Source organism: Meles meles, chromosome 6 (assembly GCF_922984935.1).
Source record: "Meles meles chromosome 6, mMelMel3.1 paternal haplotype, whole genome shotgun sequence".
Taxonomy (NCBI): Eukaryota; Metazoa; Chordata; class Mammalia; order Carnivora; family Mustelidae; genus Meles; species Meles meles.
In genome coordinates, this window is record NC_060071.1 from 21,804,006 (window position 1) to 21,874,075 (window position 70,070).

The following is a 70,070-nucleotide window of genomic DNA, read 5'->3' on the forward strand; positions in this document are numbered from 1 at the left end:
CCAGGCCTTCCCAGGCAGCAGGATTGGGATGATTCCAGGAATATCCTTGCTCTTGGATGGGGGGAAAATACCCGCCAGGCAGGATTTTAGGTTTGCTATGGATGCGTTTTACGGGGACCCTCCTGCTCCTCTGCTTTCTGAATCAGGGTGTTTGTTGTGTTATTCTGTCCCTTTCTCTCACGTTGCACTGGGATTGTGCACTGGGGCTAGGAGTGGGGTGGGGGTAGGGGGCACAGACAACTTATCTTTAGGTCATAGATTTCTAGACTAAAAAGAACTATATGAGCCAGCCACGTATAGAGACCACTGAGCCTGCTCCAGAGGTCCTGGAACTCGAACTGGACACTGCAGTCTCCCTCGCCTCAAATCCCTGTCATCCTTCAGTCTCGGAACTCCCTGTCCCTGGCTTCTAGATCCAGATTTAAAAGGCTCGTGGAAATGGGGCAGGCCCACTTGGGGCAGGGGAAAGTAGATTTTACACGTGGGAAAGAAGGCTCGAGTGACACCTCTGGGTCAGTACTCTCACTGTCCCTCTGCCAGGATGACCAGCATGTTCTAGAGAGGCTGCTCCATCAACCTGTCTGTCCCCGGGTGCCTCGTTGGGGACTCGTTGGTTGGCCAGAAATAAACCTTTGAGATCTGCAGGTTGTTTGTCCTGCGGAATGGCCCAGCCTCTCTTGACTGATACAGTCTATCTTACCCTTGGAAGGGGTGTCCTCAGAGGTTCTGCCCTGCTCCAGCTTCGTCTGGTTGCCCTCTGGGCCTCTCCCCTCCCTCCCATGTGGGGTGCTTCCCAGATCATGTGCCTCCCTCTTCATTGTTGGAGCTCTTCATCTTGGAAGTGTTATCTCTGGTAGCTTCTGGTACCATGAGAAACAATGCACGCAAGGTAAATTTTGTGGGACCTCGTGCATATAAAAATATTTGGTTTGTACTTTGGGTGAAGATGGGAAAATAATTTTACTTTACGTTGCCTGAGGCTTTGTTCCTTGTCTTCTAACTTCTACTTGGTTGCTGTGGAGGAGCTCACAGACATTCTGACTCCTGACAATCTCGATGTGACCTGCTTCTATTGTCAGGACACTCCTTGTCCCCATTATTCTGAACTTTAACAGCAATCTGCTTTTGGGTAGGGCTATTTTCTTCCCAGTGTGCTGGGCTCCCTGTGGGCCCTTTCAACACACATTCTTCACTAGTGGAGACTTTTCTTGGATTAATTCATTGATGGCTCCGCCCACTCCTTGTGTTTTCTCTAATCATTCATTCAGGGTCCCTGTGTTTTGATCAATGGGCTTTCTGGATAGTCCTCTAATTTTTTTCTCTATTTCCCATCTTTGGCATTCTTTTTTGTTCTACTTTTTTTTTTTTTAAAGATTTTATTTATTTTAGGGAGAGAGAGAGAGAAAGAACACAAGCGAGGGAGGAGCAGAGGGAGAGGGACAAGCGGACTCCATGCTGAGCACAGAGCCTGATGCAGGGCCCAATCCCAGGATCCTTAGATCATGACCTGAGAGGATATCAAGAGTCAGATGCTCAACTGACTGGGCCACCCAGGCACCCCTTATTCTACTTTCCTAGGGATTCCTCAACTTTATCCTCCATTTCCCCTCTTGAAGGTTTTTCCTTTCTGCTATCTTATTTTAAGTTTCCAAGAGCTTTGTTAGTTCTCTGAATGTTTCTTTACATGTGTCCCACTTTCATTGGTTGCAATATCTTAATTTCTTCAATGACATTAGTAGTTATGTTGACGTGGACTTCTCTCTGTATAGTCTCTGTATATTCCAACTTGCTCTTAAAAAAAATCCATTGGGGCTCTAGATTTCATGACACAAGGCTTTCCTGAGATGCCAGGTCAACTTTGGCTGTGTGTCAAAGACTGATTAGAAGCCCTATCCACATATGTGGGGCTCATGAACAGTGGCCTTTCCTTTGGGTGATCTGGCATAGTTGGGCAACCACAGATGCCAAAAAGTTTAGGTGTTTCCCTTGGCCTGGTCTGATGCCACAGGAAAGACCCTTTGTCTCCTGGCTCCTGCCATCTTAAATGCCAAAAAGGGAGCAGGGTTGGTCTCTCCATCCGGTGTCTATCTGCTCATTTAACCCGCCCCCCCTCCCTTCCTATTATGGCTCCTCTGTTGTCAACTGTGCCTGGAGTCTCCCAACCCAAGATGCTCCCTTATACCTTCTTTAGATAATAACCATCAGTTTTCTGTCAGGATGGAGAAGGCTGCACAGAGTTAGGGAGAGGATCTGGGCAACTCTGTACATCTTAGCCAAGCTTTCCAGTTTATTCTTAGGTTAGCCTCTCATTCACATTCATATCCAGAGGTACCTAGTGCCACCCATCCGTGACCTTTCTGGATATTCCAAGGTATGTTCCTGGCTCTCATTTCAGGATTTCATTTTCTCCGGTCTGCTAAGTATCGTAGCTTCAAAAATTGTGGTGTTGTTACTTCTTCCCTTGCTCTCCCCATCCTTGGCAATCTCTGTCTTACAACAAATAAACTTACTGTTGTTTCAGGAGGCTCTGGAAATGAAGAGTCAGTCCACCACCTTTACCAGAAACCCCAATCTTGAACCTCTTTACTCCCCAGACACATCTCCATCTACTTGTTCTCATCTGATCTTCCTGCTTTTTTATATTCTGTGCCTTCCACCTGACACTTGACCCCCAGCCACCCTTGTATATACAATGAGCTACCTCTGCCAGAATTCTGGTTAGCAAGAAAAACATGGACTCAGAGCTCTGGGGAAGAGAAATGAATCTCTGGATACTGGAACATACTTCTACATGGTAAAGGCTGCAGGGTCTGAGGCCTTCAGTGATCACCAGATGGGTGAGAAACCAGACAAGGGGCTGAGTTTTGCATCTGGAATGCCACAGGGCACCCCTGAAACTCCTAGGGAGACAGCATTTAGCACTCATGGAGAGGCCTAGGGACTGCTTTGGGCTATGGATGGAGGTGGGGTGTGTGGCAACGCAGAGGACCCTTGACCCAGGCTGACCTCCCCTCACCCAGGGTGGGTGTCTTGTCCATGGCTGTGTGGCCCAATGCCTAGAATAGTGCATACCTGTAGGAGGATGGCCAGTGTGTGTGTGTGTGTGTGCGCACGGGCTGTGGGGGTGGGGTGGGACGGGCTGTGGGGGTGGGGGGGTGGTATCCCAGCAGGGGTCATGGAGAAAGCCAAGAGATGTGGAATCTCAAAGCCTGGGGCAGAACCCCCCACCCCAGCTGGAGGGGAATAGAGAGGGGATGGGTGCTGGTAAGTGACTGACTGTGGCATGTGGTGGGACTACAAGAACATTCTGAATCATTATTTGGTCAGAACACAAATCTCTTAAATGTCATCAACACAATCTGCCTGACAGAATGATTCCTTCCTGCCAGGAGACCCTCTTAGAGGGCCCTGACCCAGATGGCCCTTACAGAGCCCACCGCAGGGAAGCAGGCCAGCAGTCTTCCCACAGGGCACCAACTTGATCAGTGAGAGGGGAGTTTATTTAGGGTTTCGGTTACAGACACCCAGGGTACTCAATCATCCATGCCAGTTTACGGTTCCTCCTAGCATGTAACAGAGAACGTCTTGTCTCAGTTCCTTCTTCGTTACCTGGAAAGACGTTTTTTTCCTACCCAGGCCTCAAATTATTTTGGTGAGAAATGGCCGCTCTTAATGTTGTGCACAGGATGACCTCGCCCCACCCAGCCCTCTTCTCAGGTCCACAGAGTTTGAGTGCCTGGGCTGCCGTCACCGAGTCACCCAGCAGGGTCCCCTTGCGGCCGGCAGACACGTGCAAACCGTCCATGAAGGCAAACCACCCAGGGGGCTGCCCCAGGCCTCCGCCTTCCGGTTCACCGGCTGCCGGATAGGGTCCGGAAAGGGTCTTGCGGCGCTTGATTCGGAAGCAGTAGGAAGTAACATACGGGCCTCTCCAGAGATGGCCTAGGCCTGCAGAAGGATGGTGGGGCTGAGGGGATGAGGGTGGGGGCGCCGGTGAGAGTCAGGGGCAAGTTGGCAGGGCCGGGACAAGGAGTACGCGGGCTGGGCGCCGCGGAGTATTTCCTTCGGGGGCCCAGACAGTGGGTGGGTGGGTGGGGCGCGGTGGGCGGGGTCCTCGCAGCTGGTGGCGTTTGAAGCCTTCCCCACCGCGGTGGGAGAGGGGCAGCCTGGAAAAGTTATTGGCAGCAGGCCTGGGCGGGGAGGAGGAAGGGGCCCCGCGTTCCCTGAACAGCGGCGCCGGTTGCACCAGCACGTAGTTCACTCCTGCAAGCACAGGACACGGTGGGCACGTCACCCACGCTGGCAGGTTAACCACCAGCCGGGGGCCAGTCCGACTCCGGCCGACATAGGCTCACCCGCAGCGCGATCCCCTCGGGGTCCCCGGCTGCTCGGTCGGGGAAGGAGCCGGTCCTTCCTGCGGGAGCGGCCTCGCCCCACCCGTGACCTCGCTCCCAGCTGGGCCGCACCGAGGTCCGGAGCTGAGCAGAGGGAGAGAGCGTGGAGGGGGCGAGCGGCCTGCGCCTCGAGGCGCGGCCACCTAGGAACCCTGTGGCGGCGGGGTGCCCGGGGAGTTGTTCCGCCCCCAGGCCAAGCCGGCAGCCTCACGCCCAGCCAGAGCGGACACGCCTCCCCGCCGTGCAAACGCCGCTCTGGAAGGAAAGAGAGAAGCGGAGGCGAGCCCCACGGAGGCGCGCCCATCCCCGGCGCCCCTCACAGGCGGGGTTGGAGGGACAAAGGGGCGCCCTCCCAAGCGCTCGCTTCCACTCCAGGGTTCGAGGCTGTCACCGTACAGAAGCCCTGACAAGAATATGCCCCGCGGGCTCCCCGCTGCTAGGGGGGTGGGGTCGGGTGGGGTGGGGTGGGGTGGGGTGTGGAGCGGTCCCCGCGCAGCCACGCCCCGGCCCGCCGCCCTCGGACGTCCTGCGTCAGCGTGCCCGGCTCTCGGCTCAAATTTCAGCTCCTCCTCCCGCGGGCCAAGAGGGTACGCCCATTGGCGAGCGCAGGCCCCCAGGCCGGGTCGGCCCCTCTGGCCGCCTGGATTGGTCCGACCGCCTACAGACGAACCAACGGCGTCAGCCCCTGTCCTAGGCCACGCCCCTTCCCCAGGCGCGGGCGCGCGACCGCTCTATCCTGATGATGCGCGCTCTGGGATCCCCGCCCCCTCCGCGCGCGCAGTTCCCCGCGGCCGCCGCCGCCTGTAACCTGCGCCGCCAGGATGTGGCTGGGGGCTGACGTCGGGTCCAGATGTGGCCCCGGCCCCGCCCACCCCCGGGGCCGGGCCGCCCACACCGAGCCGCGGCGCGCACGGCGGCTGTCCCGCCTGCCACAATGCGCGGCGAGGCTGCGGCCGCGACTTGGCGAGGTAGTCCCTAACGTCGCTGCTCGGCATCCTTAGGACAGGCCGCCCCTGACGCCGCGCGGGGACCCCACTGGTCCGCACCCCCCATGCGTTCACTCTTTGGTGCCCGGCCGGGCGGGCGCCTCGCGGACGCGGAGCCGCGCGGGTGACGGCAGAGGCGGCTGCGCGCCCAGCCCAGCCCGCGGAGAGGGCGCGCCGCGCCCCCGCCCCCCGCCCGCTCTCGGGAGGCCGTGGGTGCGGATGCGCCGCTGACGACTCGCAGCGACCAGCAGTGCCGCCGGCCCGCCGGCCGGAGCCCGCAGCATGGCAGCCGCCGCCTATGTGGACCACTTCGCCGCCGAGTGCCTCGTGTCCATGTCGAGCCGCGCGGTCGTGCACGGGCCGCGGGAGGGTCCGGAGTCCGGACCCGAGGGCGCGGCCGCCGCTGTCGCCGCCACGCTGCCCCGCGTCGAGGAGCGCCGCGACGGCAAGGACAGTGCCTCGCTCTTCGTGGTGGCGCGGATCTTGGCGGACCTCAACCAGCAAGCGCCGGCGCCCGCCCCGGCGGAGCGCAGAGAGGGCGCCGCGGCCCGGAAGGCGAGGACCCCCTGCCGCCTGCCGCCTGCGCCGCCACCCGCCCCCGAGCCGGTCTCCCCCGGCGGCGAAGGTGCTGCGGCCGCGCCCCTCAGCCCCGCGTGGAGCGAGCCCGAGGCCGAGCTCGAGGCGGGGCTGGAGCCGGAGCGGGAGCCAGGGCCCGCGGGGAGCGGCGAACCCGGCCTCAGACAAAGGGGCCGGCGGGGCCGAAGTCGCGCCGACCTCGAGTCCCCGCAGAGAAAGCACAAGTGCCACTACGCGGGCTGCGAGAAAGTTTACGGGAAATCCTCGCACCTCAAGGCGCACCTGAGAACTCACACAGGTCAGTAGGGCCGCCCGGGCGCCCCGAGCGCGCGGACGGGGACAGCGCCAGCCACCGGGCCACGCCCCCGGGGCTGCCGGCGGGGCGGGAGGGGCGGTCGGGCCGGGAACGGTGAGGGCCTCGCCCCTTCCCCGCCACACCGTCCAGTGGTCGGCCCCGCGCGCCGAGCGAGGCGGGTCCGGGAGCTGGGAGCCGGCGCCCGCTCGGCGACCGCGCCCCCGCCGGGCACGCCCCCTCCCCGGGCACTCTCGGGCGGGGCCGCGGGGGCGGATGTCGTCATCGGGGCTGCGGGCGTAGACCCCGCAGGGGGGCGGGGGGGTGGCGCGGGCAGGTGTGGGCGAGCTGGGTGGGGACCTCGCGTGCTGCTCCGGGAGCTGGGCGGCGGGGCCGCCCCGGGGCCGCGGGGGAGGGGTGCCCTCGCCCCGGCCCCTCCCCTGCCGGCCCCTCCCCCACCAGCCTAGCGCGCTTTCGGGAGGGGAGGGGCCGCCCGGCCCGGCCCGGCCCGGGCGAGCGGCGGGCGAAGTTCACGCGGGGACAGGGCTCCCTCCAGCCACTCGGCACATTCTTCGCTCTCCTCTTCCTGTAATTTTTCCAGCGTTCTAAGGTTTAATTTGTCGAAACCAGAGCAGCAGCGGCCGAGGCGGGGGGCGGTCCGGGTTCTCCGCCGGAGGCTCTTTGTGGGAGCCCCGCCCATCCGGCCAGCGGGGGCGCGCCCGACCCGAGAGGGCTCTTAGGCCTGGGGGCGCTTTCTCCAGAAAGGAGCGCCCAGTCCACAGCCGGTTCCTCCGCGCCGCGCTCTCCTCTGCGCTGCTCTCACCTGCCAGACGGCACCTGCACGGGGGGCGGTCGGTCTCATAGGACCATCGCCTGACCCCCGACCCCCGGGCAGCCCTCGCTTTCGCATGGGCCCGGAACCTCGTCGTTGGTGGTTTTTCGTTTTTTTAAACACAAATGTGGGATGCAACCTTTCTCTCCCAGTTTGGTTTAAATAATTGTGTATTTTTCCTGGGCTCATGCCAACTCTTCTGTTACACTTAATTCTTCCACATTTGGACCAGGTTAAAAACCCGTATAAATAAAGTTGCCTTGTTACCAACGATTTAGACTTCACATTTATAAAACAGTACAGAAACTGGTTAAAAGACTGGCGTAAAAACGGCAGTCCGCAAGACCCTGGAGCTGAAAGACCGTTTTCTCCTGGTAAATTTGGAACTGAGCTGTCCCAAAGTCTTCAGGTGTCAAGACCCGCGGATTTCAGACAAACCTTTACCTCGGCGGCTGCCCCCGCGGTTTTGGTCCCTTGCTGTGAGCGCCCGAAGTCACGTGGCTGGTGGTGGGGTCGAGGGTGAAGGCGGGGCCATTTCTACGCATTCTGAGTCAGAATTAAGTGTATGTGGACCAAGATGGGGGTGGGATTAGTGTAGGGATGGATGTTGGTTCAATTTAGGAACGTTATTGCAAGGGTGGGTGTGGCCGTAGGGGAGGGACCAAGCTTGGTTGGGGTCCTGGAGCACCCAGATTACCGGGGCAGGGGCAATGCGTGGGCCTTGGCTCGAGGACCAATTTGGGGTGCGAGGTGCGTAGTGGGCTGGTAATTTAAAGATTGGATATTTTCGCAGACTGCTTCACTGTGGCCTTTCAGCCGACTAGCGGGGTTCGAGAATTGCGGAGGGGCTGGCTGAGGGGCGGAACTCGCTGTCGTGGGCGGAGCTGGCTTGGATCGGGGCGAGCTGGAGGATAGCTTGTGGGCTGGTTCCCTCCCTGATTCAGGCTCCAGTGTCCCTGAGCGGGTCCCTTGGCGAGAGGATTAGACAGAGGCGATGGAAACCCGGGTCTCCCCCAGTGGGTGGAACCTAGTCTCTCTGGGGTGATTTGAAACCCCAAACAGGCAAGAGAGGATGGAGCCCACACTGGCTGCAGTGTGCTGAGTCTAAGAGCAGGGAGCCAGTCTTGCCTTCCAAGTGTGCCCTATCTCCACAGCAGATGTAGACCTCTGAGTCAGGAGTGTACAGGGTTCCTTTGGGGGCCTTGAAATGTAGATTTCCAGGTCCCAGATGCTGACCTCCCACCGAACACACAGTTTAAGTGGTGCCCCAGGTGCCCCAGAGCCTGCCTCTAGAGGGTGTCTGGTTCAGCCTCTGGGGGAGGGCACCTCTAGGGAGCCCATTTCCAGCCTGTGCCCAGGTGTGCAGAACATAATTAGCTGGTGTTCATAGAGGGGAAGAGGGTAGCTCACAGGCCACAGTGGTGACTGAGAGGCCAGGCTACCCTGGGAAGACCTGAGCAGCAGACATTGGTTCTGAGGTTGCTGTGGTTTGGTTTGTGGGTTCCCAGCAGCTTTCTGGGGGATCCCTGCTGGCAGTGGTTCAGGTCATGCCAGGCCTTCTACTCCACTAGGAACCACCACCACCACCATCCCACCCACCCATAGTGATTTTATGGCAGGGGTGAATATCAAAACCACTTTGACCAAGAAGGCAGTTCCCAGCTTGCTCTGTCTAGCCCTGTGGGCAAGGACAGGTCCCCAGACCTCCCTGCAGCTTGGTGATGTCTCCCCTGACCACTTGGAAGGTGTGGGAAATGAGGCTGTGAGTTTGAGAACCCTTCGGGGAGTACAAGGCTGAGCCTTGACTCTAGGGAGACCCAGCCTTCCCTGACTCTGCTGTGGTCTCCCCCCACACTGCCTGTCCCACTGAATGCAAAAGAGCTCCCTGTCCTGGTTAGTTGTATGCCAGTCTCCTGGAGACTGATTACCCTGTTACATTAAGGTAATTGTTGATATTATAGCAAAATGTGATGAAACAAAGACACTAACCTTTTTGCAACTCAACCCACTTTTTTTTTTTTTTTTTTTTTTTTTAAAGCCACTTACTTGGCTAGTCAGAACTTCCCAGTCCAGATCTGGGAATTTGCTAAGTCTTGCCTTGGGGAATAGCAAGACCAGGAACATATTTTTTTTGGAGGCTGAAGGGCTTTGATGTGAACATTCAGGACTTGCAAAAGGGAAGGCCTGGGGCCCTCAGAGGGCAGATCTTCCCTCTGAGCCAGCCAGGCCCTTCACCTGGAGATTCCTGCTTGTTGTCTGGAGTGGTGGGGCTTGGCAGGCCCCAGCAGAATGGTCACTCAGCCTTTCTTGGCAGAGATGCCTTGAATACATTCCTACCTATTTGTTCCCACAAAGAATTGTTTTCAGAATGCCTCTGTGCCCTGTTTTCCCTGCAGCACAAGGAGCTAAAACATCCGATTGTGAGCTGCCTGGGCTGGGTCCATTTTAGCAGCTCTGGGGGCCTGGCTGGAAAGGGGGGCACTGTGTTGTACGCAGCTCCTCCCTCCTGCCGACCTCGGGAGAGACACATCCCTGGTTACCTGGCCCTCTTTGGTGTAGGGGTGGAAGTAGAGTAAGATTGCCTTCTCTCAGCCATTTCCTGTAATAATTTGGGTGGGGTTAGTTTGAAGTTTATCTTGAGCCTCCAAACAAGGGATTTGATCATGAATGAGATTATTGGGGCAGGGTATTTAGGCTCCCTCCCCCAACACAAAGTCTGGCCGTAGATCCTGGTTTCCAGCCACATTGTTTTCCTGGGCCCCTCGCAGGTGCCCTCCTGCGCAGCTGTCTTGGACCAGCAGCCTGCCGGGTAGAGTGTGAGCCACTGGGATCTCCTTCACCCCGGGCAAAGCCAGGCTGGCACAGAGCCAGCACTTTGTTCAGGATACAGGCAGGCTGGCGGTTCTCATCCCTGCTCCCACATGGTCCTAGCTTGCCAGGGGGCCTAGTTGTGAAATTCTTCAAACAACACAGAAGCGTGTAGACAGAACGTGCCAGCCTTCCCCTCTTCTGGTTAACCGCCCTCTCCACGTGTTGGTGTGTCCCTTTCCAGACCCTTGTAACGGATTTATGTTATGCATGCACACACAGACATTTGAAAAGTACACATGCAGGATCCTAGCAAATACATTCTACCACAGGATTCTGTTGTGTGCTTGTTTAACAAGGCACCTTCGTTCTTTTTCCTGCCTGCGCGGTACTCCACATGGCTACACGGTCCACAACCTGTGAACCCCTCACCTGCTGGAAGGATACTGCGTTGCCTTTCCTGTGTTTTGCTGTTTTGTCCCTGTAGCAGTGGACTCTGGTGTGGGTGTTGATGCAGGGGAGCTGGCATTTCTGTAAGATCAAGCCTTGGCAGTGTTACTGACCGTAGTGTAGACGGCATTTCAAAGCACTAGGGAGTTTCTCTGTTGACTTAAAAGACACATTATGTTTTTAAAGGAAATAGCACATTATGTTTTTAAAGGAAATAGATGGAGGTCTCGGTCTCCCCAGTACTGAGGTTCCTGCTGTGTTGCTACCCTTTTTTTTTTTTTTAAACTTCTTCCAGTTCTCCTTTTGCACGTGTGAGATCATCATATCGAGAACATTTTAGAACAACACGAACAAAACCACCATTACTCTCTCACGCCTCATGCCCTCCCACCATCTTTACTTGGCTTACCCTGAGGCCCCGCCTGGGTCAGGTGTGTGTGCCCCATCCCCCACCCCTGTGCCTCCTGGCCTGTTGGCACTGGGCGCGAGGCTGGTGTGATGCCATTTGAAACTCTTCCTTCTCTGGCTAAAAGAGGGCTGGAGCCCCTCCCGTGTGAACCAGCCGATAGCACCACACTTGAGTGAGCAGAGGTCCTGCGTGTGGGGTGTCAGATCTGGAACCCAACAGAGGTGGGGCCCTGCCCCTTCAGAGGAGGTGCTCTGAAGCCCGCTTACTGAACCCAGCTCGCAGCAGCCCAGACACGGTGAGGGCCCGTTGGCTCTGACCTCGCTCTGAATCCAGTTGGTCGTTGGGTTCCTAGACGTAGCAAATCGAAAGGGGAAGAGGGAGATGTGTTGATAGCTGCTACAAGTGAGGAAGGAAAGAAACCAACAAGTTGTTAGTATGTGTTCATCTGTATATGCTTGCGTCCTTAAGTATATAACTTGGGAAGCCCATCAAAACCAAACAGGGCTGTAACACAGGTGGGCTGTGAGTGCAGGGGCGTCACCCTCCCCAGCAGTCCCCGAGGCCTGCATTCTGTCCTGTTATTTAGTAATAGTGATCTTGAGGTATCAGGGCACTGTTAAAGTGTGTCTGGTCTGTGCGTTAGGGAAGCAGTTAAGCTACTTTTTGAAATGAAGACTTCTAGAAGGTGGCACTCAGCTCTCAGAGTTGTATCTAATGCTTGTGGACTGCATGCTTGGGGCAGGCATGGTTCTGTTTGCATTTGTCTCCAGTAAGCGGTTTCACCTTCCCAAGGACCCTTTGAAAAAGGCACCGCTGTTGTGACTAGTCTTCCAATACAGATGCCAGGGCTCTGATGGGTTAAGAGATCTGCTCAGGGTCGCACAGCAAATGAGGGGGGAGCTGAGGTTTGTGCATGGGCACTGCTGAGTTCAGATACCCCCCCGCCACACCCAACTGCAACTCCTGTCTGGACCTGCGTTCTGGGGCATGACAGGTGGGCAGTGCCTAAGGGGATTAGAAGCCTGCGTGTCGCCAGCATGCTGCTCCCACCACCCCCCAAATTCTTACTCTGAAATACAGTGAACACTCAGACATTCTCCTAGACTCATTGGTTAGATATTTTGTCACCTTTTCTTTATCATTTTTCCCCTTTCCTCCTTTTTTTCCCTCTAAGTACTATATTTTGTCCCTTCCCTGTCTCTTCTCTATCTTTAAATAGTATGTGTTATGTAACATACAGTCCATATTCAGTTTCCCTAATGATTCCCAAAATGTCCCTTATAGGATGCAGGATCCAGGATCCAGTTAATCACACATGGCGTTTGGTCAGCCTCTTCAGTTTCCTGCTGTCTGAAGGAGTCCCCTATCTTGCAGCCTTTTGTTGCTTTGGCATTTTAGGGCTGCAGGCCAGTCGTCTTGTAGAATATCCCGCAGTCTGGGTTTGTTTGGTTGCTCCCCCCGATTACATGCAGCTTAAACAGACTTTCGTCAAAAAGGAGACAAGGTAGTGTTGGGCACTTCCACGTACCAGCATGGGAGCGCGTGATGTCAGGTCGCCTGGTTGCTGGATCACGACCGTGGTTAAGGCAGTGTCTGCTGGGTTTCTTCTCTATAAAGGGACATTCTTCTCTTGATAATAGGTAACTCTTAGGGTGACACTTTGACACTGGGTTTTGGGAGGATTAGGATGCTGCTGGGCTTGTGTGTATAGCTGGGTGCCTGGTCACCTTTATTCAACCCCCTTCAATCTGGTGCACCTGGTAGGTTTGTGCTGCTTCTTCCAACTTCCTTGACTGGACAAGCACTGGGGTTTCTGGGTCCCACTGTTGGGAGCCCTTTTAAAGTCAAAGGATAGCTCAGCCAAGTCTTAGGTACTCTCCCTTCCCAGACAAACAACACGTCCTAATTTTACTTTGAATGAAAATGTTTCCAGGGGCACCTGGGTGGCTCAGTGGGTTAAAGCCTCTGCCTTTGGCTCAGGTCACGATAGCAAAGAGCCTGCTTCCCCCTCTCTCTGCCTACTTGTGATCTGTCAAATAAATAAATAAAATCTTAAAAAAAAAAAAAAAGAAAATGTTTCCAGATGGTATTATAGCCTTTGTTTTGTTTTGTTTTGTTTGTTTGTTTTTCATTTAGCCCACCAGCACTCTGGCTTTGTGGCCACAGGTGACCCATCCTCCAGGCCTGGGTGGGGCCTGCAGCCAGTGATACCCTCAAGATCCTGGTGGGTCTCTGCTCGCTTTCCAGAAAAAACAAATACTGATCTAAGTCCACACACCTTAGTCTGTCTTACTTCCCTTTCATAGTCCCAAGTGGGATTATTTCTTGAGAAGTCAGCTTCCCATCAAAATGGAATTAGACTTTGGAGTATTCTCTCCAGTTTGGCAGTTTTGAAGGAGCTGCCATGGCGGGACTGGGATGGGAGGGTGTTGGGCATTTGGCTACCATGGCCCGGTAAGACCGTGAGCTCAGAAGGCCTTGGCCCCTGCTCTAGGTCAGTGTAATGGAGACCCAAATGCTAACTTTTTACTTTGTTGGCAGTGACTTGACACTAGGCACTTGATGTAAGAAAAGCTCTGCCATTTGGCTATACACACAAGCACACACACGTGCGCACACACACACACTATCCTGTTTGTTGTTGCGTTCAAACCTAGAACATGTTTATATGGGACGTGTGATCCTGTAATTCTGGTTTGTTTATTCACTTTGATCTTAGGGTCACTCTAAACCCCATCTTCCAGCATCTGTGGGTCAACCAAGGCTTCTTGGAGGCATGGAGTTCTCTCAGCTGAAAGTAGGCGGTGGTAAAGAGACGGATTGTCTGCCTTACCGACCCTCTTGCCACTTTCAGTGCCCCAGCACTGATGTGCCGTACCCCCAGCTCTCGTTCCCTCCCAGCCCAGGGCCTGGGCGTCGTACCTGTTTGCTGTTGCTTGTTGTGTGCATGGTGGGAGCAAGTAGCCTTGACCAGTCCATAGTTTTAACTAACATCCTTCTGGACAAACAGAACAGAGGGTACAGATGATTTTTTTGTTGTTGTTGTTTGGTTGGCTGGGTTTTTTTTGGGGGGGGGGGATCTGTTTATTGTTCTCTTTTTTTGAAGTTCATCACACAAACACACTTGCTAACCAGGAACTTGGCCACACTCTGTGGTGATTGGCCAGTCTGTCCCAAGGTGACCTGCTTGGAAGAGCACTGAGGCTTGATGCCTCAGATTAAATGCCCTTGTGCTGCTGCAGTAGGGGCGTGGCCTTCCCTGCATGGGTGGGTGACCCATGGTCCCTGAGTACAGGGCACAAGCTGGTCTCCTTGGAGCTAGAGCCCAGGGTACATCATGGAAGAGCTTTGCAAGGAATGGGGGCCCAAATAAAATCACTTACCAGAGAGCACGTGGCTCGGCGCCCACATTGGACTCCTGTCCCAGGAGCTTCTGAAGGTGGAGTTCTGGCACATACCTGTGTCCTGCAAACACCAGCCAACTGGAAGGAAGCTTGGGAATGGAGAATAGATGAAGTGGGCTCAGAGGAGCTCAGGAGGCTTCTTGCCCCTCACCCAGGCCCACCACAGAGACATGGAGGGACATAAGCAAGGTGATGGCCAGGCAGCTTGGCCCATGGTCAAGGGCCCAAGTTGGGGCCTCCTGACACTCTTGCATTAAGTAGACCTGAGCTCATTCTCCTGGAGTATATATAGGTTCTATCATATAGACAGGAATTTCCACCCCAGTGAACTCCTCTGAGCTTTTTCACTTGCCTTTAACTCTCTTGAATGGCAAACATGTTCACACACAGAGGGTGAAGGGAACTTGGTTTGAGGCTAGGGGTTGAAGTTAGTTAATGGCAGACGAAGAGTAGAGGTTTTTGCAAGGACGTGTTGGGAAAGAGAGGAAACAGAAGAGACTTAGAGCTCTCCCCTTTGTGGGGAGAGGAGCGGGGGCCCAGGAACCTACGTGTGTCCTTGGCACCCAGCGATGCTTTGCCGGGGCCATTCGCTGGGTGGGTTGTTCAAATCCATGTCTGGGATCAGGGGAAGGGTCTGGACACTGGTTGTTGGCACCATGGGTGTACCTCAGACATCTTCCCAGTTACAAACTTCAACATGTTTTCATTGAAAGAGAAATAATAAATGTGAGCGAATCGCCTAGTTGCCATTGTCACAAGTGTTGGGCAGTCTAGCTCCTTAGCAGTCTCTCCGTTGTTGTCTTAGTTAACACTCTGCAGTCGGCTTCCCTGACTCGCTGCCTGTTGTCCTCATTCCCCCGACCGGCCGCGTCTGGTTTGTCCGCTGGTCATTGGTGTCCCCCGCCCTGGGCCCCAGCCCCAGTGGTCTCCTAGCAGGTGTGCCGAATGGCCTTGGCAGGGTGGGTGGGGACTCAGGCCCTGGAGATGCCATGCACAGGTCCCCTCCGATTCCTCCCAGAGATCTTGTTTGCCTCCTCTGGCAGCCTCACACCCTGGATTTCCATCTGGATCTTTGGACCCTGTGGTGGGAGAGGCAGCCCCTCCCAGCAGTGTGTGAGGGTCCACAAGGGACACTGGCTCCTTGCAGCCCTGTGGGTTAAGGGCGGTTTCCCAAGGCTTCCTCATCTTTTCCAGAATATCCCTTTATGGCTGCTTGCATGGCACTTCTGCTTTCTAAAATTACTTTGCTGCTTGGCTTTATGCATCAGGGGCTATCAGGAGGGTCTGAGGGGCTTTGCAGGACACTTGTCTTTTATTGTGATGAAATGTAGTCTCGGCATTTTGTGCCATGCCCTCTTTGTGGTGGGGGGGGGTTCATGGTCCCGTGACAAGCACCTGCCATCATGGGCATCCTTGGTGAGCACAAAGGTGGTTGTCCTGAGTTACTGTCCGCCCTCTGGGTCTTGCAGGAAATTCAGCCTCGGCTTCTTTGAGGTTCTGATTTGAACCTGTCCTTCCCTAATGATTGGTGGGTGTTTCATATTAGCATTTTGCTCATTTGCCTCATTCTAAAGTGTACTAACTTTGGTCTTCTAAAACTTCCACTTTCCTTTCCCTTTCCCTGATCTCACTCAGCTCCTTGAATCTGAGCTGAGCATTTAAACTCCTTCCCATACCCAGGCCCTCCTGTCCCACATTCAGCATCACACATGGCCCCGGAAGACATATTCATGTATGCGCGTGTGCATGTGTGTGCACTGTCAGCCGCCTGCCAAAGCTCAGGGGATTGTTCCTTTGCAAGTAAGCCAATCACAGGGCATCTGGCCAGGTGGCACAGGCTGCAGCGGGGATGGCTTTTTCTCCATGACCCCCAGTGGGGCTGTTTCACATCCAGGCTGGTGCCTTGCAAGAGCACAGAAGGAAGGAGCAGTGTGTGCTGGGCAGGTCTGGCCTTCAGGGTAGAGTGGGAATCCTTGAGCCCAGCTGGAGGGTGTGCATTCCTGGTCCCTGATGAAGTCCTCCTTCTCAAGCCGTTCTGCCCTTGACCTTTTCCCCTGGGGCAGGTAGCCTGGTATGGGGGCCTGGCTGAGGCCAGGGGAATGGAAGCTCTTTAGCTACCCAGCTAAGTGTGCAGCCCCATGTGCCCTCATTTCTTATGCTCTCTTCCTCCCCCTTCCTCCTCCTCCTTCCCTTTCCCTAGTCTTCCTCTCCCTTCTCCCCCTTCTCCTGTCCCTTCCCTTCTCTCCCTTCCCTTCCCTTCCTCCTGCCTGCTTCACCTGAGTCCAACCCCCTCCCTTTCCCAGTCTTCCTCTCCCTCCTCCCCCCTTCTGTCCCCTTCCTCTCCTCTTGTCTCCTCTCCTTCCCTTTCCCTCATCTTCCTCTCCCTCTTTCCGCTTCTCTTGCTTCTCTTACCCCTTTCTCCTCCTCTCCCTCCTCCCTCTTTCCTGACACCTTCCTTCTCTCCCTTCCCTTCCCTTCCTCCTCTCCCCCTCCTCCATCTCTCCCTTCTTTCCCCTTCCACCTCTTCTCTTTTCCCCTCCCCCTTCTCCTCCTCCCTCTTTTCTCCTCACCTTCCTTGCACCCTAGGATATAAGCACATTTTTAATCTGCCTTCAGGGGTTTCCAGCCCACAGGACTAAGACTGGAGGTGTGCTGGGGAGTAGGGTCCTGGGGCCTTGAGAGCTGTTGAAGACACCTCTCCTTGGTGCTGTAGCTCTGGCCCTTCCCAGTGTGTTAGCCTGGTGGGCTGTTCCTGGGCAGACAGCCTCCTCCTGCAAACTGGGAGGTAAACACTGGGTCACCTCGGCAACTGGCAGAGCTGGGGCTCAAAGTGCTTGTGGCGAGAGTTCTCATTGTCTCAAGTTTCTGGGATGTGGTTCTGTTTTGATTTTTTTTTTTTCTTTAATTAGCTGGAGTGACTAAGATACCAAAATGCCTGACCCGGTTCCTATAATTTCTTAATAAACATTTATATTCCGTTTATAGGGGGAATGTTTCTTCCAGTGATTCATTGACTTTTTCTTTTAAACTGTGGCGAGGCAGGGCGGGGGTGGCACAGAGGGCCCCCACTGCAGACAGCTGGCTGGGCCGCAGGCGGGGAGCACTGGCAGGGGTCCAGGCACCAGGAGCACTTACGTAAACACCACACCAGGATTGTATTGGCTTTGAGGTTGAGTAAGTTCCATGGAAAATTTGGGGGAGATGCCTCTTACCTCGGGGTGTTTGGATGCCCATAACTGGAGCTTCTGGAAGCCGTCCGACAGACCCTGAAGTCTTTCTGAGCCCCAGCAGTGCTCTCGCCACCTGGGACGGAATTCTCCTGGGAGGCTGCCATGTGAACTAGTTTTACACCCCAGGACGAGGTGATGCCCTGGTGCTTGCTGTTAAACAGTAACTGCCATGTAGGAAGCTTGGGCTGGATGGGCCAGGTCATGCCTCCAGCCACCCTGCTGGCTGTCCCAGGGAGGACCTGCCAGAGGGCTTCTGGGCCAGGCAGCGCCCTGGGGAGCGAAGCATCCTTTAAGCAGCCTTAGAGTTAACACCCAGCCAGGGATCCAGGGTCCCCTCTTCATTGTGGGAACCTAGGGCCCCTTGGTGCCCTTCTGTCTACACAGACAAGCTGAATTCTTGCTGGGTTAGGCACGGCTGCCCTGGGGCCGCTCCCTTCTCTTCACTGCCAGCGCCCTGTGTGTACCTGTGTCCAGAGCCTTTCCCTGCAGCAGGGGCTGTTGCAATCACCATGGGGGGACAGTTCCCCCAGCCCCAAAACTGAAGGAAATGTCTCTGTTGGTTGCATTTATTTTGTGGTGAGTCTCTGGTGTTACCAGTTCTTGCCCTGTGCCTTTCAGCTTCTCCAGATTTTTCTGTCAAGTGCTGGGCAGCCTCCTTACCTGGCTGGGCACTGAGAAGACTTCTTGTCATCCTTTCTCCCTTTTTCTAAGGGACCCTTTTCCATGCTATGTGCAGAATTTGATTTTTTTTTTTTTTTTTGGTGAAGAATGTACCTTTTTAAAATAATGTTGGTGAAAAGACACAAATTAAAGGTATTAAACTGTGTGAAAAGTGTTGGAAGTCCAAAGTCCTAATCCATTTGGGAGTTTTTTTCAAAAACCCAGTGTCTCTGTGCACTTTGTAAGCCCTGCCTAACAGCCTGGGCTTTGGACCTGGAGCCCCAGCCCAGTGCCACGTTCTCCTCCCCACTGTGCTGAAGTTGCTGTGTTCCAGGCAGCTCTCCTGGAGGCTCTCTGTTTTTATGGGAGAAAGTCCTTTATGCCTGATACACTTTGTCATTTGAACAGAGAGACAAAATGGCGTGTTGTTGAGGACTGGGGTGGAGGGGCTTTGGAGTGAGGACAGACTGAGCCGCGGGCTGTGTTCTTCTATGGAAAGCAGGTCGGGGTGCGCTGACCTGGAGCGGGAGGCGAGGGTGCTTTGCTCCAGGGGCCTGGTGGGAGGTGTGTGAGTGGCGTGGCCAGTGCCCTGTGAAGGTGTTGTGTGCGGGTGGCATTTGCACTTGTCTGGGTGGGTGTGGGTGTGTCTGTGTTTAACCTGCTGGAACAGAACTTCACCCACTGCCCCCGAGTGACCATTGTTGCTGCCTTCTCTTTTGGACAAAAACAACAACAGACGATTTAGCACTCCTTTTCTGAAGCTGGTGCCAGCTCATACCCCCACCCCCTGGCCCCCTGTGGAGGGCCCCAGCTATGTCCCAGCCTCCGTGCCCCCGGCCAGAAAATGCCCATTTCGGCATTTCGGGCCGTGGGAGGATGAAGCGGGAGCCCCGCCAGGGAAAGCCAGTGTAGCTGGGAGGTTCCGGAGCATCTTGTTGCTATGGAGACCTGCTGCTGGGGGAGCTGTGCTCAGCCTGGGGAGTAGCAGCCAGGATCTCAGGTGAGCCTCATCTGTTACCAGGTGACAGAGCCCTCCCAGGCTCCAGCCAGCTGCACCAGGCCTGACGGTTTTTAAGGCTCAGAAGCAGCTGGCCTGGGACCTGGAGGTGACCCCATCGCTGGTCACTAGAGCAGCTCCGGTGGGCTCCAGCAGAGATGGGCACCTGGCTGGCAGCTCCTCCCCTTTGAAGGGTCAGTCTCGTGGTGACAGGTGCGGTGCCAGCCCTGCCAGGCGACTCCACCCCCCTGGAGGGACTTTCCGAGTCCGTGCCATCTTTGGAGGAGGTTGCCCACCCCTCGGGAAGGCCCCGGTGCTGGGATGGAAGAGTTTGGTGACCGGCCGCTCAGCCCTGTGGCCCGGGAGCAGCAGAGACTGTGTTTGCCGTGGGCCTGCTTCACCCCACATTCAGAGCGACTCCTCAAGGGGCGGGCACAGGGCTCGCTGTCAGGCGGCTGGGAATCCCACTTGGGACTTATATTTGCTATTTTTGTAACTTTCCTGGGCTTCTCTGCTTTTAGCGTGCATTCTACTTGTTTGCAGGAGTGATTGCTTTCGTGAGCTTTGGGCCATCTGTGGATTTTTCCCCCCTTTCTTTTCTTTCTTTTTTGGGGGGGGAGGGGGGACAGTTTGCAGATATGAGAATTGTTTCCTAAAGGGAAGCATAAAAGTGTTATTGAGGCTGGGTTTTCAGCTTTCGGACCACAGTTTCATACTCCTTTCCTGCTTGCTTTTCATCTCCGTCTGAGTGTGTTTGGCATCGAGATGCTTCCTGTGTGGTCTGAGGTAAATACTTTGAATGAATATAAGGACTGAGGGCATCACTTCTGAGATGACACCTGGGCACCAGTGTGGCCTTCCTTCCCCTCTCCTGGCACCTTGCTGTTCTGGAAGGTATTTCCAGGTATTTGGGTAGAGGCAGGAGCTCCCCGGTCTCCCACAGGCGGCCACCGGGGGCCTGGGCTGTTGCTCTGCCCTGCTTGTGGGGTGGGCTGTGTCCCTTGCGTGCTGAGCGCTGGGGCTGTGGTGAGCCCCCTGAGCTGGGCACGCCCCCAGCCCTGCACAGGATGCCGGTTAAGGTGTCTCGGGTGTAGTTGCTACAGGTGTCCACTTGACATCTCCCCGGGGTGGAACAGTCCCAGGTCTGTGATGGCCACATTTGGGTGTTCTTCGAAGTGCAGAGACAAGTGTGCCCGCTGTCCTTCTCATGGGGCGCAGGGGCAAAAGCCAGGGCTGTCTGTGCAGAAAGGTGGGCAGGCGCAGCCTCCAGTAGGGATTCCTGCAGGCTGCTCCCAGCGTGGAGAAGACCAGAAGGCTGGAGAGGCGTCCAGCCTTCTCTGGGCCCACAGTGGGGAGACATGTCAGCTGGTGGGTGGCCTGAGCATTCATGGGCCCTCGCAGGGCCATGTGCCCACCTGTTCCAGCCACATCCTGGGCCACAGGAGTGCAGACGGGGTTTCATATGTTAGGGGACCATTTCCAGCCACAAGAAAATGACCTGGGAAACTTTTCTGCTTACACTGTCCATTATCAAGAGGGCCAGCCCTGGGTGCTCAGCATGCCCACTGGGTTTTGGATGTTCTGATGCTGGACTGCCTTGACTCCTTGGAAGACAGCCTTGCAAAGGCCAGGTAGAAATCCCAATGGCACCTTGAGCTCCCAGGCACAGAGTTGGTGTCTCCTGTTCCTGAACCAGCTTGGGAAGGGCCTTAGGAGTCTGCCTTCTCAGTTTTTCTGGAGGGCAGAGTCGCCTTTCTGGGGTTCCTACCCAGCTGTGGGGCGCTCCATGTGATTGTCCTGCTTTAATGTCTCTTCGTTGGGGAGATATCTTACCGCTGCCCCTCCCCCCACTGCACCTCCTTTTCCTCTGGGTGCGTTTTTTGTTATAGTGTGTCTCCCTCCTCCCAGTGCAACAGGTCACACCAAGCAGAGCAACAGGCCCATGCCTACTCAGTAACTACTTGTGGCACAAATGGCTGGGTCTTGGGGATGACACTGACCTTGGGGGATGCTCACTGCTATTGCTCTAATGTTTGTGTCCCCTGCGATTCTCAGGTTAAATTCTAATGTCCTGTGTGTTGATACTTGGCAGTTGGGCTTTGGGGAGGTGATTAGGTCCTTAGCCCTCATGAATGTGATCATTGCCCTTGTCCATTGCCCCTTCTTCCTTGTGAGAACACAGTGAGAAGGCATCAGCTAGGAACCAAGGGAGAGGGCCCGCCCCAGAGCCTAGCCATGCTGGAGCCTTGATCTTAGACTTCCTATCCTAGAACTGTGAGAAATACATTTCTGTTCTTTTTCTAAGATATCCTGTTGGTGATATTTGGTGACAGATTGAGCAAACTGAGACACTCCCCCAGCCCTTTGGACAAATACCCCAATACTTCCCCAACTATCTCAGGTTAGCGCCTGGTGCCTGTGCAGTCCGGAGCCCTTTCCTCCAGCTCCAGAGGTGGGACTTACTCTCCCAACCCTGTTCATGCAGATGGGGGCACCCTCAGATCTGTCCTGACAGCAGCCTATACCTCGAGGCCGGATGGTACTTGGTCTCACCCCTCACTTGGCGGCAGGGCTGGGGGTGTCAGCAGAGTGGTCTCCTAAGTGTCATCATCACTCCCTTCGCCTGAATTTTCAGGCTGTTCCACTCGAAATGGGTGGTGGCTCATTTTCCATGCCTCCGGTTGGCTGGGGTTCCAGGGTGGGGGTTGAGGGTGTTGGGACCAAGGCCAGGACCCAGCAGCAGCCCAGATACTCACCAGACATGGTTCCTCAGTATCCGAGCTGATGACCTTTGCCTTGTGGGGTGGTCTGCTCTTGTCCCACTGTCATGGGCTGGGTCCATGGTGGGGTGAGGGGTCATCCCCTTCTCAGGAGGCTGGCCTGAGGGGTCTGTTGGCCCCAGTGATAAGGGAGAACACTTCGAGGTCTGGGATGTCATTCCACACCCTTCCCCAGGGCCAAACATGGTGGTCACAAGGATTTGTCCTAAGAATGTGGGGAATGAGCCCTGGTCCTTGAGCTTAGAGGGTTTTGTTTGTTTGTTTGTTTGTTTCCCCTAAAAGCTGTAGAATATTTCCTTCAACCAAATCCCATGGTTTCCAGCGTGGAATGGAGCTGGGGATGATTGCTTGTAGGGGCTGGAGGAGTGTTGGCTATGGCGCCTTTTATCACTGAGCGCTCTGGGTCACTCTCCACATACCCCTTAACGAGGTTGGCTGTGTTGTCCCTTGGCTAGCGTCGGTCCTGCTTCTGTACTTCAGTGATTTGGAGGGGAAGAAAGTGGATGAATGGGGTTCAACCCCCAAGGCTGCAGGCTAGGTACAGGCTAACCCTTGGGGCTGGGTGAGGGAGGTGGGCCCTCAGAGTCTGGGGTGGGTAACTTTTGGGGTCTGTGGTTACTGTTCTCTCACCTTTCAGAAGGTTGCTACCCTGGCTGCCCAGGCTTTAGTCGAGGGTGGTTGGGTTAGGGCTCTTTGGGGTCCAGCAAGGAGAAGGAGTGATGACATCCTGGCCAGAGCAAGGAGCAGAGTGGAGGGCAGACAGGCGGTACACTAGGTCCCAACAGGGTCTTAACCCACCCTGCAGGCTGGCTGAGTGGCACTGGGCTCTCAGGAATGGGGAGAGAAGGTGGCCAGGGGTCAAGGTGATGGGCTGGCAGGTATGGGAGTGGGCTCGTTCCAGCCAGTGGCACACCCTGGACTGGTGTGTAAAGCTGCCTTTGTGGGGTGTCAGCAAATAGTGTTGGGGTGAGGGATGCGGGGCACGGGATTTTGTCCATTATTCCCTGAGTGCCTCAAGGGTCCTGGCTCCGGCTGGTACTTCTGCCCCTTGAGGGAAGACTTGGTGTCTGTGAGGCCAGTGCCCTGTGCTGCTCTGGGCCTGGGTTGGGGGGTCTGTGTCCCTCACTCCAACCCTCCTTTACCCTGGGTGCTCCACCTGTCCCACTCAGCCAGGTCTGTCCCTCCTTCACATGCCTTCTCAGAAGGCATTGGGGGGGCGGGGGCAGATCCAGGCCTGAGTGAGCACTGTGTGCCCAGCAGTGTGTGACGGGGGAGGACACACAGGAAGTGAGTGTGAGGAGAGCCAGAGCAGTGAGCCGCCCCTGTGGCCGCCTTTCACTGGGGACTGGCAGCACCCCACCCAGCTGGCATGCTGTGCCCAGGGGTGTCATCACAGTGATGCCAAGCTAGGTCTCCTGCGGCCCGAGGTTGCCGTGCCCAGTTGTGCCAGCGCACTGTCTCCGGGACCGGGGGTGGAACCTCCCTGTCACAGGACTGACCACAGCAGTGCTGGGCCAGCGCCCACTTCTCTGCCCCAGGGTGTCTGCTCAGCCAACCTGGTGGAAGGTCTTCGGATGTTTCTAGCCGTGTGAAATCCTGTTCACACCACCCATGTATAATGGGCCAACCTTGCTGGGGTCTCTAGCTGCTCCCTGCACCCCGCTCCCACTGGCTCATTGTTCCTGCTGCCCCTGTAAGGCTTCCCAGCACTGACAGTGATGACACCCATCAGCTCTGGTCCCGGTTCTGGAGGAGAAGTACCAGCGGGCAGACGTGTCCCAGGACGTCCCCAGAGCGCAGATGGAGCTTGTGTGCAGAAGGGCTAGGATACCTGAGTGCCTGTGTGTGTGCCGTGTGAGCCCTGGTCCTGGCACATGCCCTCACTTGCCCAGTGTCCCTCATGAGTCTCCGGTCTGTCCCCATGGGAATCCAGGCCTGCTCTGCACGGGACACCAGGTCGATGGTTTTGACTCTGTTGTCTCTGGGAAGATCACCCATCTGTAGTTCCCAGAAAGCTCCCTCATCTTTTCTCTGAAACTTGGAGCTTTCACTCCCTACCCCCCGAGTCAGGAACAGAGCTGTCCTCAGTGGGCCCCTCATTTTGCCAGCCTGGGCCTGGGCCATCCCTCCTGGCTGTGGGAAGCCTGCACACGAGGCCCTGCTCTGACCTTCCCCAGTCGTGGCGTGGCTCCTTGTCGTCTCTCACAGGCCTGCGCCCTGTGCTCCTACATCTCCATCCTGCCAGTGACGCCATGCCACCTTTCCTTTCTCTTCCTTCTCCTCAGGTCGTTCCTGGTCTCCTGGCCTCTCAGGGTCTCCGGGGCTCCCAGGCTAGGGGCTCCTCCCCCACAACCACAGCCTCTGCTCTGGGGTGGGCCTCTTATGAGGCAGTGACCTGCTTTGTCACAGCGGTTCACTTCCGTACCTTCTTTTCTCTTTCAAAGGCATCATCTTCAACTGGAAGAAGAAATGAGAACACCACCTGTGCCCCAGAACCATGCAGTTTCTAGACAGGGATGTGCCAGGCACTCCGTAGCTGGGCCTGGCTCATCATTGCCCTCCTCTCGGCACTGCGTTCTCACCCTGTGCAGTCAGGGTTCGGAGTCAGCAGCCAGGCGGCTGAGGTCAGGGAAGTGCAGACCGGGGTGGTGGTTTGGGTGGGCGGCAGGGGAGGGGGAACAGCCTAAGGGGTCAAGCCCAGGAGGGGCTCTGGGTAGGAATCTCAGGTAGGTCCCTGGTCATTGGCCTTCAGCTGGGAGTGTGGTGGGGTCAGGTCTGTGTCAGGGCTCCAGACTCAGTAGGTAGGAGGAGGAGTACTCGCAGGCTTGAGAAACTAGGTTAGTTAGGCAGGGAGTAGGGGTTTGGACGCCTTCCCGGCATCAGCAGGTGTTCCCCCAGAACTGTGCCGGCAGTACCAAGGCTTCCAAGGAGAAGGCTTTGAAGGTTAGTCTGGGAACCACCTAGTGCAGGGCCACTAGGCGACTGATTTCTGTGAGACCAGCTGGATGGATGGGTGGTCTGGGAAGTGTGATCTCTGGTGCTTATGTGGGGGGTGGTTGGGGAGAGGGGGTCTTTTCTGAGCAATGCTCATGTTGTTGAGGGGTTGGTGTGCAGGGGGACGGTGCTTGATGTGGGAGCAGGGAGGAGCTGCCCCATCGTTGGGGTGGGGTTGGGAAACCTGACAGAGGCTGGGTAGCAGAGGGCAAGTTAGAGGGAGGGCTCTGCCACCTGCAGAGAGGAGGCATGGCCTTGGTAATGAGAGACAAGCCCCTTTGGGTCATGGAGATAGAGGGGATTGTGTTGCTCCTAAGAGATGGTGGGGTGGGGAGAAAGGTCCTGTGGCAGCCTTTTGCCTCCGGAGTCTGGATTGGGGTGGGGAGCACCAGAAAAGGGGAGAAGAGAGAGGGAGGCCACGCGATTGGGAAACCAGGGGGAGAAGAATGAAGTGGGTGTCATAGTGGCTGGCATGTCCTGCCCTTCTGTGTCCCCTGGCCTCCCAGGTGCTGTGGCTGTGTGCATGGCCCCTCCATGGACAGCTTTGGGGGAACATTCAGGCATCTAGTTGGCTTCTCCCAGACTGCACGTTCCTGGGGCCAGCACCCTCCAGGCTGGGATGGCGCTGGTCCACACTGAGGAGGAGATGTGTGTTTCCATGCCTGCTGTCTCCTGCTTGGTTATTCCCACCCCTGGAGCATCTGCCTTAACTCTGGCAGCTTCCTGCTGTTCATCTGGGCACCTGGCATCTGTGGCTGAAGGCACAACCCACCCCAGGTTTTCCTGCAGGTGGAGAAAAGTGGAAGATGCTCAGGACTGGCGGGTGGGCGGTACAACTCCGGACCACCGCAGGAGCAGTCCCATGTCGGAGGAAGAGCAGGCCGCAGAAGCCGACAAGCACGGGTAGCCCCTACTACTCCCATGAACTTGGTTTTGTGCTGAAGGTCTGGGGGTCAGCCCATTCTGTGTGCTTTCTGGGAATAACAATGTCGTGCATGGCACACGCACCCAGATTGTTACTGCAAGTGTTCGTTAGCTGTGAACAGTTCCGCAAATAGAGCGTCAAAGCCAAGGTGAAGCGGCACATGTGGTTTTACCTCCCGGAGAGCACTGCTGCTCAGCCCGTTCTCACCTCTGGCAAGCCTGTAGCTCACTGCCACTCAGCCCAGGAAGCCCATCCTGGAGCCCACGGCATGGCCGACCACAAAGGCGGCCCACGGCTGGCCTGCTCAGGGCCCTCCCGGTTTCGTCTTTCAGGCTACAGGCCAGGCCTCCGTGCTCAGGCTCTGGGGTACAGCCTAAGCTCCTGATGTTGTCTCAGGAGCCGAGACCTGTAGATGTGGGTGGGGTGAGATGCTGTATTCCCCCGGGGCCCACCACCCCCACTTGCAGGGGCTTTTTGATGCTTGAGTTGGGAGGGTCATAGTTTGTTACTGTAATTCCTTCTGGGGGAATCCCGGGACCATGGAAATGCTGCCCAGTGCTTTCCTGACTTGGACAGGTCCTGGTTTAGGCATTGTTTTCCCAGAGCTGGGGATGAGCCTACAGCAGCTGCCCCCGCCCACCTCCCCCACATCACCACGTGCCTGGCCCACGTGGTAAGCATGTGTCCTGCTGGGCTGTGGTGGGAGGAGCAACTCTCTCATGAATTGAATGGTGCACAGTCAGGGAGGCCAGGGATCAAAATGCACTTGACTCATGCTTTGCCTGACCCTGGACCTGAGTCTCCAGGCCCCAAACTGGGCACTGGCGGTGTCCAGCCTCCACTCAGCTGCCTCACCTCGGATACTCGCATAGGCTGTGTGATCAGGCAGGTGATGCCTTCTTCGTAGAGTCTAGCAGGTGGTGAGGAGGAACTGGGCACCCGCCAGGCCCCTGGGGGCGGGTGTGGGCCAGACTTGTGTTACTGTCTTTAGACCAGGAGGATGGGGGTCCTAAGCCAGGAGCCGGAGTCCTCAGGTGCTTGAGGTAGCTTTAGGCTTCTCTCTCCTGAGGCTGGAGGGCTTTAGGGGCAGGGGGCCGTCATAGCTTCCAGCAACCCTCCTGCCAGTGCAAAGTTGGGTGTGAATTAACAAAAAGCAGACGAGTTCAGATGTCCCTGTAATTCCACATGAAGCTAGATGGTAGAACAAGTGATCAGCCACGTGTCCTTGGCTGAACCAGAGGTACTCGGAGAGTTGCTGAAACTGCCAAGTCCTCTGAGAAGCTCTTGCAGAATTTGTGAACATTTCTATGGATGATGTGGCTCTTCTCCATCAAGTAAAGCCCTACAGAGAATTCCCTGACCTCCCAGAACTGGGAGGGTGGTGTGGCATGTGGTCTTCATCTTTAAACTAGTGTGTAGATTGCAAGCTAGGAAGGGGAAGAGTCAGCTCAAGTGCCAGGCAGGGAGTAGGCGTGCTGGATCCGGGATCCTAGCTTGTGGAGGGGACAGGAGGGCTAGAACCAGGTTTCACAGGTCCCGCAGGCCCATGCTTCAGAACCTGCCCTGGGCTCCTCTGTCTGGGTCGCAGGTAGACGTCTGGGAACTGCATCTCATTACCTATCACAGGGGGAGGTGTGTGAGGTTCTGGGCGGGGACGCTCCCCTTAGGTTCTGTTTTCATCAGATGCTTAAACTTGAGGTAGAGGGAGCTGTGTCCCCCAGGATGTGGGGTAAAAGAAATGAGGCCTAGGGCTTGGTGCTTTGCACCTGCTTCACCCACTCAGTGTTTAGAGAACGCGGTTTGGTGTGTAGGGTGACCTCTGGTCTGACATCAAAGGATCCACAAGTTGACTTTGGTCTGGGTACAGCCCTCTAGGCAGGCTTCAGAGGAGGCCCCATAGCCAGGCTAGAACCCAGGCTGACACCCAGGGCCCAGCATGCTTTTGTGGCTACAGTAATTTGGAATAGGTGAGGAGCCGAGCTTTTCATGGCCTTTGTGTGAGAACATGGTAGTGCGGTGCGAATCAGGATACCGAACGGGGCCGTTGGTGGACATCCAAGTGGAGAATCCCACAGCGTCTGCAGGGATGACTTGCCCTTCCAGATGACCCACATCCGCCATGCCTGGACCTGTGGCAGCTTCTGAGTTGGGTGTAGTCAGCAGTCAGAAACTGTGTGCTCCACCCGTCCCGGGGACTGGCTTCTGGTGCTGTGGGAGGGGTGAGATGCGCGTTCTTGTTTCTCACAAGAACTCGGCTTGCCTGAGGCCTGGCTTGGGTGCACTGCATTCATTTTCATCTCTGATTGTAAAAGTCGGGCGTGTTCATGAAAAAGGATTTGGGAAACAGTGAAGTATCAAGGGAAAGACCAACGGGAAGGGATATCAATAACTTTAATCCCACCCGCCCACGAGTCACCAAGGTTAACATTTTTGCCTCTTGTGTGTTTTCATACAAAACTCGGGATTGCTTCACAGAAGTCATTTCATGTTCCGTACTTTTCCCACTGGAACATTCTGTCATGATCACATCCCTGAGATGCCGACTGGTTTTTTGACCTGGCCTTTCACGGTCATCTTCGGTAACCTAAACAAGCCCTGGGGGTCGGTGGCTGTGATGCCTCCAGCGACTTGCTTTTCTGGGATACCCCATGACTGAGGGCACCCCGCAGTGGACTTGCCTTTGTTGTTTTCACAGCATGAACTCCTGGGAGCAAGTAGGGGAATGAGCAGTTAGGGGCAAGGGAGCAGGACCCCAACAGCCACAGCCATACATGAGAGCCTTGGTCTGGCCCCCTGGCGGGGCGGCCTTCTGAGAGACCTGGAAGGGTTCCAGCGTGAACTGAGGTAGCTGGTTTACAGAGTTGACAGAAGCCCCAGGCCCACTCTCGACACTGGGACCCTCACACCATCCTGTTGGGTCCCCCACCTCTGAACGCTCAAGGCTGTACTGTGTGTGGTGTGGCCTCACACACCAGGCGTCTTGAGATCTCCAGATCTGGAAAAGGGGAGTTTTTCTACAGCAGCGCCCGGCCTGGGAAGGCGGCTGTGGGAACTGTTTTCATCTTTAGGGCTCCAGCCACACCCGGGGGTTCCCATCCCTCTTCTCAGCTCCGCAGTCCACCCAGGGCCCTCCACATGCCCTGGACTTTTCACCTTGCCGCCCCTCTGGCTCTCCTGGTTCCCAGCATCCTCAGCCCCGTTCAGCACATAGACTTGGTGGCCAGCTGGGCTCTGGTCGGAGCTGGCTAGAATGGCATGCTGAGCCTGCTGGTGAGGAGGGCCTGGTCAGGGGCAAGCTACACGAGGCCTGCCTGGCCTGGGTGTGGCCTGGGAGGAGGTCTTGGAGCAACTTGGGTGACTCTTGAGATGAGCACACATGGGCAGTGGAGTCACTCGGTGTGGCTCTAGCCCCTCGTCTGGGGCTGGCCCCGTGGCAAAGCCTCTGGGCACCTGCTGTGTCCTGAAGGCAGGAGCCTTGTCCCCAGGGCTCAGGTTCAGGCTGTCCAGGCTCCCATGCACTGCAGGAAAAGACTGTATAAAGTCTTGTACATCACAGGGCCAAGATGAGTGCCCTTAGGAGTGAAAAGAGGACTTTGTTTCCAGGGCCCAAGAAGCTGTGAGCATCCAGATAGAAGCCCAGGACCCCTGGGCATGGGGACTCCAGGGTAGTTGCTTGGAGCTCTTGGCAGGAGGCAGCCCCCTGACCATTGAGCAGTGCTGACGCTTGGCTGTCCTCCCCCCATCTGTCTGCAGCTGGCCCACCTCGGGGCAGTCAGGACTCAAAACTGCTGCCTGCCTCTGATCTGGGGCCCCGGGCCCTAGGCTCACAGCCCGCCCTGCTGTGGTCAGGAGCTCTGTTGGGGTCTCCCAGAGGCGTGCAGGTGGAAGGTGGGGCAGGTGTACTAGGCAGGGAACCAGGCTCAGGCTTGGCTCTGTGGCCCTGCGTGTTACAGACCCTCGCTGGGCCGGATTGGCTGCCCGTCACTTAGGCAGTTTACTGGGTTCTGGAAAGGCAGGTGCCAGCAGAAGCAGAGCTGAGGCTCGTAGCCCTGGTTACATGGCACCGTGACTGGGGCTTTTACCGTTGCTGCTGCTGGCCCTCCTGGGAGTGGAATTCAAAACCAGACTAGTGCCTGGGGAACCCTTTGAGCCTTCTGTAACTCACCGCTGTAGGTGTCCTCCTGGCTGTGGAAGGCGGGCTCAGAGGAAAACAGCAGGAAGTCCCGTGGGAGGAGGGGAGCCCTGCAGGGGGCTTGGGCTGAGCGAAGTCCCTGCTCTCTGCCTTGGCCTACCCCTGCCTGACCCAGTGTCTGCCTTGGTCCCTGCAGGGGTTGGGCTACTTCCAGATTTGTTTTCATTTTCAATTCCCTTTATTGCTCAAACCACCTCAGGGCCGCAAAAAACAAACCGTTATCCTCAGCTGACCTCAGATTCCTGGCCTCAATTGTTTGCCGTTTGCTAATTTTAGCTTCTGATCATTTCCACCCTTATCCTCCCCCCCAAAGGGAGACACAGACCGAGAATAGCTGCCGGGAAGGGGGGCTGTGGCCTTTGCGGCCAGAGTTCCCACAGTGATCTGGCAGGGTGCTCTGGGGCAGTTCCCTGCAGCAGGCCTCCCCTTACCCCAGGCGGATGGGGGAGGGGCGGGGGGAAGTGTCTGGGGGCCTTCAGCAGGCAGGACGCCCCCTCCCCCAGCCCCTTTCTTGCCAAGGGACCAGCACCCACAAGGTGCGAACATGCAAAAGAGGACTCTGCTCTGAATCCCTTTCTCCTTTCAAGCAGAAACCAGGCTGCTTCTTGGAAAACAACACCCCTGCCCCCCTGCCTAGCGCACAGACCCCTGGGAGTCAGGAACTCCCCAGAGCTCCCAGACTCCAGCACCAAGTGGGCATGCACAGTCTGGGCTCAGACATGGCGCTTGGCCACAGTGAGGCCCCAGAGACAGCATCCGGCTAGAGGGTCCTGGCCAGACCCAGTCCTGCCTGGTGCCCTCTGCTCTCCCAGCTGTGGGAGCCAGCACTGGGCCTGCGTGGACAAATGGCAAAGGCGAGTCCAGGGCACTGCCAGGCCTGCAGGGTGTCCGCCTGCCCACGGGAGGGCGGGCAGAGAGCAGCCTGGGGTGCAGTGAGCCAGCCTTGGGAGAGCCAAAGGAGGGTTGAAATCCTGTGAGCAGAGGGGCTCCCAGGCTGGGCCTGTGGTTACACCACATGTCCCTGCCGTAGGGAGAGCATCAGAGAGACTGTGAGACGACCATGTAACAAATGCCCACATCCCCAGTATCCCCTCCAACCCCCCCCATTGTTTTCAAGGAAATCCCAGATACCGTATCATTTTATTCATTAATATTTCAGTGCCACACATTTTTAAATGAAAGTTCAGTGTGTCTGATGCTAGAATAACACATTAAATATGGAGTAAAGAAAGCCACAGCCTGAAGTCACCCCAGAGTACTGGTTAGACTGGGAAGTGGTGCGGGCCACACCCTCTCAGGGCAGTGCTTCCTTGGAGGCAGAACGGAGCTGGTGCTGAACTGTTCTGGAACAGGTTTTTATCAAAATTCGGAAGCAGTGGCAACAAAGACAACCAGAAGTGCTACTGGGGTAGGACAAGTAGGCAAGGGAGGAGGCCCGGCTCCCCAGGAAGGGCTTTCCTTCGGGGCGAGGGTCCAGGGAGGAGGCAAACAGGGTAACACCCACAGCCCGTGGCTTCACAAGGCTTCCAAAGTGGTGATTGGGATGGCACAGCGGTTCCCCATGGAAGGGCCTGGCCACCATGAATGTTATCTCTGTCCCATTTTGTAAATCACTTTTAAAAATGTCCTGGAGGGGCGCCTGGTTGGTAAAGCATCTGCCTTTGGCTCAGGTCATGATCCCAGGGTCCTGGGATCCAGCCTTGCGTTGGGCTCCCTGCTCAGTGGCTCCCTCTCCCCAGCTCGAGTGCTCTCTGTGTCTCTCTCTCAAATAAATAAATACAGTCTTTAAAAAATAAAATAAAAATAAAAATGTATTAGAGTAATGCACCAGGTAACACAAGGACCAAATCTTGCTGCACGTCGTGATAAATGAGTACCAGACTGTGCCCCTTCCCTCCCATCCCTCTGCCAGAGGCAGCTGCCGTGGGCTCCTTCAGCGGCCTCTTTTGGGATTTACTATCCTAGCCCTCCACTGTGTGCTCCTGGGGGCTCTGTGTTTCAGTTCTGAGCATCATCCGTTGACTTCCCACAGTGGCAGATGAGACGTGAGCTCCCTGTCGCCGTCCCTGTCCCCGCCGCCCCACTGGGTTAGCAAGGTATTTTGCATTCAGTGTTTACAGATGACGAGCATTACCTGAATGCTAGTTGGTGGTGACCCTAGTGTCACACATTTCTTTTCTGTAGAATTAATAGTTGCTCCATTTTTTGCTTGGTTTTCTCAGTGCTTTTGTCCTTGACTTGTCCCCACAGCCTCTGTCCATGGGGCTTCTCTCTAGGGTGGAGGTCCCTCTCCAGACCTCTGGCGGCTTCCTGGACTGGCCATCCCTGGTTGTCCTGAGATCCCCTCCCCGTCTTGAGGCCCCATGTCCTGGATCCCACGCCTCTGCCTTCTTGTGTAGGTGTGGGAGGCCACGGCTTAGAGACTTTCGTGTCTGGAAGTATCTTGCCCCTCATCTGATTGTGGCAGAAGTCCTGGGCCCAAGGCTCTGTTTCCTGCGGTGTGGCCGCGAGCGCCCTGGGCTTCTGGGACCCGTTCTTGCACATGTCTGGATGATAGTCCACTTTCTGTGTCCTCAGGGCTCTCAGGGTTCCTTTTGCCAGGAGTTGAAATGGTTGGCTGAGCCTCCCATTTTCTTACCTCTTCCTTCTATCATCTACTTACTCGTCATTTTGCTCTGTTTTCTCTTAAACTTTCTCCATTTTCTCATCCAACCCCGAAATGGAGATTTTAGCCTTTGCCATATTCCCCTGCTGTGTCTTGACTTTCAGACTTAGGTTTCCACTGGATTGCCTTTTGGTAAGGAGCATCCTGTCCTTGCCACATGGTGCCACGTCTTACCTCTGTGGTGACTCACTGTTCTGGAAGTTTTCTTCTCCCGGGGTCGCATGGACTCTGTCTCCTCTGGGTCACGTTCTTCTGCTTGCTGGTTTAGGTCGCTCGCCCCGCAGCCCTGCACAGAGGCTCTTCTCTGACTCATAGTCCTTGGTTTCTGGGGTTACTGCTCAAAGGCCAGGACTGGTGCACCGAGGGGCCTGGTGTCTTTCTGCCACTGACTGGGGGGTAATCCAAGGCCAGGTGGGGAGAGGGCTGGGAGTGGTGGCAGGGAGAAGGTGAGCTATTCCTGAGGCCCCCATTCAGGAGGCTGTCCTGCCTGCTGTGAGCCATGTCTGGAGTCTCCAGAGCCTCCACCTGCCATGACCCACCAGCAGTAACTTGTTCGGCAGGTGCGGAAGAGGCAGGCGGCTGTGATGTGTCGGGTGCCCCCTCTTTCTGCCTGGCTGTACCCTCGCTACCAGCTCCTAAGCCTTCAGGAGGTCACGTCCTGCAGGGTAACGTGCTTCTTCTCTCTCTCTGCCATCCCTCTAATTTCCAGCTTCCAAATTACTATTGTTTTCTCCTTTCCCTTTCACTTAGTCCTTGAAAAATCCCTTTCCTTTCATTTTAGAGGGATCTGGGCATGTGAAGGTGGTGATCTACTGTGTTTATCCAGAGTTCCCGTTTGGCAGATGGGCCAGTGCAGGGAAGTCGAGGCAGGGATGAGAGGGCAAGATGAGGACTGCCCTCAGCAGCAGGAGAGTCTCTTCCCACATGGGCTCCTCCTATCTGCTGGCCGAACTGTCCAGCCCCCAAGCTACCACTGAGCAATAATCTTGAGGCAACTGTTGTCAACTCACAAGAAAACAGTTGCCCGGGAAAAGAAGGAGGTCTAAACCTAAGGTTGGTAGCTTTCGGTTCCTTTCTTCCAGTTACAGGTCCCCAAGTGGATATTCAGGGCTGGTGTAGCAGCTCTAGAATGGTCCAAGGGACCAAGCCTCATTGTATCTTTCTCGTTAGACATTGTTGACACATGAATTAGGCTGTGCTTTCCACCCATGACCGCATGACAGCTGCTGGTCCTACAACCTTGGCACATTCTCCAGGTGGGAAGAAGGGCAGCAGGCATGTGGTCCTCTTTCTCATGATGAGGCTTATCCAGTGACTTATCCAGAACTCACTGGCCGCAGTCAGTTCACAAAGCCAGTCCTAACTGCAAGGGAGTCAGAAAGGAACCATCTTTACTGGGTGTGTTGTGGCTGTAAACTTCAGTCGTGCTGTCTAGGGAAAGAAGACACAGAGAACAGACGCTGGCCCAGCTGGCACTGGGTTGTCACTGTCATGGTCACTGGGTGGCTTATGCATTTGTCCTCAAGGTGGCAAGCACTGATCAGAGAAGGGCCCCGCTGGCAAAGGTGACCACTGCATGAGCCAGTGCTCCCAAAGTGTTTGAGGAACCTCAGAAATCAGGTGTTTTCTCCATCATTTACTTTTTCCCCCAGCAAGTGAGGCTGTGGCAGCCATTTGTCCTGGCTAGGAAGTACTGACTTACTACTTAGAAATGAGCTACATGGTCACAGCTGCAGCTATCACAGAACGTGAATGAAATGGGTTTTCTGTAATTTATTACCGGAACTGTAGTTGTCATGCCTTCTCTGGCTCCTTGTGTGTTGTGACAATTTCTTAGACTTCCCTTGTTTTCCGTGACCTTGATAGTTTTGAGGAATTGTGGCCAGATATTTTGTAGATTGTCCCTCAGTTTGCATTTGTCTGATGGTTTTCCTGCGATGACACTGCTTTATGACTTTGGGGGGAAAATGCCAGCGGTGAAGTAAGTATCCTTCTCATCAGGCCGTATCAGTGGGAGAACGTTACCATGTGATTGCCGCTGATACTTATTTTGTTGCTCATTGTTCCAGCGTTGGCCAGGAACTCTGTCAGGTTGGCTCTGCTGTCCCTTTAACCCATTCCCATCCTTCTGGTTTTTTGTGCACTTCCTTACTTTCTGGCATTAATAAGATAAATCAAGTTCATCTTCTATTTTTCCTGTTCTAGTCCTAGAATCACCTAATTCTCTAAGGAACCCTGATTACGTTTGCTGGAAAATGGTATTTAGAAACCAAGATCTGGGTACTGAGTGTGCTCCCTGTTTTAGGGGTGTCACTGCTTCTAGCCCATCCCAGTGGACGGACCCAGGAAACATGTCTGTGTCCCAGCCCATTTACACGTACATACCCTTAATAATTTCTCTTTCTGGCCCTCTGTGTGCACATTAAGCTAAGCATGCATTCACACAGCTATCTCAGACGCTGGGGCAACCCTTCAGGAAGGACTCATCCCGCCTCCCTCTGCTAATCTGTAACCTCTCTCTCCCAACAGTGAGACACCAGCTCCCACCATCCACCGTGCGGTCGCCTGTTTGTTCAATCCCAGCACACATGTGAAACAGTTTCATAATTGTTTATCTTGTGAGCAGCTAGAGCAGTGTTTGAGTACTGTTACTTATGTCTGCAGTCTTTCAGTTTCCGGTCAAAACACCATTTTCCCAAGATACTTAAGTCAGCTGCTTTCCATCCCCGCCCCCTTCCCAGAGGCCACGCCATACATTTGTAATATGGTCAGAAGCTGTGGTCACAGTCTGCATTCCATCCTGGGATCCCCCAGCCTCCTTTACGTGTTCAGAATTTGTGTACGTTGAAGGACACACTTCGGTGTGCACTGCTGTGGGTTTTGACCAATGAAGAGTCTTGTATCCACCGTCCCAGTACCAGGCAGAACAGTTCCATTGCCCTAAAAATTCCCCTTTGAGGTCAGCCACTTCCTGATTCCCCAACTCTGACAACCCCTGGTGTGTTTTCTGTCCTTACAGTTTTGCCTTTGGCAGATGTCATATGAATGGAGTCATAGGATACATAGACTTCTCGACCTAGCTTCTCTGACTTTGCAAAATGCATTTAATACTCAACCATTTTTTCTCTTTGTGAATCAATACTTCTAATTTTTGCTGATTATGAATAAATCTGCTATAAACATTTGTAGATGGCTCTTGAGTTCACTTGGTAGATACCAAAGGCTGGGGTTGCTGGGCTGTATGGTGAGTCTGTATTTAACTTTATAAGAAAGTGCCACACGGTCTTATCACAAGACTGTGACACATTATCACCAGCAATGAACAAGAGTTCCAGTTGCTCCAACAGCTTTTAGTCTTGTTGGTGTTCTGGACTGTAGTCCCATTCTCATAAATGGACGGTGCCGCCTCATTGTTTTACTTTGCATTTCCTTAGTGATGATACTGAGCACTTCTCACAGAGTTGTTTGCATCCATATATCTTGTTCGGTTGAATTCAGATCTTTCGCTCATTTTTTTTTTAAATTTAATTTACTTATTTGTCAGAGAGAGAGCACAGGCAGGCAGAAGTAGAGGGAGAAGCAGGCTCCCCGTCGAGAAAGGAGCCCGACGTGGGACTCGATCCCAGCACCCTGGGATCATGATCTGAGCTGAAGGCAGCCACCTAACAAATTGAACCACCCAGGCATCCCTCTTTTGCTCATTTTTAAAATCACATGTTTGCTTCTTGTTGAGGTTTGAGTTCTTTATAAATTCTGAATATGAGTTTCCTTTATTTTCAGTCAGCCTCAAATGAAGAACATTTTTATCAAATGAATAAACCAGAATCTTGAATCGCAGATTCCAAACTCATGTCCTTGTCCTTGCTGTTTGAGAAAACCTCTGAAAAGAGCAACTGAAACATCATCCCTAGGTTGTCAGCTGCTGTCAGTGCTGTGTGTGCCGTAGATCACAGATGCAAGAACAGGGTTGGGGACAGCATTCTGGCTTCCCAGACAGGGAGCGCTCCCTCTGAGATTGCAGAGGAAAGGAGGGGCAGGGGAGTCTGACTGGGTCACACTGTTCAGCCCAGGGGAAGTGCTCCTGAGTTCCCTTTGGAGACAGTGAGCGATGTGACCCTCAGAATAGATGGGAAAGAGATAGATGTCTTTGTGCTTTCGGGCACCTCCCATGGGTTCACTCACCACATTTGGCCACCTGGTGGACTATTCCAGTCCGGAATCTGGAAGTGTTTGGGAGTGGGAGCTGATACACCTCTCTCTCCATGTCCCTTCAGCAGAATGTGTGTGCGTGCCTGTGTGTCTGTGTGAAGGGGGTGGGGGACCTCTAGGGCCCTTGTTCAGGGTGGTTTCTGGCTCCCTGCTGGCAGAAGTCATTAGAATTTTATTACTGCTATTTTAAGTGGGACCTTGGGAACGGAAATTTTTAAATGTGTTTTGTAACCCTTAGCCAAAGGGGGGAAAACACCTTTGTGAAATTTCTGGCATGTGGTCTTTTGACCTTTCCAGGCACATTGCACCCGTGCGTGTCAGTTAGTGCTACTCCCTCACCAGAGGCCAGAGGTGCTGAGTTCTATGGAAACAGGCCCAGTTAGCGAGCGGTACTTCGGGTGAGCTATTATCATTTTGTAACAGAGGTTTAGAACACATACACGGAAGTACACACATGCTGATAAATACGCATGCATCCAGTTCCATGAGATAACATGCTGCACTCTGCAAAAAGCAGCTCCGCTGAAGAGTCCAGAAATGCAGAAAGGACAACCACGCATGAATCCCATCTTTCCAAGAGAATGGCTTTGTCTCCTTCCTGCCCTTACAGTTCTGTAGCGTGTGCATTTCCTGCACGCATTGGGACAGTGGGGCTCACCTGCTCTGTGCTGTTTTCTTGGTTGGTGTATGCAAATACAACTACTTACAAGTGGGCCCCTGTCTGTGGTTTCCAAGACTTTAGAGAGGGACAGCCAGTCAGCCTCCGTGCTGATCTTTCCTTTGTCTGCTTACCGAGCACATGAAGCCTGGTTCCAGTGACATTGGGGGTGACACCTGCCCTGAGCAGCTTGTCCCAGCTTTTGCTGGCCCTCCCTTGTCATCAGGCTGATGCAGGTAGCCTTGGGTCATAGAGTCCCCTGCAGAGCTGTCACCGGAAGAAGAAGGGGTCACTCTGAGGGATGGTGAGGGGTGCAGTGCAGAGGAGCGTCTGCTTTTCTTGCTGGCTGCTGTCCTCAGGGTCAGCCCCCGTAGTGACCTGTTCCACGCTAGGCACAAGAACAGGGTTGAGCACGAGGCAGGATGTGAATGAGAAGCAGTGGCAGGCCCAGTGACAGGGAAGGGGCTGGCCTTTGTGCCCGGAGCGAGAAGGTCCCTGGGAATGCTCTTCCTTCTATGTAGGTTTCTTCAGGTGGGGAGAGGGCTGGCTGCTGAGGGCAGTGGTGGGGGCCACCTCCTCTCTGGGGACGGAACTCAGATTTACTGAGGAGCAAAGCCTCTGGCTTACAGTACTAGTGTCCTGTTCTCTGCAGGTGGTTTTGTGAACAAGATAGTTTTCCTAGAGGGCACCTGGGTGGCTCATTTGGTTAATTGACTGCCTTCAGCTCAGGTCATGATTCTGGAGTCCTGGGATCGAGTCCCACATCGGGCTCCCAGCTCTATGGGGAGTCTAATTCTCCCTCCGACCTTCTCCCCTCCATGCTCTCTCACTTTCTCTCTCTCTCTCCTTCAAATAAATAAACTTTAAAAAAATCTTAAAAAAAAAAAAAAGGTAATTTTCCTAGAACACACGGGGTGTAAATTGCTCCCAGTGGCTGAGGCTGTGGTGGGTCTGGTGACCTGGGCTACTGAAGGAGAGGCCCCAGGAGCTCTCCGGGAGTGTCTGAAGCAGTTCCTCAGCACTCTTCAGCTGTTCTAGAAAAGGTAGGTCAGTGACTGCCTTTTTTTTTTTTTTTTTTTTTTTTTGCATCAGCTACCTCAAAAACCAAAGCATTTTAGGACTATAGAAAAATGACTTACTCGTTTTTATCCTGATTTATTTGCTTTATGAAACCAACTTTGACAAATACATTGTTCTGCTGTATTCTGTTTGAAACCTTGTGACTGTGTTTTTCTCCCCCTGAGGGAAGTGGACGACTGCTTTAGTACCTGGAACAGGCCAGGTGTAGGTGCTGGGCCTGGAGGAAGAGCACGTGCTCCCCAGGAGCCACTTCTGAGCTCCGTTATCTTGAGTGCACTGCTTTGGGGTGTTTAGTCCTTCTCAGACAGGCGGGCAGGGCCTCTTGGAAAAAAGCTGCCCACCTTGTCCCCACGTTAGGTGCGGCCTCGTGCTGCACAAGGACTGGTGGCTGCCTGGGATGCCGAGGGTGGCAAGTTATGGTGTGTGTGCTGGGCCTCTGTGCCTTCATCTGTGAGATGGGCCCCTTGGCCTTGACGGTCGCTCTTCCGCTTTCAGCTCCCAGGACACTAATGGCCGAGGTCAGTTCCTGCTCCACAGTGGGGAGAGCTGTGAGAATGTCTTCCTCCTAAGGGAAATCTAGACTTGGAGGGCAAGCCATGCCAGGTGTGTGGCCTTGGTGAGGCCCTTTTGACCTCCACCTTTAGTCCCCATCTCTGAGATAGGTTTCATCTCAACACCCTTCTTTCCCTCAGGGTAGAGTCACATGAGTTTGCAGATGTCAGAAGTAAAAGTTGTGTACTGGTAAAGCTCTGTGCTTGCAGATGTCTGCACTGTGGATTGTCCCTGCTACGGGGGCAGCTGTGGTCAGGCCGGGTCCCTGCTGGTGAGGCCCACCCAGGAGGCACAGGGGAGAGGATGGGAGTGAGGAAATGAAGGCTGGGGGAGGGGGGAGACACAGGAAGAGGAAGTGGGACAGAATGGTTGCCAAAGGCTCTACAGAGCAGGGCCCCTCCCTTGGTTGCCTAAAGAGCCCTTGGGGTGCAGAGCAGGGCAGCTGGTTGTGCACGCTGGCAGATGGCGTCAGGAAGGGAACCCGTTTGCTCTGCTCCCTGCCCTCTCTTAGGGGCCATGGCTGACCTTGAAAAGTTTTGTTTCTTTGAGGAGGGGGTGGTGTGGGCAGCCTCAGGTTGGTTCAAGGTTTGCTCGTCTATGTCTAGGAGCATCTTGGCTTCTCTGCGAGTCCCTGCAGACTTCCTTGTGTGGCCGCCCAATGACTTGGTGCCACCCCAGACGTCACAGCCCAGCACAGCCTGCCAGAGGCTTTTCTGATCTGTGGCTATTTCCCCCACCCCCACACGCCTGGCCCTCTGTGCTCCCTCCCTCCCTCCCTTCCTTCCTTTTCCTCTCTCTTGGTACAAGACAAAAACCTTTCCCAGAAGCCTGCATGGGTTCTTTAGTCCCCACCTTCTTCCCAGTCCCTGGCAGAGGGGACCAGCGGACCAGTTTTCCTGCCTGGAACTTGGGGCCTGTGTCCTGATAGGTGGACGGACTCTCCCGGAAGTGCCTCGTCCATCTACCGAGGCTGGTTCTCCACTGTCCAGTCCTGTGAGGCTGGACCCGGTGACCCTGATGACAGGCGCATGGTATTTAGGAGCCTGAAGGGGCCTCGGGCACATGCAGTCACAAATCTGGGTCTGCTGCTGCTCATTTCCTTCTCCCTTGCTCTTTAAGTCAGACCGGGTCTGTCCAACCAGGTATCAGGGAGTGCCCTCCAACACTAGCAATTTGTGGTGTGACCCAGGGACTCAAGCCCCAGAAGTCCTGGGACACCCAGGAACACCTTCCAGAAAGGTAGATTGGACCTCATTGCTATTTTTTAATTTCTCCTACACCAAGGAGCTCCCCTGCCCCCTCCCCCATTCTGAGGAGAATCTATTTTAAGGGGCGCTCTCAGGATTGTCTGTGTCTGCGGAATGTGCTGAGGGATATGCAAGGCCACATGTGAGTCAGCCTGGCCAGGAAGGCACAGAATATTGTTCTTTGACTCCTGTTTTAAAATTTGCCTTCTTTGTGGCTAGCGTTTCCTAGTTTGCTATGGATTCTTATTTTTCATCATTTGAATAGGTAAATACATTTAAGTGTTTTGAACTCCAAAAGATGCAAGCAGTTTTTAAGGAAATTCCCAACCCCCCCCCCCCCACCCTCCCAGCTCTCTGTCCCCAGGTGACCTCTGTTGTGACTTTCTTAGGTGTCCTCCCAGAGGATCCTGCTGCATGCGCAGGGGAATGCACACACGTACACTTACCATTTACCCTGCTGCATGCCTTCTGCTCTGAACCTTGCTTTCCTCCCTCTGTGTCAGTAGTACTGCTTTAGAGATCTCCCCCGTCAGTTCACAAGGAGCCCAGTCCACTTCTTTCTCACAGTCTTCCGTGCTGCGGCTGTTCCAGAATTGTTTTAATGGGCCCCAGTGGAAGGGCATGAGTTGTTCTGTGGCTTTTGCTGCCTTGAATAATCGGGTACCTATCCCATTTGGTAGGGGTGCAGGTATGTCTATAGAACAAGTTCCCAGGAGTTGTTTTGTGGGGTCAAAGTTTGCACACGTCTATAATTGTGATTAGCCTCACCAGATGGTCCTCAGTAGAGGTTGGGCAGTTTATGCTTCCCCTGGCAAGCTGGGAGAGCAAGTGTCCTGCTGCTTTGGCCCCGGGCGGCTGCAAAGTAGGACCTCAGTGGGGGTCGGTTTGCTTTGCTTCCTGATGGGTGAGGCTGAGCATCTTTTCAGATGTTGGGGAGTCCTTTGTGTTCTTTTTCCCTACTATCTTATAGCCTTTGCCTGTATTTCTATTGGGTGTTGGTTTTTCCTTTTCTGTATTTTCTCTCTGTATCAGAGAGCAGGCCTTTTGTGATACAAGCTGCAAATATATTTTTTTTTCCTTGGATTGTCATTTACCTGCTGCCTTTGTTTCTGGTAACTTTGTGCTTCGAGAAGTATTTTATGCTTTTTAATCAGATTTATCCATCTTTTCATTTATGGCTACTGGACTTCCATTTGTAGAAAGAACTTCTACCCTAGCACTGTCCTTACTTTCTTTCCAGATGCTACTTAGCTGTCCTTGCGCATATTCTGGATCCTCTCCCCTCCACCCATCTGAGATGCTGATTTATGTCATGCTTGTTTCCCTGCTCTTTTGAGGTCTAGTTCTTGCATTTCTGCTCCTCTCCACTAGCCGGTTACCTGCTTATGTGGCAGATGTTGAATATATGGTGGTCTGGTACCCCCACATCAATCTGTCTCAGTTTTCCTCGCAGTTTCTATTGGTTTGTTTTTCTGTAGGAATTTTAGGATCAAGTTATCCCATTCCAAAGCAAAGCAAAGCAACCCCAAAACCGCCTACTTTAAAAATACACTTGCATCTGTTGTAGAAAGGCAGGTTTTGTTCCCACTGTGCCCCCCAGGCTGTGTGCAGTAGTCTCCCGTCCCTCCACACATCCTGCCAGGCCTGGCTCGTTCCACAGTGTCAGGCAGCGAGTGATCGGCAACACTTACGCAGCTATTACAGCCGCAGGAGACCAGAGTGCGCTGGGGCGGGGGCAGTTCCAGCAAAGATGAATCCTCACGGGTGTGGGGCTTGCATGTGCAACCAGTGGTTCCCACCATGGTCATTTGCAGGTGGCTGGCTCATAAGAGCCCCCCTCAAGGGGCTGAGGAGCCCAGGAGCAACTCCCCCGCAATTGGTGATAACAGAGTCACTCATATGAGCATGTATGTGCTCCCACTTAAGTCCTCCAGTAACTGTGAGAAGAAACAGGCAAGATGACAGCCCTTGGAGCTGTCAGCAAATGAGGGGTGCAGGGGTGTGGCGGCGGCTGACCACTGCAGGGGCTGCTTCCGTGCAGAAAGCACCTCTCTGGCTCTGGGCAGAGTCCCAGGGCAAGAGGGGTCCCCCCTGAGTGGCAGCTCTCCCTCCTGCTGGGCCTCACCTCCCTCCCTTGCACCGTCGTGGGGTGGGGCTTCCAATGGGGGTGTCCTGCGAGACAGGGCATCCTCTCATCTGCTCCACGTGGGTCTATAAACCGTGGGCATTGTCAGCGATCAGTCGAGTAGCCAGTGGCCTCCTTAAGGAGAGGACAGTCTGCTTTCCACCACTGGGGACAGGCTTTTCTGCTGACCCCGAGGCTGCCCGTGAGCCCGGGTTTCCTTGGAGGCTGGCCCTTGGCTGGCTCCAGTGATTGGCCGATTGGCCGACTGCCAAGCTGCCCCAGGGTGGGAGGGTGAGCAGGAGGGATTCCCAGGAGGGGAGAACATGGTAGTGTCAGTGTGGAGGTGAGGAGCTGAAGTGGCCCCGTGCCAGTGGCCCCGGTTCAGAGCTAGCTGTTGAAAGATGACAGCCCACTCGCTGGCAGTGACTAGCCAGGACCTGGGTGCTGGGGCCTGGAGGCCCTGGAGAAGCTGCGTGTCTGCGGGGGGCAGCCTCTCCCTGTGCCTGCCTCTGACTCTGGCCAGCCCTGCCCCTCATCGTCACTGCTCAGACACACACCCACGTGGATTCCTTCTGCTCGCTGAGGTCTGCTCATGGGACCTGAGGCACTGCCGTTACGTCGATGGGTCCATCTGCCCTTCTCTCTGGGGCCCTCTGTTCAGAGATGTACCCCCTCCCTCCTTTCTTCCACAAAGAGGAGCTCAGCTCGGCTTCCCAGAGCCTGGCTGGGAGAGCTGGCCTGAGCTGAGACGAGCCAGCAGGAGGTCAAGGGGACCAATAGTCGAGGGCACTTCCTGGCCATAGGCAGAAAAGGCTTTAGTCCACAGACATGATTCTGGCCACAGCTCCGTGAGTGGCACTAGGAGCCAGTGCCAAAAGACCCCAGGACTGCCCCCAAGAGGCCCACAGATAGAAAAGATCTGCCTTGCGCAGGCATTCTTGGAGCCAGGAGGGACCCACTCACCTGTAGGAGCTGGCAGTCTGGCCCAGACTGGTTGGAGCAATTGAGTTAATTGGGAGCCTGCCCTTTGGACAGGGGTCAGAGCCAGAGGGAGTCTCCCGGTGGCCGAGCCTGAGCCCTGGGCAGGAGCTGGATGGTGGACACTCCCTAAACTGCACCTGTAGGCTGCTGAGTGGGGGCCGGGGGGAGGGCCCAGGGCTCGGTGCCTAGTCGGGGGCTCGCAGGAGGAAAGCCCCTGTGCTCCCAGTCTGGCCTCTTGCGGCTTCTGAGAGGAACAAGCTGTCCCAGGCCAGGCCTGTGGCTTGGGCAAGAGGAGCATGTGGGACGCAGTGTTCCCTGATAAGATGAGGCAATCGCTCTCACAGCCTCACTGCAGCGCCAGGGAACATTTATGTAACCCCCGCCCTGTGCCCCACGAGCCCTTGGCCCTGGCAGCCCTGCTGCCCAGCTGCCCCCCCTTACTACACACCAATAGCACCCAGCTCAGTACAGACCAGTTATCCCCTGGCCTTGCAGCCTGGCAACCTCAGGCCCCTCCCTCCACTCTGAGCATGGCCTGGCCCCTTCCCCAGCCCCCCACAGTGACCCCCGCCTTCCCCCAGCTTCCCTTCCTCCCTCCGCACCCTGTACCTCACAAAACCTGACCTCTACCCCGTTCCTCTCACTCTGCCTCCCCCTCCCAAGGCCCTCTCACCGTTCAGTCCCACAGCCCCAATCCTGGCCCCCTGTAGCCCTCCCTTGGGAAAGTGAGGGCAGGGGGGCTTCAATGGGCCATGTCAGGCTTAGGCTTCAGGCAGGGTGCTACAGGAGGGCTGAGCTCCCTTCAGGGTTCTAGAATCCTCGGTTAGGTTTCCTGTCCCAAGAGGGCCCATGTCACTTCTGAGCTAGACTGCGCACTCTCCTTGTGATGGCCCTGTGGTTCTCTTACTGTCTCCCTGTCATGTGCCCAAGAGGAACCAGATGTAGATTGAGCCCAGCAGGAGGGAAGCTAGGGTTCACTTAGTCCTGAGGGCCGACACGCCCTGTAGGGCCCGGACCTGCTGGGTCCCCACTCCAGTCTGGTCGCACCACCTTGGGGCCAATCCCAAGCAGAGCAGTTCAGAGGGAGGCCTAAGGACACCTGTAGGTACCTGAGACCCTTCTAGGAGGCCATGAGGCCAAAACTATTTTCAAAATAATAACATCATTTATCCTTTATTCTCTCAAAAGAATACAATGGAATATTCCAAAAGCTAAATGATGAGTGATGACATCATCCCTCTGTCAGCTACTGGAATGTGTGCTCGAGTTTGAATTTTTTTGTTTTAATTTCTAATATGATAAATATCAGTAGATATAGCTCATATGAACAGACTCTCGTTGGGTCCCTCTCTACAAGTATGAGAAACGCTATCGTGGGTGACTCTGTCCCTCTGTCCAGGCTGCCTTAACCCCACCTGTTCTCGATTCTTCTGGCTGTTCCTCATTAGGCCCCTGGGTGCTGCCTGAGTGTCCCCAGCCCAGCTAGACCCTGGTGCTGCTCCTTAGCAGCATGAGTCATAACTTCCAAGCGTTTGCTTCATCTGTGGGTGGGCCACTTTGTGGCCATCAGCCCTCCTGGAATGGGCTGACAGAGGCATAAAGGATGAAATAGCGAGGACCCTGTCTGCATCAGGACCCTGTCCCCAGAGCCAGACATTGGGTCTGTGTTCAATAAAAGTGCCAAGCTGCTGACACCTAGACAGACCAAGAGCTGTGGTGCTGGCTTAAGGGTGATGCTGGGCTTTCCCTACCTTCTGCCACTGCTGCGCCAGGCTGCCGGGTACCAGCGTCCCGTGCTGCTGGGTGCTGCAGTTCTCTGAGGCCCTGACATCACTGGGGCCGTCTCCGGTTACGCCTGCCTCAAGTGCCTCCCAGAGCTGTAAGCATTAAGGACCCTGAAAAGGACAACCCCCCAGTGAGGGCCCAGGGCTTCTTCAAAAGCAAAGGGGAGTCTGAATTTGGGTTGGTTCTCTCCTACTCCCACCACAGGCCTAAATTTGAGAAGACACAGGTGACAAAAATAATGGATAAGAGCAAAACTAACAGCTTAACATTTCAAGGGTAAGCATTTGGCATGTGCCAGGCACGGTGCCACAGTCTGGTTGTGGGTGACCTCAAGGAATCACCATGTGTACCCCACTGGGAGGAAGGGGTAGTTTATTCATTTCCTGGGCGATTACCGTAAACTAAGTAGCCTAACAGAACAGGTTACCGTAAACAGGTCACTGTAAACTGGGTGGCTTGAAACAACAGGAATGCGCGTTCTCAGTGCTTTAGAGGGCAGAATTTAAGATCAAGGTGTTGCAGCTCACTCCCCTGCCCACCTTCTGAAGGCTCTGCTGGCAGTGGGGAGGGGGAAATCCATTTCTTGCTTCTCTCCTAGCTTCTGGGGCCGCCCTACAGGGCTTGCTGGTCCTTGGCTTGTGGATGCATCATTCCAGTCTGTTCTTCCATCATCACTTGGCCTTCTCTTCTGTGTTTTTCTAAGGACACTTGTGATCCCAGTTCAAAATCTTTACCTTAATTATGTCTACAAAGACCCTTTTTCCAAATAAGGAAAGGGATTCGAGGGTTCCTTGTTCAAAGGGTTAGGGCTTGGACTTCTTTGAGGGAGGGCGCTCTTTACCCCTCCATAGAGATGCTTATCTGAGGCCACACTCAATAGACTGTGAGGACAGGTCTAAACCTCACACCTGGCACTCTGAGCTCTTGAACTCAGCACCCAGTGACACAGAAATGAAACCATTGTATTTAATGCTGGACCTTTCCAAACATTTAATGACCAGTGTGCATTGGGAAGTTCCTAGAGTGGACTTAGCATGCAGCAGTTCTCGGACTTTTTTGTTGACAAGATTTCTCCCCCCCCAGAACCAATTAACAATATATTCAGTTCTAAAAAGACATGTAACACAGAAGAGCTTACAACAACAACAACAACAACAACAAAAATCCTGTTCCCAGTGCAGCCTCACTCCCCAGAGACCAACACTGCTCTGATTTTAGTTGTCTTGGTGGTTACTGATATAAATAAACTATGTGATTTTTTTTACTATTCTTTGATATTTCAGATTTAGATTTAGCTGTAGATACGATCTCCCTGCCATGAAATTTAAGGATTTACCTCATTCCTACCCTTCCCATCACCTCCTCCTGAATTGATGGATATGTTATTTTGTTGATTATCCTTACAACTTTAACCTCATTTAGACATTTCCTTTGACTGTTCATGTGTGTGTGTTCCTACCTTTCTTATAAATCCACATTTTCTACTGGGGCCATGAGTCAGTTGTGTGGACTTTGTCTATAACATTGATTCTACACACTGACAACTAAATGGTGCTAGGGTTCACATGACCATGACTGTGAAAAGATTACTTCCACATGCCAGGGCCTGTACAGGGATTTCATTCCCTCCTGCTGCCTCATGGGGTTGTTGTGAAAGATAAATAGTATAACATACAAAAAGCCCCTAGACCAGTGTTTGGCTCAGAGCTCTTCCCTGATTGCTCATAGTCTTGTAGCATTTTAGTTTGTTTCAAATTTAGACCCCAGTTTTCTTGCATGTCTTCTGTTTTTCCTGGAGTTTCTAATTGCCTCTCTTTTTTGTTTTAACTAAAGAATAACATGTACCTTTACTGTGTCGTGAAGTATATTCAGCCTCTTGATCATACTCTCTGATGAATGGAACTCACTTTCTTCTTGAAACTATCCCCCTATGAATCCTGCCTCAGTGGTCCCCAGGTCTCTACCTCACTCTCCTGAACACCCCTTCATTTCTCACTCATCTCTCTGGCTTCTCAGGTTTTGTTTTTTTGTTTTTGTTTTTGTTTTTTCTTATTTTTGCTGGAGTTTGAGAGGTAAACTTGAAGACCTGATCTCTTTGTCATCTAGAATCCAGTGTGATTTATGAAGAGGCTAGTGTGTGTCCCAGCCTTATTCCCTTACAGAGAACTTGGCATTTGTTTCTCACCTCTTTCTAACAAATTTTGTCATCTCTTTTTATTCAGTGTTCTGACATTGCAGAATTTCTCATAGCGGGGACCTTTACTCACTAGCCTGCCCATATTTATGGTAGCTAGTCTTATTTGATCCTGACAGATACTGTTTTCTTGTTTCTTTGCTAATTTGCTCTCCTCCCTTTTTTACCTGTTTTTTTCTTTAACAGAAATTAGTTTAATATTGCACCCCCCCCCCCCCCCAGGATTGAGTCCCTGTAACTCTGAACTATCATTTGTAAACTGTTAGATAGGTTTAGGAAATGATGGTTTACTCTCCTTGACTTTGAATCCCCCGCCCCTAACACACACCCTTTCCCCCTCCAAAAAAACCCGCATAAAATCAGTAAGAACATATACAACCACACATAGCTCTTAGTTTTAACACTACTAGGAGACAGAGAACACAGCAACATTCACATGTTTCTAGAGGTTTTTGATGTTCTGTTTTTCTGTGATACTTCCTTGAGTTTATTTCCAGCTTTTCTGTGGAATTTTTGTTTGGGCAACAATGCTCTCAGTTTCTAAACACTATTTTTTGTTCTCTGAACTTCCTTTTGATGGTATCATGTTTGCTTTATGCATGAATTTTGTCTGAAATTGCTCTTAGAATACTAATTAGAATTTTTAGGTTGACATTCTCTTCTGTTTCCTGGCTTCACTCTTTTTCCCCTGGAGTAAGCTTTGTTTTGTTGCTCTTGGATTTTTCCCTTTCATGCTGCTGATTTTCCTTGGCCATCTGGCTATCCCTGGGTGTTTGTTTATATTTAAGGTTGATGGCCTCATTTGGGGTGGGTGGTGTGGATTTCCTCCTCCAGGCACAGGTGGGCCAGCTTTAAGGACTGGCTGTTGGCTTTAAGGGCCAGAGTAGGGGAGGGAGGGGAAAGTAAAGGGTTGGAAAAGTGGCTGCATGGTCACCCAGGTGCCATAAGGGCTGTATTCTGGGGTGCCAAGAGTTTCTGCTGGCTCTCTCTGAGCAGTTGATGTCATTTTTCTTGTGGTTCAGAGTTTGCCTGGGTAAATGCTCACCTGTTCCTTGCTCTGAGCAAGGGATAGGAGGGAAGGGAGCCCTCCTGATCACAGCCTACATATTTGTTACCTCCCTCTCGTGGAGTGTTCTGAGTAGCCACCCTTATCTGTCTCTGGGCTTGCGTCTGCAAGAGCCTTGTTGTACTCTCCTGCTCTGCTGGCTGTTACCTGTTGGCCCCGTTGGAACTTCTGTAAGAGAAGGCGCAACAAGAGAAGAAAATTACCTGGTCTGGGCTCCTCATGTTATAGATGAGGAAACTGAGCAGAGGTCAGGATGGTGGTAGGGCACTCAGGTCTGGGAATTGTCTCTTGGCCCTGAGATGTGTGGGGCTCTGAAGTGTGGCTCCTCCAGGGCCAGTGTGGGGGCAGCTGGACTTGGGCAGGCCTAAAAGCCCTTCCTGCCCCTAGACCCTTTATTCCTGGTTACCAACCAGTCTTTGATTCTGAAGATGTGCCTGAGTTCCCCAGGGGCCTTGGGCCCTGCAGCCACACTCCCTGAGGTGCTGCCATTTTCATCCTGGAAGAGGTCTGCTGCCTGCCTTGGGTACCAGCTGGAGGGCAGTTGTAAGGCACACCTTTGCCCTGATGGGTTTGTCGCAGAGGGTGGGACGACAGCGGGGGGGGGGGGGGGGGGGGGGGGGGGAGGGGGGGGAGGAGGGGCTGTCCTGGAGGGCAGGGTCAGGAGCTGAGACTGACGCTTTGCCCTGTCGCCCACAGGTGAGAGGCCCTTCGCCTGCAGCTGGCAGGACTGCAACAAGAAGTTTGCGCGCTCCGATGAGCTGGCCCGGCACTACCGCACACACACGGGCGAGAAGAAGTTCAGCTGCCCTATCTGCGAGAAGCGCTTCATGCGCAGCGACCACCTGACGAAGCACGCGCGCCGCCACGCCAACTTCCACCCGGGCATGCTGCAGCGGCGCAGCGGGGGCTCGCGGACGGGCTCACTGAGCGACTACAGCCGTTCAGACGCCAGCAGCCCCACCATCAGCCCGGCCAGCTCGCCCTGAGCCAGGCCGCTGCCCCGCCCCACGCAGCACAGCCCCGGCTGCCCCTCCGCGGCGCCCCGCCCACCCCTCCCCGGGGCTCCGCCCACCCCTCCGTCGGCTACTTGGCCACGGGCCCCGTGCCCCGCCCTGCCCCTCCCCGGGGCCCCACCCCACCCCTCCGCTGGGGCCCCGCCCCGGGGCTGGCCGAGAACACTCCGCCCCCACTACAGCCATGAGCAGATGCTCGCCCTTCCTCTTGTGATGCCGTGTCTTTTCCTTTTGTAATAAGAAAGAAGAGAGAACTTTATGAAGTCAGTAACAACACAATTTCTTCACCTCAGGTGTCAAAAGTAAATTTGTAAAAAAACAAAAAATTTTCAAAAAACACCATCCACAAATTGCACAATAGACATACCCACAAAGGTGAGATTCAGTGGTGTTGAACCCCTCCCCCCCCTTTCTCAGGGATGGACATGTTCCACGAGGTCAGTGAGGACACCCCCTTCCTGCCGCCTTACTCTGTACATAGATTTGCACTCTGGAGTTTTCTGTTAGGTTCGGGAACACACTGGGGACAAAGGAGATGGAGCAGTGCAGGTGGGGCTCAGCATCCAGCCTGTGGGTCAGTGGTCACTGACATTTGCTTCCAGGCCAGAGTCCCAAGCAGGGGGCCTCCCAGCTGCCAGCTTCTGCCCCAGCAGCCCGGCCGGGCTCAGGACATAGATGATTCAGAGGGATGCCTTAAGCTGTACCGGGCAAAAGAAGCACTCCACCTGGGGAGACCACAGAAACGCCTGCCTTGTGCAGGGGGGCCCTGCCCATCTCCCTCCCCCTGCCTCCAGGAGCCTATTTCGGGGCCTCTCAGAGCACTGAGAGTAGAGATGCAAGCCTCGGCTGGTCAGTCCAGTGCACCATCTGAAGTCCGATGTGATGGGGCCCCGGCCACGTTTGCCCAGCCCTTGGCCTGCCTGAGGTATGTGCCCCGTGGAGGGACACCTGGTCGTCTGTGTCCTGCAGAAGGCACATGGAGACCTCTCGCTCAGTCACGTTCTCTGACTGGAAAACAAAGCCTGGGAATCCCGGTCTTCTTCAGAGACGTCTGAAAGTGTCTTCCGCGCCTCCAGTTCCCGTGTCTCCTGGACCGGCCCTGTTCTCAAGACACCTTTGTTTGCAACCGTGGGGAAGGTCGTTGGGCCACCTGGCCAGAGGCCCAGTGTGTGTGGCCGTGCACGTGGCAGCGCTTGGTGCTTCACAGAGACGGTTCTGTAGCAAGAGACCGGAACATTGTGACTTGGAACTTTTCGGGAGTGGTAAAGCAGATGTTAAGGGAAATGCTGTCGGAGAATGTGCATTCTGTTTCCTCCCTGGGGAACACCAGACAGAAAGTTGTGGGAAATACTTTGCTCAGACCCACCATGTTCCCAGCTCGGAATTAGCAAACCTCCAGCTTCTCCATGAGCTTTGCACCCCCTGGACTTCTTTCTCCCTTTCCCTCCCATTTGTCCCCTCCTGCCCGGGAGGACCCAGCCTACACCTGCCCTTGGGGGCGTCAGGGCTTGTGGGCTCTGTCACTGGCGTTCTCCTGCCAGGAGAGGAAGAGCGGAGAGCCAAGTGGTATCTCCGGGAGCCCCCGCCTGGGCTGGGCCGGGCTTTGAGCACTGGCACGGGGGTCGGGCTGGGCTCCAGTGCGCTGATGCTCTGCTGACATTTGGAGGTTACACTTCAGTGCTGCTGCCCGGGCACCTCCCTTCCCTTCCTCCTGAGAGTTGGGGTGTGTAAATACAAGCCCCAGGACAGTGTGTGCGTATGTGTGTGTGTTGGGGTGGGGGGTGTGGGTTTGGGGTGGATCTGGGGTATCTTGCAGAGACCTCTGCTCATTTTGGTGAGGAGGAATGACCCTCGGGATCTCAGAGGGCTAGAGATGGGCTTCCTGGGCCCAGAGTGCCTTGGTTGTGGCCATCCTGCTTCTGTCCCCACCTTGTCATGGCATGGGCTGCAGCACAGAGAAGCCCCAGAGACCCAGGCATGGCTGGTACTCACAGCCCTTGGCCACGGCTTTGGGCTGGTACCCTCTGCCCATGGTGAGCACAAGAGTAACAGTCTGCTTTCTGCAGCACTTGGGTGCCCCTTTCGAATTCTGTTGTGAGTCATCTGGGCTTGGCCAGTGGCATGGTGGTGGCCTCTGAGTGGCGTGTTAGGTACCAAGCTGGGCAACAGCGTTCTTGCTGTGGGTGGAAGCCAAGCGGGGCTTGGGGGAGCAGTCAGGTGCAGAGCTGCCGGCCCTGGCCACGGTGCCCCCTTTGGGCTGCATGACAGTCCTGCTTGCATTTGGTCTGGGGGAGAGAGTGGGAGATCTTGTAGAGACCTGGATAGAAGCGTGCCCTGAGTGCTGAGGGTGAGAGGTCTTCGTGCCCCGTTCCAAAGTGAGGCCCAGAAGGCCCTTGGAGCCTCCTCCCAAAGTTGTTTCTGTGTGAGGCATAGAAAGCCACACTGAATACATTTCATGTCTCAGGAACTCACATTCCAGGTTCAGGAATTTTATTCCAAAGTCCTTTGGTGTGCTCACCGTCCACGGGTCCCCAAAAGGCAGGGAGAGGGAGCTGTGTGTCTCTGGGAGGCTGTGCAGTGCTGTCCCCTTGAGGAGCCAGGAGTCTTCTTGTGATCTGCCCACTGGCATCTCAGAAGGAGGGTTTCTAACCCCACATCTGTCTGCACATAGGAAGGGGAGTAAGGACTCTAAACCCAGTCATCTTGGAATAAAAGAAGAGCTGGTTTGTTTTAGAGGCGGGTGGGGGGTGGGGGAGGGAAAGCGGGTGTTTGCTGTTTCCAAAGAGAGCACTTAATTTAATTTTTCCTCTAAATGACCCAGGGCTGTTCCATCAGGTAGATGGAAGGGTAACATTGCCTTAAAACAGAAATATGCAGGCATTGGCTATTTTTGGCAAACGAGTGTGTTCATTCCCAAAGTGGTTCTGGTCTAATGGCCGGGTGCGGTCCTTCCGCTGTGGGTCTGGCCAGGGAGATGGGGCACCGCTCGGCTGACTTAGGGCACCTGGAGGGAATTCCCGCCTGGCATCCCTGGGCACTTGACCTGGGGCTCCGGTTGGACCATCCTGACTCATCTGGGGCTAGAATTCATCTCACTTGAAGGGTGAGGGAAAGATCCATGAACCTCAGGCAAGGTTTAAATGGGCTCTCACTGGCATCTCATCATCATGAAATGAGTGCTCCTGGAAGGAGGTGGTGGGCCTTGGAAAGCCACTCCCCAGGGCCCCCCACTGGAAGTAGTTAATGGGGTGGACCCTCCTGATACAGCCTGCGTTTTCTTCTAAGATGTAGAATGTCTTCCCAGCCTGGGTCTATTTCAGGGTCTTTCATTTTTCTGGTTTATGGCCATGCTTGCTGGCTTCAGTGTGACTGAAGAACCCATAGGACTCCTAGACAGAATAGTGAAAACTGAAACCTTTATTTTGTAGCTGACTTGTTCTCACAGGCCAAGGGGGCAGAGATCTCAAAATGAAGGTTGCCTGAACACAGGGAGGATTTCCTCCAAAAAATTCTAAAAGTGACCCAGGACTCAACCATCAGGGGGCTGGTGTTTAGATCACGTCCCAAATAAGAAAGCCCGTCTTTGCATCAGCCATGTGAGGGAGCCGGTTGTCAGCTCCCCACATGCCCATGGAATCCTACAGCCATCCGGAAAGGAACAAGTGAACACAGCCATTTCCACAAAGGGCCAGAGGGTCCTCTTCTACAGGGTGCTATGTAGGAACAGGCAGCGATACCCTTGATAGGAATGTAGTCCTGGAGGGGCCCTACCTGCATCCCACCACACCCCCACTTCCGGCTCTGGAGGTGCAGGACACCACCTACCCTTTATTCCGAGGCCATGCAACCAGGCAGGTGCAGGATTTGCCACGGTGCAGCCTCCAGGTGCAAACATCAGGGGCACTGGGGTCCCCGGATCTCACTGTACCCTGGGTCACAGCTCAGACCAGTGGGGAGGGACTCGGAGGTAGGGACAGCCAGGCCACAGGTGGCCCCCTCCAGCCCACCTGTTGGGACGTGAAGAGAGGGCGGGTGGCTTCCTGTGGTCCCAAGTGAAGTGTGGCAGAGCTGGCGTCTCCAGGCGAGCTCTCTGCTGCCCGACCGAGTCTTCAGAGGACGCAGCCTCCTTTCTTGCCAGAAGCAGGTGCTAAGGTGGACGGCACAGGGTCACAGCACTCCCCAGGGACTTGATCGGTGGCCTCAGCTAGCAGGAGTGCCACTAACAAGCAAGCGGGATCTGAGCAATAGCATCCCCTTGTCATCTGACTCCTGGTTTGGGCTGTTTACAAGACTACCTGATTATTTTGACTTCTGACAGATAGCACTGAATTTTTTTTTTAACCCATTAAAAAAAAGGTCTTCAGTCAAAATCAGTGCTGGAAGGTTTAAAGGGTCTGATGTAGCGGTTGCATCGAAAACAGTAAGACATGCTTTGTCGGTCACCCGCATGTTTTGCTACCCAAAGATTCCATATGCGATTCTGGTGACCATGTTTTCCAAAGGTAGAATCTAGGATGTGGGCCACTTGCTGAATGCAGGCTTGCCCCAGGAAGAGCCAGCTCCTGTGATTGACACTCCTGATTCTGAGGCTCAGTTTCAAAGGTTTGTCCAAGACACATTCCAGAGAATTTTGTACCAGAATTTGGATGTGCAATCCAGCTTACTACTGATAAACACCTGAACGTCATTTAGGGCGAGGCCTTTCCCCCACCCCCTGCCCTGCCCCTCACTGGTGTGAAGATTGGGTTTGGTGGGAGCTATGACCCGGGATCCATGGGGTTGGCGGGGCCCTACTTGGTTTCTTCCGACCCCACTGTAGCGATGTTGGACTTGCAGTGCGGCCTCTGGCTGGCTCTGCCCAGCCTCTCCCCTTCTCATGCAGCTTTAAAACCTTAGTACTTTTATTTAAAGATGAACAGGATGGGAAGGGAGTGCACCACATGAGCAGCTTTCTCCCAGGGCTCAGGGGCATTTTCCTAGTGACACGTTGGCAGGATGCTGTACACGCTCATGTAGAACCCAAGTACGTGAGCTGAATGCTGGCGAGACAACCACAGGTCTGGCGGGAGTTTGACGGACCCCCGCCCCCACCAGGAGGACAAGGGCTGGGTGTACCGGCGGGATCCCTCCCCAGCCCGCCTTGTGCGTGGGGTGACAAGGACTACTTCCCAGCAGGGCTCAGATGCCACTTGGGGAGTGATGTGGTGGCCATTCCCGGGTTAAGTGTGCCAGTGTGCGGTGGGGCGGGTGGGCTCACTCTCCTCTCCGCCTGGAGAGTCGCGTGCTTGGTGCCGGGGAACCCGAGGGCTCCGTGGCGTCAGCAGGAGCTATGCATTGTTGGGGGGGGGGTGGCTTGCTGTGTCCCCACATAATCGGGAGTACCTTGTGTGGGTGTGTTGGGCGCATGAGTCGGCCACCCTCAGACCCGCACAAATGACCCCTTCCTCATCCAAAGCCATTGATGGAGCCTCTCTGGAACCGTTTGCCAAAATCCCAAGGCAGAATCCAAGGGTCCAAGACCATTTCCATGGAGCACACATTTTCCTTTTCTGTAGGAACTTTTTTTTTTCTTTTTAACCAGCACCACACCATGCTTCCGAAGGCCATGTTTCATCCTTCCTGGATCACTACAGTGAAGTATTACAGTTGTACAGTTCCCAATCTGGCCTTGGCTTGCTCGGATAAAACTTTGTATGTATTTTGTATGGCATAGATTCTATATTGTAATGATGTCCTATGCAAAAAGAAAAAAATTGACTAAATTGTAAATTTTATTGTTTTAATGTGTATGCATGTTTAGTGACGTTTACATTTTGAAATAAAATTTATGATTCATTATTTTATTTGCCAGAGCTGGTTTCTTGGAGAGCCCCAGGGTGGAGGAGGGGAGCAACCAAAGGACACCAACTCCAGCAGCTGTATATAATTGGCTGAGGGGGCAGAAACCCGCCTGGAACTTTGTAGGATCGAAGGCTTTGCAGAGTTGGTGCCCCCCTGGCTATCCCCTCCCACCCACTCAGCTGATTTTAGCTTGTCACAGCTTCACCCCTCAACTCTTCTCCCTTCCCACCCTCCTCCCCCAAAAGGTCACCCTGACAGTTCCATTCTCAAGAGCATCAAGGAGAAAGGCAGGCCCTGGGGAGGCGGCGATGACGGGTTTCTGAGCAGGGCACAGTGATTGTCCCTTGAACTCCCCATAAAGCCCAGCATTTCGTCTCCCCAGGGCAGCAGCCCCATTTCTCCACCCCAGTTGCCCCCGGAGGTTCTGACAGCCCCTCAGACCACGCTGTCCCTTAGCCGGATGCCCGTTTGTTCCCCTCGTCCCTCTGCCCGGAGTCCGAAGAATGACCTGCCTGCAGCCACTGAAGCCCCTGGGGGTGGCTGGGGGCACTGACCCCAAAGCACTCTGCCACAGGTGGCAGCCCGGAGTTGTGGCGACAGGTCTTGGGGTCCGGGGACTGGCATGGTACGTGTTGATGCCAGAGCTCGTTTAAGTCTCCCGTGATTGTGGGTCTCCCCCCAAACAGGGCATTTCTGCAGCAGGCAGTGTAAAGCCTGTAGCTAGTGGGAAGAGATGGGTGATGGGGTCTGGCCTGTGGCCTGTGCCCACAGTGCACGGAGAGAAGCCCCCAGCCAGGGGCAGAGCCAGGCCTGCCTCTGGGACAGTGCGGGCTTCTCACATTATCACCTGTGGTTCAGCCAGCACTCAGAAACACAGAGAAATGTAAAATGATGATAAGAGCAACACGCATTGAAGTTGATCAAAGGTGATTTTTCCTAAAGCGACATCTATACTGGCAGGCACTCCTGATTAAAATATTTTCTGGAAAAAAAGAAATATATATGTATTTTCTGTATCACAGCTGAGGAGGAACACCCGCCAAGTGAAGGCCCCAGAGCACACAGGAACCAGCCGGAAAACAGGCACACATCTTCAAACAAATGTCTCTTGGTGCTGAGACATGGGGAGCCCCGTCTTCGAGGGGGCATTTTCCCAGGAGAGCCGGTGTTCTGCCTTCTCAGATGCCATTTCTTTCTGCTGGGGAACTCCCTGAACACAGCAAGCCGGGTGGGTCCATTTCCATAAATAGCTGTGTGTTGACAGGAGCCCAGATGCTCTAGAAATACTGACGGGGTGGGGGGAATGCAGCCATCCGTCCTGACATCGTGACATCGCTGCTGAGGTTTGCAAGAAGTTCCGGGTTCCTGCTGGGGCTCCTTTCTAGAAGACGGGGCCCTGACATTCAGGGAGCCTGCATCTCAGGGCCGAGGTGTGTCCTGCGGCCTTGAGAGGTACCCAGTCATGCAGAAGGAAGAAAATGCTCAAGCAATAGGTTTTCTTGGTGTTTAAAAAAACACACGAGCAGTGTGTGGGGGCAGAGGGTCTGTGGTGATGGGCTATCAGAATAGAGCAGGGACTGGGTGTTACAGTGTCGTCAGCCCCCAGACACTCCTTGCCCAACACTCTCCGCACTTTTTATCAGGACGTTGCATTACAGCGTCCCACCCCGGGCAGTTAGCTGAAGTGTGCACTGTTGGGGAGGGTTTGCACAGAGATGGGGATGTAGTGGTTAATTTCTGGACTAACAGAGGATTCAAAATAGCACCAACAGGCCAGTAGGACGACAGCAAGCCCCTGACCATAACCGACAAGACCAAGTGTGTCTTTCCCAGATGAGACAGACCCATCTCACCACATTGAGTCTGGAGGAGACCCAGCCTATGACTGACGGCTGCTGACCCCGCCTCGGGTCTCCTGGGAACACAGGGAGTGCTGGCTTTGAGCGGGGTGGTGGGGGGGGGTAGGGGGGAGAGCATCAGAGGGCAGAGGCCTGCAGGACCCACCAACTGCAGAAACTTCCCATCATTTGGCAGCAGTCTGCAAAGCGTGATCACCGCACTGCTGGAGGCTTTCAAGCAGAGGCTGAGGTGCTACCTGCCCCAATGCCACCGAGCCACACTGGGTAGGAGCCTGGTTGGCAGGAAAACTAAAGCCACAGGATTTTCCAGGGGGACCCAATGGGCCATAATCCTCTGAGCCAATCTCTTTATGGCCATGTCAGTCATCTTGGGGATGTGGCTGGTGTTTGGTGGGTTAGACTGTGTAGTTCATTTTGGGGATGTGGGTGGCTCAGTACCCCCTAATCAAACCTCATGCATTCCGTGATAAAATTCCTGCCATTAGGGGCACCTGGGGGGCTCAGCTGGTGAAGCATCTGCCTTAGGCTCAGGTCATGATCCCGGGGCCCCGTGTGGAGCTCCCTGCTCAGTGGAGAGCCTGCTTCTCCCTCTCCCTCTCTCTGCCGCTCCCCAAGCTTGTGTTCTCTTTCCCCCTCTCTCTGTCAAATAAATACATTAAAATCTTCAAAACAAACAAACAAACAAACAAATAAATAATTCCTGCCATTAGCACCAGCCCTAAGCGTCCTTAGTACACAGCTGTTTAGCCCAGGGATGGCGCCTGGTCCGTCCTGACAGGGCTGTGGCCTCCGTCCTGACCTTACCACTGGCATGGATTGGAGAGCCCACAGCAGTGGTACTCAGGACACGCAGGGTCTGATGGAGATGCTGTTGGAAGCATTGGGCCCATCGTAGTTTCCTCTTACCGATGTAACAAGTCACTGCCAACAGAGTAGCTTAAGGTGACACATAGTTTCTTACGGCTTGGGATGTCAGAAATCTGCAATGAGTCTAGTAGGGTCAACTCAAGCGGTCAGCAGGACCGGTGTCCTCTGGAGCATCTGTTTCTTGCCCTTTCCAGCCTGCAGAGGTCACCTCCGTTCCTTGACTCCTGGCCCCTTCGTCCATCCTCAAAGCCAAGAGTACAGCAACATCTCTCCTCTTCGACCTCCCACCTCCCTCTTATAAGGGCCTTTGTGATGAGGTGCAGGATAACCTCTGCACCTGCCCCAGCCCTCGTGGCCTTCCTGCACCCACCCCAAGTCGCGGGAGAGCACAGTGGCAGCGCGGGCTACATCAGAGAGACGCAGGCTTGAGCGACCCCCACGTGGTGGGAGAACCCTGCAGTCACACGGGAAATTAAACCAGACCCAGCGTCTGCCATGTGCATTTAGTAGTCCCTCACGGTATTTTCCTTCAGTTGTCAGCTCTGGAAAGTAGAAGTAACAACCATGGAAACAGTAGTCACGCCACTGCAATTCTTTCTAAAGAAGTGATGGGGAGGGGCGCCTGGGTGGCTCAGTCAGCGAAGCGTCTGCCTTCGGCTCAGGTCATGATCCCCGGGTCCTGCCATCAAGCCCCCAACGGGGCTGCTTGCTCAGCATTGAGTCTGTTTCTCCCTCTCCCTCTGCCCTTCTGCCTTCTTGTGCTCATGCTCTCTCTTCCTCTCTCTCAGATAAATAAATAAGATCTTAAAAACAATAAAAGTAAAATGAGTGATTTGACCATTAAGAAGAAGTGATTGGTCATCTGAGAACCGCAGCCCAGGGGGCCTGCCGCGGCTGGCAGGACCCTCACACAGAGCGAAGGTATGTCTCTGCACAGTCACAAGCACACCCACCAGCTCTCAGTTCTGAGCAGGCCACTGAGCAGCCCTAGAGAGATCCTTTTCTGAGCCTCGCCTTCCTGCCTCACTGGGGAAACCGGCTTGGCGGGGGGCCACGCACGCTTGTTGTCAAGTTCACTGGGAGGCACCAGATGTCAGGCGCCAAGTCTGCGACAACTGTGTCTGTACCCAGACACCGACTCCCTCTGGCATGGCCTCCACTCCCACTCGCGGCCGCCAAGACGACCCCATCGCAAGCAGTTAGGAGGCTCAGTCCTCCCGTGAGGACCCTCCACACAGGCAGAGGGTAGGGCAGGGCCCCCCATTCACCTGGAAGCTCCCCAGCAGGGCAAGACGGGGAAACAGCACTCTGGACTTAGTCTGCTTCTCTATCCCCATCCTGGTCCTAGTGCCTTCTATTCCCAGCCTCGCAATGGAGCAGCGAGTCATTTATTAATTCCCCAGGAGCACCGGGAGAGTATCAACAAGAAATATCAATTCGATTTGCACCATCAAAAGGCTTCCTCCTCAGAGGAGTCATCAGCACACAGAGCCACCGCAGGAGACCTCTGCTGATTGATCCCTTGTTGCTTTTGGAAAATGGTTACTGACGGCTGGCTCTGATGAACGTAAGCTGCTCCCTGTCTTTGGTCTTTCTCCTGCCCTTTCTAACTACGAGCACATTCTGGAAGGTTAGCGGAGACTGATCGCAGGGCCCACAGGGGTAGGATGCCCAGAGCAGGGAGGGCAGCTCAGTCCGGGCCTCCGCAGCTCTCTCCCAACCCTGGTCCGGGAAATTTCTTATATGAACTTTCACCTGGGGAAGGAAGACCAGCTGCTAGTGCTTGAACCTCGATTGTCACGGAAACACAAACCCCACGTGGAGAAGAGTGGGTGCCTCTAGTGTGGAGGGACCAGCTAGTGGCCAGTGGCAGCCATGACCGGCTCTGCGGGAATGGGGGTGGGGAGGTCAAAACTCACACTCTGGTGGCGCCTGGGTGAGTCCCGATTTTGGCTCAGGCCATGATCTCAGGGTTGTGGGATTGAGCCCTGTGTGGGGTTTGGCACTGGGTGTGGAGCCTGCTTAAGATTCTCTCTCTCCCTCTGCCCCTCCCTCCTCTGCTCGCTCTCCCTCTCTTAAAAAACAAAACATAACAAAAAAATACAGCAAAAACCCACCTTGCACCTCCATTACATATATTCTTGTGAATGCAGCAAATATTCAATAATAAAACACTTAAAATCATCTGTTAAAAAACACCAAAATGTTTAAAATAGTGTATATAAGAATAGGGGATTGGCTAAGTGAACCATGTAACATCCATTGTGTCCAGTATCCAATATACTATTAAGTAAAAAAGGCAGGTAATAAAACAGTTTACAAAGTATAATCACATGTTATTTAAAAAGTTTTCTCCAGGGCACCTGGGTGGCCCAGTGGGTGCCTTCTGCTCAGGATCGAGCCCCACATCTATCCCTGCATCGGGCTCTCTGCTCAGCAGGGAACTTGCTTCCTCTTCTCTCTCTACCTGCCTCTCTGCCTACTTGGGATCTCTGTCTGTCAAATAAATATGTAAAATCTTTAAAAAAAAAAGTTTTCTTTCTACCTATATAATTGTGCTTATGTATATAAGCATAGAAAAATTCCTGGTAAGACAAAACACAAGCTCTTTCACCTGCCAGTAGTGGAAATTACAAATTATTTTTTTATTTACTTATTTTTGTTTATTTTTTTAAGTTTTCAAAATGACCCAGGTATAACTTTTGTAATTATTTACTTATTTTTGCTTATTTTTTAAGTTTTCAAAACTATCAGGTGTAACTTTTGTAATTAAAAACCACAATACCACTTTTGTGGCTAAGACTAAGAGCTTGTCAGAGTAAGCTGGGAAGCCTACCTTCCACCCCCAGGAGATGTCCACTATCGACCATGGCTGTGTCCGTAGGGACAGCAAAACCCAGATACACCTCAACGGCTCCTAAACACGCAGCCACGTGAGGAGGGACATGTGCAGTGGCTGCCGGCCCATCCGTGCAAAGGTGCAATGCAGAACGGAGCGCATCAACCTTAGAGCGTTCCGAAACAGCGCTGCGTAATGAAAGCAAACAGCAGAAAGGAAGCCCTGCCATAGGCAACTTGCCTGTGAGCTGGAAAACACAGGGCAATGCTGTGTGCTCCTCGTGCATCCATCCCCATAAGCCAGGCGTGCGGAACCATGTTGGGGGGTGGGGGGGCTTCGAGGCACGTAGCTCAGAGGCCTTCACCGTACCTGCTAGGTGGTGGGAGCTGTGGGGGCTGTTTTTCTTTCTGCATATTTGCTCTAGGTGTGAAACATCCAACAATCTTACATGGTCCCGGGATTTGGTTCCTGCATCTGCACTCGTCCAGGCAGGCCTGCGGGCCGTCCTTGCAATGTGCAGCCTAAAGTGTACTGATGGCCTCGGGCTGCCCCCTGCATTGGGCAAAGCCTGGCACCAGGAGCATGGCCGCTGGCTAGGTATGTAAGCTGTGGATCACAGGAAATAAAAATAGACCTGTTCCAGCCAAAGGGAAGTGGGCGGGGGGGGGGGGGGGGGACTCTTTGCTGGGAAGCCTCCGGAAGGAGAGCAGTATTCACTGGTCTGAGGCTATGGAGGGATGCTGGCCCTGAGTGCCAGGAAGGGACCCTGTTACCTACTCTGGGATGTGGAGGCCCAGCTGGGGGTGGGGGAGGGTGTGGGGGACTCGTTATTCCTCACCCCGCCTGACCCTGTACCCTTAGGTAAAAGCCTGAAGGTTTTTTCCCCTTCATGTGCACAGGTAGAGTAAGGAAGGCATGCTCTGTATACATTTGGTGATGACTGTAAAACTAACCGAGAAAGTGACATGCTTTACAAAGTAAAACAGCAAAGTATGTTTACTTTGCTTTATGGAGTGTTGAGTCATGGTGTTCAAGGACTTTGGAAGCAATTCAACCATTGGTTTCATTTTTAACATTTGTGAATTTTAATCAAAGTAATACATGTGAACAAGGTTAAGAAAACAAATACCAGAAAATCCAGTGATAAAGTAATCTCCCTCCTCCTGCTCCCCCGCCCCCACCCCAAAGTTCCACCACCCCAGGCCTAACCCTTTCCTTATTATCATTTCTCTTTATAAATATCTTGCTAGTTATTCCCTTAAGCCTCAGTGAAATGTTTGTCTGTCCTCCTGTTTTGTGATCTGTGAACATTTGATAAAATATACTGGCTTCCTGATATGAAAGAGGATTGGTTAATTCCATCTATCCACCCTGTGCTTACATGATGGGGAATGTTTAAACTCTGTGGGTTCTCTTTGAAGCTTTACAAACTGCTGTTTTTCTCATGGATGCTGCCCCACATTTGGTCTATGTCTTTAATTCCCTTTCTGGAAAGTGAGGGTCCCATGGCCCTTGCCATCCACCCCCGCCCAGGCCACCCCTCAGTCATGTACTCTTGCAAACTTTGCACAGTAAACGTGGACTCAAGTGGCACAGCAAAAAGCACCTCTATCCTCCGGGGCTGTGAGCATTTTGGTGACACACCTGTCACTCACTGCACAGCCAGGTCCTAGGCTAAGGGACATTTCCTTCTCTGTGAGCCTACAGAAAGATATTCTTAGCATCCAGGGCAAATTGGGTGAACACATTTTGTTCCATCAGTAGCTTAAAATCGTATCTCATTTTAGTTTGCATTATATTGGAAACGTCATTTTATTATATACATGTTTTCTCTTTGTAGCTTTTAATCCCCTTTCTTCCTTTTTGTTAGGAAACTAATGTAAGGTGCCTCCACCACGTCTTTCTATTTCTTCGTTTTCTTTCTCACTTTGCTGCAATATACCCTCAAGTAACTGTCCAAGAAAGAATGTGTGTGAAGTGTATATGTGTATTTTTGCATCTTTGAAGGTGTCATCTTTATTCTGTCTCATACTCAGAGAGATAATTTGGCCAAATATAGAACACTAGGTTCAAAATTACCTCCTGAGTATCTTCTTTTGGGGGAGGGGTATATGGAAATTCTTTTTAAACATTTTTTTAATTTTTTATAAACATATAATGTATTATTAACCCCAGGGGTACAGGTCTGTGAATCGCCAGGTTTACACACTTCACAGCACTCGCCATAGCACATACCCTCCCCCATGTCCATAACTGCACCACCCTCTCCCTACTCCCTTCCTCCGGGCAACCCTCAGTTTGTTTTGGGAGATTAAGAGTCTCTTATGGATTGTCTCCCTCCTGATCCCATCTTGTTTCATTTATTCTTTTCCTACCCCCCCAAACCCCCCATGTTGCATCTCCACTTCCTCATATCAGGGAGATCATATGATAGTTGTCTTTCTCCGATTGACTTATTCGGCTAAGCATGATACCCTCTAGTTGCATCCACATCGTCGCAAATGGCAAGATTTCATTTCTTTTGATGGCTGCATAGTATTCCATTGTGTATATATACCACCTCTTCTTTATCCATTCATCTGTTGATGGACATCTAGGTTCTTTCCATAGTTTGGCTATTGTGGATATTGCTGCTATAAACATTCAGGTGCACATGCCCCTCCAGATCACTATGTTTGTATCTTTAGGGTAAATACCCAGTAGTGCAATTGCTGGGTCATAATGTAGCTCTATTTTCAACTTTTTGAGGAACCTCCATGCTGTTTTCCAGAGTGGTTGCACCAGCTTGCATTCCCACCAACAGTGGAGGAGGGTTCCCCTTTCCCTGTCTCCTCACCAGCATCTGTCATTTCCTGACTTATTAATTTTAGCCATTCTGACTGGTGTGAGGTGGGGTCTCACTGTGGTTTTGATTTGTATTTTTCTGATGCCGAGTGATGTGGAGCACGTTTTCATGTGTCTGTTGTGTCTTTTTATGTCCATTGGTACTGATAGGAAGTCTGAGCCACTGTGAATCTCAGTTCTTTGCAGCAAACATTTTACTTTTACCATTTTTGAAGTCTCTCAAGTTTTTCTTACTCCGTGTTGTTTTGCACTTTCAAACCAGTATTTGTAAGGGCAGGTCATTTTTTCCTTCATCCTCCATCCCATGTGTCTCTCTAGAACTGGAAGTGTTTTCTTCAATGTTTTTACTGCTAATTTTCCTCCCTTCCTCGCCTCTCCTTTTTTGTTTCATATTAGTGGAAGGTAGACTCAGAGAGTCAACTTCCTGTATCTCTTATCTCTATGTTCACTTTTTCTGTCCTGGATTATACTCCTATTTACCTTCCCTCTTATCTCCTGGTCTGCTCCCTGAGCTGGAACAGAGTTCTATACTCAAATCTCATACATCCTCTAAGACAGTCCTGTCCTTTTCCAGCCTGCCCTAGCATCCCTGTCCCCAGGCAGTGCCCATACCCCCTTCAGCGGGAAGCACCTTGTCCTCACCCTTACTAGGCTGCCCAAGCAGGAAGGGATGACAGAGTCTCCACTGCATGAGCTTCCTTTGCCAGGTGGAGGGTTGTGGGGGGTGCTGTGGGGTGGGGCTGTGTGTGGGCCTGTGGGGGACTCTGAGAGGTTGCCGGGTGGGGTTATAGGTGGAGCTGTGGGGGACTGTGGGCTGAGCTGTGAGGGAGGCTAAGGGCCGGGCTGTGGAGCCGGTTCGGGGGCTGTGGGCGGGGCTTAGAGGTCTGTGGGCGGAGTTGTGGGCGAGGCTGCGGAGCCTGTGGGGGCTGTGGACGGAGCTTCGTGGACTGTGGGCGGAGCCGTCAGTGAAGCTGTGGGCGGGGCTGTGGGCGGGGCTGTGGGCAGGGCTCTGTCTGGGTGAGGCTGTGGGGTGAGGCTGTGGGTCACTGGAGGGTCCAGGCCTTCAGGGGCTCCTAGAAACATTCAGGGAGAGGGAATGAGAGATGGGGTGGAAAGGAGGGAGGAGAGAAGGGCCGGGCGGGGAAGCCCTCCTTGCTTCCTAAGGCTCCAGTAAATTCCCGACATTCAAGAACTGCTCCGTGAGAGGGTTTTTTACAGAAGCCAGGGAGGTTGGGGATTCCTGTGTGGACTGACAGGCGTGAAACAGCACGTGTGACAGCAGGGCTAGAGTCAGGGCTCCTTCACCGAGGCTGCTGTGCTCCCCTCGGGTCTCTCCCTCTAAACCAGCCCCGGCCGTCACCGCGCACCCTTCTCAAGGCTCTGTTTTCCTTCACGGCTCCACTCAGCTCCACGGGAGACGGCGTTCCCGTGTTCTGTCTCAGGCTCCCGCCACACCCGTGGGTCCTCCCACACCAGACGTTCACGCAGGCACCCACTGCCGCTACACCTACGTCTGCATCCTCTGGCTGCATCTCGTGTCCCCGGGAGTGCCCCTGTCCTCCCTCGAACTATCTGCGCACTTCCAGACCAGGGCCAGGCTGCCCTTGGCGCGGGAGGAAGCCCCTTTCGCCTTCTGCGCTCCGTTCCCGCCCAAGGACGGCCCAAGGACTCCCAGATGCTGCCCTTGGCTGCTACAGTTTGTATTTCTAGCCCCCACATGCCTTTCAGCCCTCTGGTTCTGAGGCTGTGTTGAAGCCACTCTGGGACACATCCGCACGCACATGGGACACACATGCACGCACACCACTTACGCGATAGAAAAATGATGTCGTAGTCTCAGGGAATAATGACAATAATCATCACTTGCTTTCTTCTTTGCACTTTGTAATTTTAAGGTGCTTTTTACTTGCATGAGTTCATCTAAGGCTGCTGCTGATCTCCAGGGAGAGGGAGAGGAGACTCCATCCTCCTTTACAGAAGGCCCACTGAGGTTCTGCAGGCCACGTTTGGGTGGTGGCCACAGTGAGTGATGGGCTGAGCCTGGAGCCCTCTCCAGGACTTGCTAGGCTGCACCCATGAGGCCAGTGGCCCAGCCTTCTCCCCTGTCCCCCATTCCGTAACCATAATACCCTGGTTTCTCTGGTCCATGACCACATATTTGTGGTCCTTCACTTATTGGAAAGGTCTACAGTGGTGTCCCAAGTCTGTCTCTTCTGGCCCCTCATGCCTGTCCTTGGGGGCCACTGCTGTTCTGCTTCATTCCATGGGGATCCTTCCTCCATGTTCTGGAGTTGTTGGGGCCATAGTGTCCGGAGGACCCCCAAGGATATCTTGGGGAGAACCCATATAAGGGCCAGAAAGCAGAGTGGCTTGGGTAGTTGCCCTTCTGGAAATTCAGTGAGGAGTCTGCTCATGTTATTTAACAGTGTGGGCTCTGCACGGATCCCACACATGGGTCAGGAGGGAACTGGGCCACGAGCCCCATCTGGGGAACCACGCGTTTCCTCTATTGCCCCTCTCACCACCCTCCCCCTGCCCTCCTGAAACTTCTGGAAGTTCTCTGCCCCAGACATAGATTTAACAGACTTAACAACTCTGGAGACATGCCCAGGATCCAGTTAGACCCTGCTGCCCATGGAGATGGATAGATGCCGACTCTGTTGGCCCCATCATCAAAGTAAATACTTCTCTGAAGGCTTTTCAGCACCTCCACGGCTGCCCTGGGGCTCCAGATCCCATTCTGTCTTGCCTGGACTAAGACAGCAGCCACAACTGACAGGCCATGTACAACTTATGTCCACTCCCAGACCCTGCAGGAGCCTTACAAGTCTAGAGGCAGACGCGTGGATAATTTTTTGATCAGAACCTGAACATGACTTCCCTTCCCACTCTCACAGAACCGCACCTGACTTGGCACCTCCATCTCCCAGAACTCTGCCTCGCCTCCACCTTCCTGCCAGCCCCCACCTTGCTGGAATCACAAGGGCTTCATGGCAGAATCTGGTGTACATCAAGTGAGCCCTGCCCCGGACCTTTGGCATTTTGGATCCAGATATCAAGGTCTGTGCCTCACACTGTGCTACTCTCTGTACAAACACTCCTCCGGCGAGGCGCATACCTGCCCCCTGCCACTCTCGGCCCCTCCCAGAATCGCTCCAGCGGCGGCCTGTGCTTCCTAGGCTGTCACCACACCCCCTTCCACGCACCCTCTGTTCCTCTCTCCCACGGCCCTCACTCACAGCCCTACTTGTCTTCCTCCTTTACGGTACTCCACCCCGCTGTGCTCCGCAGCGGCTTCTCCCCAAGACGAAAGAGGGGGCACCGTGCCAGGCGGCAGGCAGGGCTTCCCAGCCAGACATGGGTTTGCTTGGCCTTGAAGGTGAGGGTAATCATAATCAGAGTTCCCACTTAAATCATGGTCATTATGGCCCAGACACTGTTGTACGTCTTTGACCGGTATCAACTTGCCTGACTCCCACCACAGCCGGTTTACAGGCGAGAAGCCGGAGGCGGCAGGGAGCAGCGCCCCAGCCTGAGGGCGAGCCCGGCAGCCTTCCTCTTCCCCCACCACCAACAAGTGCTCACGTGCACTTGGATCCAGGAACCTCCCCGCCGTGAATCACCAGGACACAGATGGAGTAACCGGCAGGCATGGGTGTTCCTGCCAGTGCGTGTACACACACACACACACACACACACACACACACACACGCACGCCACCTACTTTTGCAAAAAGAAGTCCTGTGGACATAGGCAGAGAGGATAGAAGAAGATTTCTCTGGGCACACATTTTATTTTTGCTATGACAGCTTTATTGAGATAGAATTGATAGATCATAGAATTCACCCATTCCATGGATACAATTCGATAGATTTTGGTATTATTCGGAAATGCAACCATCTTCCCAGTCAATTTTAGAACATTTTCACCACCTTAAAACATACCCTTTACTTTCACCCTGCTATTCTCCTTCCTGCCCCGCCCCCAGCCCTAAGGCATGCGAATCTTCTGTGTCTACAGATTTGCCTGTTCTGAATATTTCATGCAAATGAAGATGTATAATATATGGCCTTTTGTGTCTGGTTTCTTTCACTTAACATAATCTTTTCAAAGCTCACCCATGTTATAAGGTGGATCAGGACTTCCTTCCTTTTCATGGCCGAATAATAATCCACTCAGTGGATAAAGTGCTTTTTTTAATCCGTTCATCAGCTGATGGACATTTGGGTTCTTTCTATGCTAGGACTATCATGAGTGATGTTTCTCCAAGCATTCACGTACATGTTTTTCTGTGGACAGATGTCCATTTCTTTTGGGTCTCCACTGAGGAGTAGGATTGCTGGGTCACATGGTAACTCTGTATTTAACCATTTGAGGAACTGCCAGACTGTTTTCCATCTGTACCACTTTACATTTCCAGTTACTTCACATCCTCACCAACACTCATTCTTGTCCGTCTCTGAACACAGTGGGGTGGGGGGTGGGAGGGTTGTTGTGGGGAGGCTGGTTCTGGGGGGCGCCCATGGCTGGGACTTGCTCCCCGACACAGATTGGAACTCCGGGTCCATGGGGGAGGGGCACTGCTGTCTGTGCTGCTCCATGCTGCTGGACACCCACCTGGGGTGGGCTGGGGCCACCAAACAGCACAGTCTAAGATGGTCTAGCTAGGGAAAGAAGGCCAGGGCACAGAGGACAACATTACCGAGCGGCCAGGGTCAGTACCTGCCAACAGGGGTGCCTGGATGGCTCAGTCGGTTAGGCGTCCGGCTCTTGATTTCAGCTCAGGTCTTGATCTCAGGATTGAGAGTTCAAGTCCCACGCTGGGCTCTGCTCTTGGCCTTGACCCTGCTTAAAAAGTAAATAAATAGGGACCCCTGGGTGGCTCAGTGGTTAAGCCTCTGCCTTCGGCTCAGGTCATGATCCCAGGGTCCTGGGATCGAGTCCCACATCTGGCTCCTTGCTCAGCGAGGAGCCTGCCTCCCACTCTGCCTGCTTGTGCTTTCTCTCTCTCTTTCTCTCTGACAAAATAAATAAATGAAATCTTTTTTAAAAAAGTAAATGAATAAATAACTGCTAACATATAGGAAGACCTGGCAAAGAATCCAAGACTGAAGGAAGCAATACATAGACTAGTTGGATATAAGTGTAGAGACAGGAGGATGGGGAGAGCCAACATCTGTGAATAGAGACAGGAGTTAAGGGACAGGTAACCGATGTCCAGGGACTTGATTGCCAAGACAGGCCCTCTGCTAAGTTGGAGAAGGGATGGGCGGAGCCACCATGTACCAAGTACAGCCTGGTGGGCAGGTGGGCACCAGGCAGGGCCTCTGCCGAGAGTAAAAGCTCTACCGGCCAAGAACACAGCCTGACATTCCTTGGAAAGGTAACTCTGGTATTATTTTGGATGAAAACACTGTAGAAGTGTCTATCCAAATGTCTACGAGAAGGAAACCCACAATTTTAACGTTGTTTAAACATACGCTTTCGGTCTTCTCAGCATTTGTCCTGTTGAAGATAATCTGGACTGGTAGAGTCATAGGCCAGCTGTCTAATTAGAATTTAAAGCCATAACTGAGTCATTAATTTAGGCTTGAGATATTTAACTAGAAATCTAAGTTCTTATATGGTATTGGAATACTTAGAGAATGTGAGTCACTATATTTTAATGTATTAGATTTATGAAACAGTATTTAAAGACTCGGGAAGGGTTTTTTTTCATTGACACAACTGGATTACTAAAAATTGAATAAAATTAAATGTACAACTGTAGCTTAATATGCTTAAAAGAGTATAATTAACAAAACATGTGGGTGGGCCAAGCATAAATCAAAACTCTGCCTCCACAAAGTGATGGTTCAATTTTGCTATTTTTATGTGCAAAATAAGATGTTTAGTAGAAGAATTTAAAGGCTTAAGGAAGAACTAGGCCTTTCTATCTGGGACTTTGATAAACTGAATATTAACTTAAGAAAATTTAAATACCATAAGCTCTGAGTTTTATTGACAAAATGGACCCTTTGAAGATCTAAAACAAATCTCCAGTTGCATTGGAGTGAGGTGATGAGCTCTGGGGTTTTAGAGAATTCCTTTCACTCCTTTGACACAGGCACCCAGGAGGGTCCCCAGAGTGAGCAGGGCTGCCCTGTCGCAGCCTTGGCCCCAAGTGGTCTTGTCTATTGTGGTCGGTCCTAAAGCTATCTCCACCGCAGCCCGAGAGACCATTTAAAAGTGTGACCCCTGCTTAACCCCATGGATGTGTTCCCATCACCCTCAGAATGAACCCCTAGCTCTGCACACGGGTCCGGCTGCCCTCTCT

At 53.7% G+C, this 70,070-nt stretch overlaps 1 protein-coding gene across 1 annotated transcript; it reads left to right on the plus strand.

Moving 5' to 3' along the window:
- Positions 1–5,205: 5,205 nt before the first annotated feature.
- KLF13 (Kruppel like factor 13) lies at positions 5,206–55,347 on the plus strand. Its single transcript, XM_046008376.1, has 2 exons — positions 5,206–6,254; positions 49,188–55,347. The coding sequence occupies exons 1-2, from the start codon at positions 5,663–5,665 to the stop codon at positions 49,475–49,477; spliced, it is 882 nt and encodes a 293-aa protein (XP_045864332.1). The 5' UTR covers positions 5,206–5,662; the 3' UTR covers positions 49,478–55,347.
- The last annotated feature ends 14,723 nt before the right edge of the window (positions 55,348–70,070 follow it).

Bases quoted from the DNA above. Each gene is read 5' to 3' on its own strand.
- KLF13 (XM_046008376.1), top strand. From the start codon at position 5,663: ATGGCAGCCGCCGCCTATGTGGACCACTTCGCCGCCGAGTGCCTCGTG. The intron at 6,255-49,187 runs GTCAGTAGGGCC...TGTCGCCCACAG, and splicing joins GCACCTGAGAACTCACACAG to GTGAGAGGCCCTTCGCCTGC.